This window comes from Pinus tabuliformis, chromosome 4_1, assembly GCF_031772625.1.
Source record: "Pinus tabuliformis cultivar Carrire ecotype Pingquan chromosome 4_1, CPIR1, whole genome shotgun sequence".
Taxonomy (NCBI): domain Eukaryota; kingdom Viridiplantae; phylum Streptophyta; class Pinopsida; order Pinales; family Pinaceae; genus Pinus; species Pinus tabuliformis.
This window is the reverse complement of record NC_142303.1, coordinates 457,304,916-457,377,004: the sequence shown is the minus strand read 5'-3', so window position 1 is coordinate 457,377,004 and position 72,089 is coordinate 457,304,916. Positions and strand designations below refer to the sequence as shown.

Sequence of the window (72,089 nt, the reverse complement as noted above, 5' to 3'; positions counted from 1 at the left end):
GTCAACCCAGGGATGATTTTCTATTTTAAGAGCGTACTTAGTCTAAGGCAGCTACTTACTCAAGAGTAATGTTTTGCAGTATAGTGCTTAAAATCCAAAAGTAAATGAATGTTGGAAACAAAATATAATTGGAACAACAAGAAACTGAAATGTTCTGAACTAAATCATTCACTCAAACAACCATCAGTCGAGGACTCAGTAATGATAACTCTCTCCCCTGTAAACTGATGCAAATGAAAATCAATCATAGGCAAGATCCACAATCTGAGAACTTAGGCAGCGATAGCCAATGTCCTTTACAGTTGTTGATCTTACACTCCACACTAAAGCAAATAATAACAATTCGATTGGAAATGCTTACTAAAACACACTTGCTACAATATCAATTAAAAGATGAAATCAAATCCTTACAGAAAAGAACAACAACTAAGTCTATTGGAAAACTGAACAGCAAAGCTAATTAAATGGAAATACACAACAACTGCAAATGTAACTGAATCAACAATCTTAATCTAGCAGCATGAACGTTAATCGCAGGTATTGAAGCAACATCAATCGTGGTTATAATTAAATAGTAACTTAATTGAACAACAATTGCAATTATAAATGAGCAGCAATTAAATGAACCATAGTCTTAATTAGACAACACAGTATTAGATCAGAATTAACAGCAGGACATTTCAAGTTATAATTAATAATTTTGTCACTAACGCAATCCAATTATGATTTCAATATAACAGAGCAATTCTGTGAATCATAAACAAAATATTGTTGAATAAAACAAATTAGAGAAATGAAAAGGAAATCAAACCATCACACAGCAGAAATCGTAAAGATATAATACAAAGCAGCAACTTAATCCACTAGAGGTTTGCCCCTTAGCTGCCAACGGATGCTGCTGGGCTACTTCAGATAAGGCGAATGAACAACAACCCTTTTATTTATTCATCATCAAACTATGAAATCATGACAACAACAAAAGCTTTGAGAATTAAAATGGTAATGCAACAATCCCTCTTTCGTCCTATCCTATCATATCCCATCATGAATCATGAATCCTGAATTCTAATTCAGAATCCCTAATTATGAATCTTCAATCTCCTTCTCTGATCTCTGTTTTCATTTAAATAGATAGAGAGCAGAGAGCAGCTACAACAGATATGATTACAATATGATTTCTATTACAAAATTGGATTTTTCTCAACAAATTGATAAGTAAGATCATATCTGAAATATCCTTCCATAAATCATTCAATGGGAATAGGTCGAATTTGGCATTGCAGCTGACATAATTTGGAAAACGGCCACACAACAAATCTAAGAAAAACATCTTCAGAGAACCTTCTGTTTCTCTTAGTATGGGCTGAATTTGAAAAAAATGCTTGTTGCAAAACTAATTTGGTCCATTTTGGACAAAACCCATGTTTCGGAGTTTCCAGATTCTTCTCCATTTTTCCAAAACGTTCAATACAAAATCGTCACTTCTTATTCAAGCGAATTTCTGAGTTGGCACATTTAATGATCAAATCTTCAATCTGCAAAGTATCTTGGAGGCTAAAAATGATGAGTAATGTTAAAACAATTTATTAATAAATCATCATTGATAAAATCATGCATAATCATCAATTTATTAAAAATAAAATAGAATAAATAATATTTTTCCATAAGAGCATAAATTATTATAAGATGGAATCATATGATAAACCATGATAAATGACATGATAAAGAAGAGTAGAAATGGGTGGAATAGGTGTTCAAAAGTTATAATAATAATGACATATTAATGGCCGAACACCACCTTCCATGTTAATGGTGTTTGTAATATCATTGACCAAAACATTGTTATCAACTAAAAATTGTGATAAACCAAAGTATGTATTGAAATAAAAGAAGAGTTATGATAGTTTGAAAATCACATCAGACTTTTTCGAAAGTTTGTACTAAAAGATTATTGAAATGTAAAGACCAACCTTGCTACTCCACGATATATTGATGCACCTCTAGAGAATCCACTATTCCTTTTGCACTAGCAATAATGATATTGATCAGAATCCAAATTCATGAATCAGAGACTAATTCTCTAGAGATAAAGATCAAAAATGTGTGTGCCTTCTCCGAGATGCAACATATTCTTTCCTTGTCATGTGTTTCATTTCCTCCAATTCTTTCTCATAATTTTTTATCTATACATCTAATACATTGTGGTATATCTTCATAAATCAAAACCCAATGTAGTATACAAGAATACTGCATAGGATCAGAACTTATATTGAAGGAAACAAATCAAAGAGTGGGATCTAAAATGTGTTCATACTAGAAAATTGGTGGTGGTTGTTGGACCCCAGTGTTTGAGAGTTGTGAGATCGTATTCTCTCACTGCCTTCTCTTCCTTGTCATATCCACCTGCAAAATAAACAAGGCCATTTATTAGTTCCAGATTGAAAAAATAATTTTATGACATATGTGTATGTTACATTCAAAGTGGAAATGAACATCACACTTAATAAATTGCATTGGATCTAGGGAATTCATCACCTGGTCCTAAAGGATCCCACTTTCCCTAACAAAGTTTTTATTGGGAATTGGGTATTATCTGGGAAGTGTTATCACTCCGTAATTTTTTAGGTTGCAGAGTAAATCACGGGGATAATCTTAGAACCACTATGGAAATTGGGAATCCAACCCTTCCAATTTCAGAGATGGATCTCTCTTTATGATTTAGCTTTGTTTCACTGATTATATTAGGCTAGTTATCATGTTCTGGTTTGGGTTTTTGTATTTTTGTGTTGAGATAGTGGAATTAGGCCATTGGGAAATGGAGTCACAAGTTTAGGTTGATCGAACACATAGTTTACCAACTGAAATTACAGGGCAGGGTAGGCAAGTTCACTAGATCCTTTGAAATCTATGGCGTGGAGCAGAAGAAATAGATACGACAATCCAATTAAAAGAAGAGAAATTAAGAATTTGGTTTTTAATTTTCAGTAGAAAACATATAAATTATTCATAAGTCAGATACAGAGTGTAATTTAAACACTTTTGTTTCATACTATTCTTAGAATAATTTGGATTTTAGAGACATATATGAAAAACAACAAAAACATTTAACAAAGAAATATGCACTTCACCAATTAAATTGACACAAGAATACTGTAATGCTTAAGTTGTATTACTGAGATATGATCAAAGGTAGCTTTGTGAGCTTATTTACAACATAAGTCCTTTCTTCAAAATTAATCCCAACACTAATACTTTGATTTTTGAAGTATTTATACAAGAATATTTACAAAATATCTTGATTGAAAAGATCAAGATGGAATCCTATTAATGTCTAAGACTAAATACAAAATTAGAACAAAATTATAGGAATCTTCAAACTGCTGAATGATGGCCCTGTTTTTTAGGAAGACTGTTGGTGACTAGGCTTCAAAATCTACTGCATTGTTTGCATTTCTATCCAATTACGAATTACTCCAGTAATTCACAAAATTTCTCCCACCTATCTTTACTTGGGATCGAAAACTTAATTAACTTCTTGTAGCTTTCATCCACATCTGTGTATTTATGAAAAGTTGTCTTGATGACAAATATGTGCTTGACCTCATGACTGATAAATAAATCAAAATCTAATGGCTCCATGAATGCCTTCCCTGTGATATTCCCTTTGATCCCTGCAAACTTTGTTTTGTCTTGGGAAATCTTGATTAATCATTCCTAGTACTCTGTTAGGCTCATGTACTGATTTTCAATATTTGTCAACTTTGGTAGACTTTTCCAGTTAGGAATCTCCAACTTCTTGTAGAAACTGTCTATGCTGATTTCTAAATTCTGGAATTTTTGATCCAACTGATTCATAAGAGTCTTTTTGGTATGCATCCTTTTCACCTATAGGATGGTCTCTGTTCTATCCCGAATTCCTAGCTCTTGTAGTACTTGTACATACTTGGAATTCAAAAATTTGATGAGGGTTGCAGCTTCCCCAAGTTTCTTCCCAAGTCTATTCTAGTTTGCCTAATTACTTCTTTGGATTTCTATGATGACTCCTTATATTAAAAAATGACTGTATAGAAGGGCATATCTCTATGATGGATTCACCAATTCCAGTCCATATATGTTCTCTGGCTTGGGACATATTATGACCCATCAGCGATTCACTATGTAACTACTAAATTTTTTAGATTTAGATTATGGGTTTTCTGTAACTCTGCCACATAAAAATTATCAATCTTTAACTTCTGTATTGACAGTGTCTTAATTTGAGCTTTTAGCTTTGCAATTTCCTACTCTTGGATAGTGAGATTGTCCATGGATCTAACCAATTCACTTACTAAATCTGTTGTAGTTGTTGATGTAGATGTAGAAGCTCCTATAATTATGGCCACTGCAATTGGAACTACAGTAAGAGGAACTATGGCCAGTTGCTGCGCCTGCTCTTTTTCTTTGAGCAGTTTCTCTAACTCTATCTCCATGTCTCTAATTTGGCTATTTAGCTTGATGACTATCCTGAACATATCCTCTTTCTTCTTCTCACTCTCTCCTAGCTCCTTGGCCTGTGGATCCTCCGTAGTAGGCAACTTCAATTGTTTTCTCAAGGCTACTATGTTAGCATCTTTTTTCTTCAAAAGTTATTCAGTTGCCTTGATATATTTGGGATTATATCCCAACTTTATCACCAAGTCCTCCAATGACTTGATTCTAGTATCCTTGGCTAAGGATGAAAGATTTTCTAATTTGAGTTGGGACTGTACATTATTTAGTGATACATGTAATTTTGAAGTAGACATAACATTGTTAGTGAGTATGGAATACATAATCTCACTTCTTTGTCTGTGCAGGTCCATCTGGTATATGGGATGAATATGTTGTGCGTCAAAAGTGAAGACATATTCCTTGTAATCTACAGATGGCTTGGGAGCTGGTACTTTGGCTTTGAGAAATGCTATCTGCATTTTTCCCTTCTTTGAGTCAAACGCTGATAGTAATATGTCCTAAGAGACAATTGTTTCTTTCTAGAACTATGTATAAGTGGAGGCTTTTAGCATTTCATTCCTTTGCTTAATTGCCTTGTATTTGGAAAAAAAATTGGGCTTAACAGCGTCTTTGCCAAATCAACTGTCTTTGGTGTCTCTAGAGGATCTATGGAAGTGGATGAAGATGGTAATCCTATCAAGATATCCTCCTCTCTGCTAGACACATGAGGACCTATTTTTACAATAGTTTGTGTTCTTCTATGTCCCGTTGAAAAACATTTGCAGAGTTGCTTTTCTGCTTCTTAGTATAAGCTAGGAAATCCTTTGCTCTTATTTCCATCACTGGGGAATATTATCCTTCTCTTTCTCTCTTATCTTGTTTCTGTTTAGGTATGGGTGTTTGAGTGGTTTTAGTAGAGAGAACCTGCTTGTCTGCCTGATGCATGTTTTTTCCACCCATTGAGTCTGGTTCATGTACTGCTCCATTTTTGGTCGAGGAGTATGTGAATAAGGTCTGTTATTTTGCTCCGCCCTTATCTTTGAGATCAAGCCAAAATGGTCATAAGACCAGGTGAAACTCAATTTAAAATTCGTTTGCTTCAGAAGCAAATCGACTTCCTTACTAGTTGATCTGGTATTGTAGATAAAAGGTCCCACTTTGGCTTTAATCTTGAACTAAGCCTTCTTCTTGGCTTTCATGAAATGTAGGTCTTCCATCTAAATCATATGCCGAATGTACTCTAATGAGAAAAGAATCTTAGGAACAAATATGGGCAGTTTGTAAGGTGGCATCTCACACCCATATATTCGAATTTTTGTGTATATCTAGTAAATATACCAGTCCCCTATCTTTACTTACTGAGATGTAGAATATTTTGAACGTCTTCACCTATCGTGGCCTCCACATCACTATGTAGGAGACATACAACAATATATAAGAACTGGTCCAAAAGGTCTGTGAAAGAGAATTATGTGAAATTCCTTCTCACCAAGGATGTCCATTATATGACTAACTGAGCATTTCCCTGCTCATCCATATTCTTCAAGGTGAAATAGAATATGTCTACTTGTTGATGAATAAACATGTACACTAAAACAGAGGAGTATTTGAAAGCTCCCTCTATAGAAAATATGACAAACTGATCATGCATAGCCTCTGCAATAAATTGACTATAAATAAAAATAACTGGTTTCTCACTAGTGGTGAAAACTGATAAGAAGCCAACCATGTCCTTATCAACCCACTGGTTAGAGTGATAACTAAGAATGTAAGAAATGACATAATCTACTTAGTTCCCTCACGGAACAAGTAAGATGAATATGGAGGATTGGTTTTTGGTAATTGGGCATCTTCAGGTAGAAAAATTTCAAAGATCTTGGCTCTCTGGAGAAAAGTTAAATTCTTGTAGAGCTCTGTGAGAGAGTCTACTGATAATGGCTTAGCTGACTCTGGGATAGTTACCAGGAGCATTTGAGCGATAGCTTCAACTATGATACTAATCAAAACTTCACCATTGCGACTTATGATAGCTCTATGAGAGAGGACATAACGCAATTGGGGTCAGGAAACAAACTTAGGGAAGAAATGGGTTTATGGGAACATAAATTGATGTAGGTAGACTGCCACAGATTAATTTCATTGTTTTGGTAAAGGAACTTCTAATTTAACCAACTATTAAGTTTGAACAAGTCGAATTCACGGTTGGTTTCAACAATTTTATATTTAAGGTCTAACAAAGGTACATGATATAAGTCTATAGGTGAGGGAAAAATAGGGTTGTCTTATGGCTTCTTTCCCTTTTCTTTGGGGATTTTCATTTTTGGAGGCATGATGAATTACTGAAATGAGGAAAGGTCACAGATTACCTAGAATAGGAAAACAATGGAAAGATGCTAAACTCAGTCCTTGATGATAGTCTTAGACAATAATGGCTGGAAAATTCAAATGGTCGTTGTGTGGTTTAAGAATCTTTAATGGGCTACTGATCATACGACACAGTGAAGGAAACGAATTCTATGTTTTCTGATCACTATATAGAGTAGTTTCACAATTACCATTAATCTAGTTACCGTTAATGAGGAGTAGGTCCATTGCACATGAGTGGAAGGTAGTTAATGCCGCAATGACTTGCTGACATGGTGAGAGGGGTGCCAGGTGGTATCATAGGATTGGGAGGAAGTAAGTCATTCGAATGAGTTTTAATGGTTAGGAGTAGTCATTGGAGTGGGGTCCGCGAGGGTGAGGTGGCGGAGAGCACATGGAGGGAAGGTGGGGATAGGAGGTTGACGTGGCGGGTGATGAGTGGAAGTGGCGGAAAGTCAGTAGTGGGAGACTTTTCGAAGGGTGGGGGCCACGATGAGATAAATGTGGCAAGGGGTGTGAAACATCGAGAGGGCGCCATGTAGCAGGAGTTTCAGAACCCCCATGGAAAAAGTGGATTTGAGCTCGAGGGGACAGGGTGCGAAAACCTAGCCTTGCCTTTGTTCCAGGCAGGGGAGGTTCTCAGTCGTTCGTTTTCTTCTAAAGTGCTATCTTGGGCTAACATACATATTTCCAACTTTATTACAAGCGCATTAAAGCATGATTAACCCTTACTTAAGGTAAGGTTAATAAAAAACTAACTTTCCCTAAAAATTATTCAGAAACAATTCCATGTTGCATTTGAACTAGCAGAGCACACTTTTACTGATTTTTCCTATCAATTAATCATGATTAAACCAAGTGATTAATTTATTCACTAACCTAACCTATTGTATTCCTAGGCTAATCATGATTAAATAGTGTGATTAGGCCAAATCATTTCTGATTTTCCTATTTACCAAGTGGCATTTAAACAAGATGCACACTTTATTCAAAATTTATAAATGTAAACTTATGCAATACTGATTTTTCTTGGTGGCATTTAGATTTTCTCACCTAGGGGAACATTTTCAAACATATTTTTCCTTTGTTTTTTGTTTTTTATTCTTTTCCTTTCATTTCTTTATTCTATTTTTTTTTTGTCCCCTACAATTTATTTTATTTTTCTTTTTTCTATGTATATATATATTTTATTCTTTTGGAAATAAATTTCAAACATGAAACATTATTTACATTTTTCAAATATAAAATCATCAAGTAAAAAAAACTCCTCCTATGAAACATGGGACCCTAATAGTGGCTCCAATGGGGATGCATTCTCCTTGTGATGTGCCAAGAACACCTTAGATTTAACAACCGTGGTCCACTGGGCATGCTACAAAGATCTTCCAACTGAACTGTTTCACCTGTCTTTGATTCATATCTATGGTAATAGAAGCTCAGGGCCTTCATTACGGGCTTCAACTTCTGCTAATAGCCACCTGCACTCTTGAAATATAAAAGTAAAATGGTATTTTACAACAATGATGAATGAATTGTCTTACTCTTATGGGAAATAATTATTAAGATGCCTTCCATTCACTAGTCCACCTGGAAACTCTTCTCCATTCAAATTGATTAACAAAAATGCATTGTTTCCCCTAAAAGCTTCAATCTTAAAAGGCACTTTCCATAATTTGTCAAATTTACCATGTTTTCCTTTATCCTCATTTGTGGAATCCCATTCCAAAATAAGATCATTGAGTTGAAAATCATCTTCCTTAGTCCTTCTACCATAAATCCTTTTGATATTTTCTTGGGTGACTTGGGTTTTATGATAGACTTCTTCCCTTGACTGTTGTAATCGAATAGTTTGGTTTATCCTTATTTTCATGTCATTGGTCTCCACCTGAGCTTCTTGTAGATGTTTTAACACTGGAATTCCCAAAGAAGTTCGGAAAGAAACATTTGTCCCATACACAATCTGGAATGGTGACGTTCCAAGGGATTTCTTGGAAGTAACTTTGTCTGCCCGGAGTGCATTGATTAATTTTTTGTGCCATGAATTTTTTTTCTCCAACACTAATTTCTAAATAATGTTAACCAAACTCTTGTTTGAGGGCTCATCTAACCCATTCCCTTGAGGGTAATAAGCAATAGAGTGCCCTAACCTGATCTGATATTTGTTACAAAAATCTATTGGAATTGAAAGAAACAACATTGTCAGTTATGATTTTATGAGGGAAACCAAACCTAGAATGTATATTTCCTTCTAGAAATTGGATGATAATAGAGTCAACGGCTTGTTTAGTGGGAATGGCTTCTATCCACTTAATAAAGTAGTATGTTGCTGTCAAAATACATTTGTTTTGGCCCGGTGAACTAGGGTGAATTTCACCAATGAAGTCCAAATCCCATTGTTGAAAATGGAATTCTACTAAAATTGGTTTCTAAGGTAGAGGTAGCAACTTTATTTTACCTTTAAATACTTGGAATTGATGGCAAGAGGTGGCCTTTTTATGCACATCAAAGAACAGGGTTGGCCAATAAAAACCAACTCTAAGGATTTTATTGGCTGTAGATTTCCAATATAGATAGCCACCACTGTCTCCTTGATGAAATGCTTTGAGGAAACTGTCTGATTCACCTTTAAACAAACACTTTAGTAACACTCCTCCAATATCTTTCCAATATAAATTATTTTCAATAATGCATAATTTCAAAGATTTCATTTTAAGGAACCTTTCCATGGTTTTAGTTAAACTACGAGGAGCATATAAGTTTTGTAAAACAAAAATTATGCCAGCATACCACAGTGATGTGCTGAAAACTTCTAAGATCAGTGGAGTCACCTTCTCTTCCTATTCATCTAATTCTGTAATAAAATTGATGTCTAACACAATACAATTGGACTCTGCCATGATTTTTGCTAACCCTTGACCCTTGATAAGTTTTGTTGGTCTGATTTCAATATCGTATTCTAGAATGGTGGCAATCCATTTGCCCTTTATGCCATATGGATATGTTTGAGTGAGTATGTCTTTGACAACTACACTAGGGACAAAAGAAATAATATGTGAGTGAAAAATATAAACCCTGAAATCCTTGATTTCCTTAACCAATGGAAATGGTTGTTTTTACATGATGTTGTGTTTCAATGATGCATCTCTCGATGTTCTGTTGAAATAGGCAATTGGTTGTTCATGTCCTTCAACATTCTTTTCCAACAACACAACTGCTATTGTATGATCAAATGCAAAACATAATACCATGAAACCTTTAGTAAAATAAGGACTTATTGAAATGGGTGCAGTTGTTAAATCTTTATTGACCTTAGTGAAAGAATCCTTTGCATCATTATGCCATTTAATTTTAGTATCCTTTTTTAACATGTTTGTTATTTCTTTCAAGATTTTAGCCAAATTTGATAAATCTATGAAGGAAGTTTATTTTACCAATAAAGGATTGGACCTCTTTCTTGTTCCTAGGGGAATCTATTTTCAATATTGCCTCCACTCTGCTAGGCTCGATCTCTATGCCATCCTTTGAAATGATCTGTACTAGCAGTTTTCCCTCTTCCAAACAAAATAATGTTTTCTTAAGGTTAAGACAGATACCAAATTTTCTACATTTTTCAAAAAATCTCCTTAAATGGAGCAAATGTTCCTCATCTATCTTTGATAAGACAATGATATCGTCTAAGTAAATGACTATAAACTTACCTAATTCATCTACAAAGGAAAAATCCATTGCTCTTTCGAATGTAGCCCTAACATTCATCAGACCGAAAGGCATTTTCACATACATGAAAGTGCCCCAAGGTATTGTAAATGTTGTTTTCTCTTGGCCATCGAGATGTACTAGAACCTAGTTATAACCAGAAAATCCATCTAATAAAGAAATTCTTGTTGATACAACTACCTTTTGTAGGATGTGGTCCATTTTGGCTAGAGGATAGTTGTCGTTCAAAGAAGCTTTGTTGAGATTTCTAAAATCAACACATAGTCTAATCTCCTCAGCCTTTTTCCTAGTAGGAACCAAGTTTGATACCAATTTTGAAAATGCAGGGGTACAATGATTTTGGCATCATACAGTTTCTTAACTTCTTTCTCAACTAGGGGCAAAAGCATTGCATTGATCCTTATGAATTTTTATTTAAAAGGTTTGTGGTCCTCTTTTATAGGAATTTCATGTTGTGTAATGGTGGTGTCATATGACTTTAAATCCTCATAAGTCTGGGCAAATACATCTATGATTTCTTTGAAAAGCTCTATATAATTCGTCTTTTCAGCTGAAGGCAAAGATTTGGACAAATTAACTATTTTAGACTTTTCTTTGGTTCCTATGTTACATTCTTCGACATCGGCTCTAGTAGGTTCTATTTTAGGTTTTTTAGCCACATCATTGAAATCAAACAATTCTTCCAAAGGAACTAACCCTCTAGGAAAAACAGTATCCTTCAACTGCAAAATTTCTTACTCTTCTTGATCTTTATCCAATTCATTCAATTCTACTTTATTCCTTATTTTATGTAAATTATTATCTACATCACAATTTATGTTTATATTGGCACACTCGAATTCATCCTTTGACTGCAAATTTTTTTCAACATGTTCATCATTACCAAAAACTTACAAGTACCCGAGTTATCTGGGACGAGTGGTCTATTTTTAACTTCAACTGTGTATTGGTGACTAGGGTGATAATTCAGTTTGCAAGTACTAGCTGAAGTTGTCAGACCATCAGATATAATTTTTTGACCTCTTGTAACTACAAATAACTCATACTCAACAAAACGTTCAAGGAAATATAGAACAACATTCCTATAAGCCCTTAACCTTAGATGTTTAGCTAAATATTCCCTTTGATTTGTTTAATTATGAGTTCATAATATCCATGAACTGAAATTCTTTTAGCACCTACTTTTTTCAAAAGCTACAATCCTAAGATTAAGGCTTAAAACTCAGCGATATTATTGCTACATTGGAAGTTCAGTTTATATGAATTTCCTTCAGCATTTTTAGTTTGTGAATTGAAAACCCACACACTTGATCCTAATCCTTATTTGCTTACAACTCCACCAAAATACATGTTCCATCAAGGCTCATTATCTTCATCCATTTTTACCATGTCTGTTTTGTTTTCTTCTATCTCACACAAATCAGTTTCTAGGTCAGGGAGTTTTCCTTCTATACCTCCATCATTATACAAGATAAAAGTGTCTAGGTCTGAATGAACTGAATACAAAGGATGGTTGTTTGGTCTATCCTAACTACTAACCATGTATTTCGTTAGGGTTTCTCTATAAAGTCTCCTAGGCTAACCAAAAGTAGGTATGGTATCATAACTCATATCCATTTGCAGTGTGCCTTGTAGCTTCGTCCCCCATGATCTAGAAAGTAGCATTCCATATTTTGGGGGTATGTCTGCCACTACAATATCCATGACTATGCTTCTGGTAGGAATTTGAGCTAGGGTGACACATAGGTCTTTAATGAGACCAAGACAACTTACCTTTCTCGAATCAAAATAGTACAAGTCTTTATATGACCTAGTAATGTCAAGATTCAATTTCTCCATTATGGCTCAGGGAATTAAATTGTGTGAGGCACCAGAGTCGAGCATGGAATTGTGAATAATTTTGTCAAGGATATTGAGACTGACATAGAAAGGGGGAACATTTCCATCGTGGGGTTTACCTTCTACCTCTGGAACAAACAACAGTTCAGGCTTGCCATTAACAAGGTTTACAGTATCTGTTCCTTCTCCTACCTTTAAGGATTTCATTACTTGCGTCCTGTACGCATTCTTATTTGTCAGTTCAGTGAGGGGGATTGAAATTTTAACTTTAGCCAATTCATTTTCTATGATAAAAAGTGGTTTGTGGCTTCTCTATTTCCTTGAGGTTCTGATCTTGTTTCATAAGGTTTTCTCTTTGAGTGTGTTCTTTGGATTGTTTAGAGGAAGGAAGATCTTTAGTTTGACTAGAAGAAGGGATATCAGTCTGAATTTTCTTTGGTTTATTGTCAACAATATTTTTGGAAGGAGTATCATAGATTTTATTAGGAGGAGTATTAACATTTTTTCTACTCCTGAGGTTATATTGCCTATGCACTTCCATTATGGAATTCGGATGTCCTTGTTTGTATTCTTCAGACTCTAAAGGAATTGTTTCTGGTTGTGAAAGTAGAAATTGATCTTGCTTTTCTTTACCCAAAAAGATATGATCAATTTTTGTCTCCCCAAAAAAATTGATTTGATTTTCCTCTGAAAGTTCTTATATTTCCACTTCTTCTTCGATAGAGTTTTCTTGAAAAGGAGGCCTAATTGCTGATCATTAGGGCCCCTCTATTCCCTTTGTTTTATCAGAGTTGGATTTCTTCTGAGATTCTAATTTTTGTTTTGAGAATTTGTTTGGTTATCCCTAGGAGGGGTTCTATTAGCCACTATCATCCTCTCCATCATTCTTTCCATGGTTTTGACTAGTTGTCTATTTTTAAGTTTGATGAAGAGGAGGAAGCTTCCTCCTTGATGGTAACCCTTCTTTCAATTTTAAGCTTGCATTTTTTAGCTAATAAGTTAGCCTCTACTTTGACAACATTACTTTTCATTTCTTCAAGTGTGGTCGGTTTCTTTCTCTTAATTGGTAGGCCATGTCAACATCAAACCCTTCAGGGAAATAAATAAGAGATAACCCTTGTGGGGGATTTATAGCATCTAGAATGGAATTGTAAACTCAATTAAACCTATCACAGTATTCCTCAACAATTTCATTAGGACCTCTTTTTAGATTTTTATATTCATTTAAAACTTGAAGGGGATTCTTTTTACTTTCCCATATGTTGAGGAAAGACTGATGAAAGGTAGCGAGATCATTAATGGTAGCTACTGGTAAAGTTTTAACCATTTTTTACCTCTCCATTAAGGATTTTTGCAAAAAACCTCATCTTGACATCATCTTCGTCAACCTCCTGAAGGTAAAATTAGTCATTCATTTTATCTACATGTTGTTGTCCAGTGAGGACCCAATGCCATCAAACTGAGGAATCATACTTTGATAAACTTGAGGCATGTTATGTAATAGGGCAAGTAAAACCAGGGGAGCATATCAAGTTGCCATGACTAGTATATGGGGAGGAACAACAGATGAAACTATGTGAGTAGTAGATGTGGAAGGGATTAAAACATTTTGTATTACTTGGTGATATTAATGGAGAGGTAGTGGAAATTGTTGAGGAGGTGGAAATAGTGGAAACAAGATGTAAATACTGTGTGATGCAAGAAGAAATAGAGAATGATATGGATGAAAGTTCAATTGATTTTTGGATGTAGGATTTGTGGATAGCTTGATCTAGATCTGTCACTAGGTTTTCTAATTTTTCAAATTACTGGAGAGTTTGGTTGTCAAGATCCTAGTCTACAGATTGATGTTGAGATATGTATGGCTTTAACACTGACTCATCAATGATAGTTCCAGCTACAAAGATTTCATACTTGGTTCCAAACAGACTGAGTTCAAAGGATACATCAAATTGAATGTCTTGTATGGTAACAAAACTCCCTGGAAAAGAATTTGCTCTCAGCCGAGAATTGTTACTCCCTTGACTTTCAGTCAAGCTTTTCTTCTTTATCAATTTCTCAGGATTGTCTAGGATATTGGGAGGTTTCGGATCTGGATGAGCTCTAGTATGAATTCTTTTAGGAGCCGGATCTATATAGTATTCAACACACAATTATAGTATGTAGAAAAAATTACAACCTCAAAAACATTTATTTCTAAAAAACAACTCTTAAATGTGATGAAATAAACTTTTTTGAACGAGCGAAATGACATTTCAAACAAAGATATGTTTGTCCCCATTATGGTCACCAGGATGTTATCACTCCATAATTTTTTATATTGTAGAGTAAATCATAGAGGTAACCTTAGAACCACTTTGGAAATTTGGAATCCAACCGTTCCAGCTTCAAAGGAGGATCTCTCTTTATGATTTAGCTTTGTTTTAGTCACGATATTAGGATAGTTATCTTGTTCAGGTTTGGGTTTTTTTATTCTTGGGTTGAGATAGTGGAATTAGGCCATTGGGAAATGGAGTCATAGGTTTAGGTTGATCAAAAACAAAGTTTATAGACTAAAATTATAGCGCACAGTAGGAAAGTTCACTAGATCCTTTAAAATATATGGTGTGGAGGAGAAGAATTAGATTCAACACTCTAATTAAAAGCAGAGAAATTAAGAATTATGTTTTTATTTTTCAGAATAAAACATAGAAATTAGTCATAAGTTAGATACAAAGTGTACTTTTAAACAAATTATGTTCGTACTCTTCTTAGAATAATTTAGATTTTAGAGACATATATGAAAAACAATGAAAAAATTTAACAGAGAAAGATGCACTTCACCAATGAAATTGACACAAGAATCCTGTAATGCTTAAGTTGTATTACTGAGATATGATCAAAGATAGCTTTGTGAGCTTCTTTACAACATAATTCCTTTCTTCGAAACTAATCCCGACACTAATACTTCAATTTTTGAAGTATTTATACAAAAACAATTACAAAATATCTTGATTCAAAAGATCAAGATGGAATCCTATTAATGTCTAAAACTAATTACAAAATGAGAAAAAAATAATAGGAATCTTCAAATTGCTGAATGTTGGCCCTGTTTTTGAAGAAGACTATTGGTGACTGGGACTCAAAATCTGCTGCGTTGTTTCCCTTGATGTGCAATTACGAAATACTCTAGTAATTCACACAATTTCTCCCACTTATCTTTACTTGGGATCGAAAACTTAATCAAATTCCTGTAACTTTCATCCACATCTTTGTATTTATGAAAAGTTGGATTGATGACAAATAGGTGCTTGACCTCATGACTGATAAATAAATAAAAATCTAATGCCTCCATGAATTCCTTCCCTGTGATATGGCCTTTGATCCTTGCAAATTTTGATTTGTCTTGGGTAATCTTGATTAATCTGTCCTCGTACTCTGTTAGGATCATTAGTTGATTTTCTATATTTGTCAACTTTGGTACATACTTTTCTTGTTTAGCACCTACAACTTCTTGTGGAATCTGTCTATCCTCATTTGTAAATTCTGGCATTTTTTATCCAGTTGATTCATAAGAGTCCTTTTGGTCTGCATCCTTTTCACCTCCAGGATGGTGTCTGTTTTGTCCTGAATTCCGAGCTCCAATAGTTCTTGAATATTCTTTGAACTCATAAATTTGATGAGGGTTGTAGCTTCACCAGGTTTCTTCCCTAAGTCTATTCTAGTTTGCCTGATTACTTCTTTGGATTTCTGCAATAACTCTTGCTATTCAAAAATGAACTGTATAGAAGGACATATCTCTATGATGGCCTCACCAATTTCAGTCCATATATCTTCTGTGGCTTGGGGTAGACTATAAACCATCATTGATTCACTATGTAACTACTCAATTTTTAGATTCAATCGATGGGTTTTCTGTAACTCTGCCACATAAAAATTATCAATATTTAACTTTTATTTTGACATTGTCTCAATTTGAGATTTTAGCTATGCAATTTCTTGCTCCTGGATAGTTAGACTATCCATGGCTTTGACCAATTCACTTGTTGAATCTGTTATAGTTGTTGGTGTAGATGAAGAAGCTCTTGTAGCTATGGCCACTATAATTGGAATTGCATTAAGAGGAACTATGACCAACTGTTGCGCCTGCTCTTTTTCTTTGAGCAAATTTATCTAACTCTATCTCCATGACTATCCTGAACATATCCTCTTTCTTCTTCTCACTCTTTCACAGCTCCTTGGCCCATGGATCCTCTGTTGTAGGAAACTTCAATTGTTTTCTCAAGGTTGTTATATCAGCATCCTTTTTCTTCAGAAGTTCCTCAGCTGCCTTGATATCTTTGGGATTATATCCCAACCTTATCACCAAGTCCTTCAGTGACTTGATTCTAGAATCCTTGGCTAAGGATGAAATATTCTCTAATTTGACCTGGGTCTGCACATTATTTAGTGATACTTATAATTTAGAAGCAGACATAATAGTGTTAGTGACTGTGGAATACATCATCTCACTTGTTTTTCTGTGCAAGTCCATCTGGTCTATGGGATGAATATGTTATGCATCAAAAGTGAACACAGGTTCCTTGTAATCTATAGATGACCTGGGAGCTGTTAGTTTGGCTTCGAGAAATGCTATCTGCATTTTTCCCTTCTCTGAGTTGAATGTTGATAGTAATATGTCTAGAGAGACAGTTGTTTGTTTCCATAACTCTGTATAAGTGGATGCTTTTAGCATTTCATTCCTTTGCTTAATTTCCTTTGATTTGGAGAAAATGTTGGGCTCAGAAGTGGCTCAGAAGTGATCCTATGAAGATACCCTCCTCTCTGCTAGACACATGAGGACCTATATTTACAATAGTCTGTTTTTCTTTTGTGTCATGTTAAAAAACATTTGTAGAGTTGGTTTTGTACTTCTTAGTATAAACTAGGAAATCCTTTGCTCCTATTTCCATCACTGGGGAAGATTCTTCTCCTCTTGCTCTCTTCTCCTGTTTCTACCTAGTTATGGGTGTTTGAGTGGTTTTAGTAGAGAGAACCTGCTCCTCTGCCTTTTGCAGTGTGTCTTCCACCCATTGAGTCTAGTTCATGTACTTCTCGATTTCTAGTTGAGGAGTATGTGAACAAGGTGTGGTCTTTTGCTCCATGCTTAGCTTTTAAATCAAGGCAAAAGGGTCATAAGATCATGTGCAACTCAATTTAAAATTCATTCGCTTCAACAACAAATTGACTTCCTTACCAACTGATATGGTGTTGTAGACAAAAGGTCCCAATTTGGCTTTAATCTTGAACTAGGCCTTCTTCTTGGTTGCCATGAAATTTAGGTCATCGATGTGAATCATCTGCCAAATGTACTCTAATACGAAAAGTGCCATAGGCAGAAATTTGGGCAGTTTGTAAGGTGGCAACTCACACCCATATATTCGAATTTATGTGTATGTTTGGTAAAGATACAAGTCCCCTCTCTTTACTTGATCATTGATATGTAGAATCTTCTGAATGTCTTCACTTATCCTAGACTCCACATCACTATGTAGGAGATAGGCCACTGTATATAAGAGCTGTCCACAAAGTTGTGAAAGAGAATTCTATGGAATTCCTTCTCACCAAGCATTTCCATTATGTGACTGACTGAGGATTTCCCTACTCATCCATGTTTTTCAACGTAAAAGGGAATCTGTCTACTTCTTGATGAATAAACATGTACACTAGAACATAGGAGTATCTGAAAGCTCCCTCTGTAGAAAATATGACAAATTGATCATGCATATCCTATGCGAAAAGCGACTATAATTAAAAATAATTGCTTGCTCACCAGTGGTGAAAATTGATAAGAAAACAACCATGGCCTCATCAACCCACTGGTCAGAGTGGTAGCTAAGAATGTAAAAAATGATGGAAATAATCTTCTTAGTTCCCTCAGGGAACATGGAAGATGAATATGGAGGATTGGTTTTCAGTAATTGGGCATCTTTAGGAAAAAAAAATTCAAAGATCTTGGCTCTTTGGGGAAAACTTAAATTCTTGTAGAGCTCTATGAGAGAGTCTACTGAAAATGTCTTAGCTGACTCTGTGATAGTTACTAGGATAATTTGAGCGATGGCTTCAATTTTGATACTGATAAAAAATTCACCATTGCGACTTAGGATAGCTCTCTGAGAGGGGACATAACTCAATTGGCACCAGGAAACAAACTTAGGGAATAAAAGGGTATGTGGGAATATAAAGTGAGGTAGGGTAGACTCCCATAGTGTAATTTCATCGCTTTGGTTAAAGAATTCTTATTTTAACCAACTATGAAGTTTGAACAAGTCGAATTCACAGTTGGTTTCAACAATTTTATATTGTAGCTCTAACAAAGGTACATGATCTAAGTCTACAGGTGGGGGAAATATAGGCTTATCTTCTGGCTTCTTTCCCTTTTCTTTGGGGAGTATTATTTTGGGTGGCATGATGAATTGCTGAAAAGAAGAAAGGTCACAGATTACCTAGAATAGGAAAACGACAAAAATATGATGAACAGGGTCCCTGATGATAGTTTGAAACAATAATGGTTGGGCAATTCAAACGGTCTCTTTGTGGCTTAAGAATCTGTAACAAGCTACTAACCATACGACATGGTGAAGGAAAGGAATTTTACATTTTCAGATTATTATATAGAGTAATTTCACAATTACCGTTAATCGAGTTGTTGTTAACAGTGGGCAGAGAGCGCATGGAGGGAAGGTGGGGACAGGATGTCGATGTGACAGGTGATGAGTGGAAGTGGCAGAAAATCAACAGTGAGAGACTTTTCGAAGTGGGGGAGGGCACGATGAGAGGAAATTGAGGGGGGGAGGGTGTGAAATGTCGAGAGGGTGCCATGTAGTAGGAGTTTTAGACCATGCCCCCATGGAAAAGGCAGAGTTGAGCTCAAGGGAGATCCAAAATATTCCCTCGCCGTTGATTGGTTGTGGGTTGATCTGAGCCATTCATTTTATTCTAAAGTGTTATCTTGGGCTAAAATACATATTTCCAACTTTATTACAAGCACATTAAAGTGCGATTAACCCTTACTTAAGGTAAGGTTAATAAAAAACTAACTTTCCCTAAAATTATTTAGAAACAATTCCATGCTACATTTGAGCTAGCAGAGCACACTTTTATTGATTTTCCCTATCAATTAATTATGATTAAACGAAGTGATTAATTTATTCAATAACCTAACCTATTGTATTCCTAGCCTAATCACGATTAAACAATGTGATTAGCCCAAATAATTTGTGATTTTCCTATTTACCAAGTGGAATTTAAACAAGCTACACACTTTATTCAAAATTTCTAAATGTAAACTGATGCAATACTAATTTTTTTTGGTGGCATTTAGATTTTCTCAGCTAGGAGGGCATTTTCAAACATTTTTTTTCTTTCTTTCTTTTCCTTTTATTTCTTTATTCTATTTTTTTTGTCCCCTACAATTTATTTCCTTTTTCTTATATATATATATATATATATATATATATATATATATATATATATATATATTCTTTTAGAAATAAATTTCAAACATGAAACATTATTTACATTTTTCAAATATAAAATCATAAGGTAAAAACAACTCCTCCTATGAAATATAGGACCCTAACAGGAAGTAACTCAACTTTCTTTTAGTCTCATGAAATCAAGTATAATTAGATTACTAGATTACCTAGTGACTCTGTGATAGATTGAAGTCCATTGTCAAAATGTATTTATGGATTTTCTTATAGCTGGTTCTGAAGTAGTAGTTTTCTTCGGAATGAGATATTTCTTCAAGAAAAAGAAGAACTAAGCAACCTTAGTTTGTCGCTGGAATTAAAATGAAAAAAGGTAATAAAGTGACCAAACCCTGAATGGAAAATTTATTGCAAGAAATTAAGTGTGGAAGGATTGATGAAAAAAAAGACCAAACCATGCAAGATAAACCCTCTTCTGGAGAACCAAGAGGGGAATAAGCCTTTGTGTTAAGCCATAAAAATGGTTCAACAAGAAACAATGTTTGATTACTTTTTGGATGTACCCATTATGTGCCCTAACTATTAGTTTTCTCTTAACTATTAACTATTAATCCTACGGCCTAAAAATATTCAACCGTTTAGCATTACATCTGATGGTATAGATTGATACATGATGACAGTTGGGGGAGTTGTTCTCGAAGGAGAACAACTTGTGGCATAATAAAATTGAAAAGATAAAATAAAATTCATTATTTCCTTACATTAAGGGATCATTTTGATAGTATCATTAATATATGGATAATATTGACACACATTATATATATGTTCAAATTGAGTTAATATAACACCCTCATTTCACACCCAAAATTATATAAAAAATTTAGCAAGGTTGAAAATATTAAAGATGACATATATCTTTAGTATGTGTAATTTTTAGTGGTTTGCTTTACATTAAGGATTAATGATCCACTTTTTCCCTTCAATCCCAAAATATTGTAAATAAGGCAATCTCAAAATCTTATAAAGTGATTAATAAGAAAATTTTATAAATTGATTAATATTTTCTTATTGATTTTCCTAATGATAAATTCACTAATAAAAAACTCAAAAATTAATGAAGAACTGAAAAATTAAAAAAAAATCACTGATAAAAAAATCAAATACTGTTAATTAATTACAAATTTATTGATAATTATTAATTTAGATTAATTTATATTTAACCATTATTTAGTTAGCATATCTTCATCTTCCTTTTCCTTTTTTTTGAAAAATTAAAAAAAATATCTTTGTGATGGCTTCACCAATTTCAATCCATATATGTTCTCTAGCTTGGGACATACTATGACCCATCACTGATTCACTACGTAACTACTAAATTTTTTAGATTTAGTTTGTGGGTTTTTCTGTAACTCTGCCACATAAAAATTATCTATCTTTAACTTCTGTATTGACAATGTCTTAATTTTAGCTTTTAGCTTTGCAAGTTCCTGCTCCTAGATAGTGAGATTGTTCATGGATCTAACCAATACTAAATCTGTTGTAGTTGTTGATGTAGATGTAGAAGCTCCTGTAGTTGTGGCCACTGCAATTGGAACTGCAGTAAGAGGAACTATGGCCAGTTGTTGTGCCAGCTCTTTTTCTTTGTGCATTTTCTCTAACTCTATCTCCATGTCTCTGATTTGGCTATTTATCTTGATGACTATCCCAAACATATCCTCTTTCTTCTTCTCACTCTCTCCTAGCTCCTTGGCATGTGCATCCTTTGTAGTAGGAAACTTCAATTGTTTTCTCAAGGATGCTATATTAGCATCTTTTTCTTCATAAGTTATTCAGTTGCCTTGATATCTTTGGGATTATATCCCAACTTTATCACCAAGTCCTCCAGTGACTTGATTCTAGTATCCTTGGCTAAGGATGAAAGATTCTCTAATTTGAGTTGGGATTGTACATTATTTAGTGATACCTGTAATTTTGAAGCAGACATAACAATGTTAGTGAGTGTGGAATACATCATCTAACTTCTTTATCTGTGCAGGTCCATCTAGTCTATGGGATGAATATGTTCTGCATCAAAAGTGAAGACAAATTACTTGTAATCTACAGATGGCCTAGGAGTTGGCACTTTGGCTTCAAGAAATGCTATCTGCATTTTTCCCTTCTTTGAGTCAAATGCTGATAGTAATATGCCCTAACAGACAATTGTTTCTTTCTAGAACTGTGTATAAGTGGAGGCCTTTAGCATTTCATTCCTTTGTTTAATTTCCTTGTATTTGGAAAAAAAATTGGGCTCAACAATGTCTTCAGCCAAATCGACTGTCTTTGGTGTCTCTGGAAGTGGATGAATATGGTGATCCTATGAAGATATCCTCCTCTCTACTAGACACATGAGGACCTATCTTTACAATAGTCTGTTGTTCTTCTTTGTCCCATTGAAAAACATTTGCAGAGTTGGTTTCTACTTCTTAGTATAAACTAGGAAATCCTTTGCTCTTATTTCCATCACTGGGGAATATTCTCCTTCTCTTTATCTCTTCTATTGTTTCTCTTTAGGTATGGGTGTTTGAGTGGTTGTAGTAGAGAGAACCTGCTTGTCTGCCTCATGCAGTGTTTTTAACACCCATTGAGTCTGGTTCATGTACTGCTCCATTTCTGGTCGAGGAGTATGTGAATAAGGTTTGTTATTTTGCTCCACCCTTATCTTTGAGATCAAGCCAAAAGGGTCATAATACTAGGTGAAACTCAATTTCAAACTCATTTGCTTCAACAGCAAATCGACTTCCTTACCAGCTGATTTGGTATTGCAGATAAAAGGTCCCACTTTGGCTTTAATCTTGAACTAGGCCTTCTTCTTGGCTTTCACGAAATGTAGGTCATCCATCTAAATCATATGCCGAATGTAATCTAAGGAGAAAATTCTCATAGGAACAAATTTGGGTAGTTTGTAAGGTGGCATCTCACACCCATATATTCGAATTTCTATGTATGTCTAGTAAAGATACCAGTCCCCTGTCTTTACTTGATCACTGAGATGTAGAATATTGTAATTGTCTTCACCTATCCTGGGCTTCACATCACTATGTAGGAGACATACCACTATATATAAGAACTGGTCCAAAAAATCTGTGAAAGAGAATTATGTGGAATTCCTTCTCACCAAGGATGTCCATTATATGACTGACTGAGCAATTCCCTGCTCGTCCATATTCTTCAAGGTGAAATGGAATATGTCTACCTGTTGATGAATAAAAATTTACACTAAAACATAGGAGTATTTGAAAGCTCCCATTATAGAAAATATGACAAACTGATCATGCATAGCCTCTACAATAAATTGACTATAAATAAAAATAACTGGTTTCTCACCAATGGTGAAAATTGATAAGAAGCCAACCATGGCCTCATCAACCCACTGGTCAGAGTGATAACTAAGAATGTATGAAATGACATAATCTGCTTAGTTCCCTCATGGAACAAGGAAGATGAATATGAAGGATTGGTTTTCGGTAATTGGGCATCTTCAGGTAGAAAAATTTCAAGGATCTTGGCTCTCTCTAGAAAAGTTAAATTCTTGTAGAGCTCTGTGAGAGAGTCTACTGATAATGGCTTAGCTAACTTTGGGATAGTTACCAGAAGAATTGGAGCAATGGCTTCAGCTGTGATACTGATCAAAACTTCACCATTGCGACTTACGATAGCTCTATGAGAGGGTACATAACTCAATTGGGGTCAGGAAGCAAACTTAGGGAAGAAATGGGTTTGTGGGAACATAAATTGATGTAGGGTAAACTGCCACAGATTAATTTCACGGTTTGTTAAAGGAATTTTTGTTTTAACCAACTATGAAGTTTGAACAAGTCAAATTCACAGTCAGTTTCAACAATTTTATATTTAAGGTCTAACAAAGGTACGTGGTCTAAGTTTACAGGTGAGGGAAACATATGGTTGTCTTCTAGCTTCTTTCCCTTTTCTTTGGGGATTTTAATTTTGAGAGGTGTGATGAATTGCTGAAATGAGGAAAGGTCACAGATTACCTGGAATAGGAAAACAATGGAAAGATGTTGAACTCGGTCCTTGATGACAATCTTAAACAATAATGGCTGGGAAATTCAAACGGTCGTCGTGTGGCTTAAGAATCTGTAATGGGCTACTAATCATACGACACATTGAAGGAAAGGAATTCTACGTTTTCTGATCGCTATATAGAGTAATTTCATAATTAGCATTAATCTATTTACCGTTAATGAGGAGCAGGTCCATTGCAGATGAGTGGAAGGTAGTTAATGCCACAATGACTTGCTGACATGGTGAGAGGGGTGCCAGGTGGCGTCATAGGATTGGAAGGAAGTCATTGGAATGAGTTTTAATAGTCAGGAGTAGTCACATGAGTCAGGTCCGCGAGGGTGAGGTGGCAGAGAGCACATGGAGGGAAGGCGGGGACAGGAGGTTGATGTGGCGAGTGATGAGTGGAAGTGGCAGTTAGTTATCAACTGGAGACTTTTCGGAGGTTGGGTGCCATGATGAGAGGAATGCAGCGGGGGGTGTGAAACATCAAGAGCGCACCACATAGCAGGAGTTTCAGAACTCCCATGGAAAAAGTAGATTTGAGCTTGGGGGGGGCAAAAAACATTCCCCTGCCTTTGATCCAAGTGGGGGATGTTCTCAGTCGTTTGTTTTCTTCTAAAGTTTTATATTGGGCTAAAATACATATTTCTGACTTTATTATAAGCACATTAAAGCGTGATTAACCCTTACTTAAGGTAAGGTTAATAAAAAAATAACTTTCCCTAAAAATTATTCAGAAATAACTCCATGTTGCATTTGAACTAGCATAGCACACTTTTACTCATTTTTCCTATCAATTAATCATGATTAAACCAAGTGATCAATTTATTCACTAACCTAACCTATTGTATTCCTAGGCTAATCATGATTAAATAGTGTGATTAGCAAAAATCATTTCTAATTTTCCTATTTACCAATTGCAATTGAAACAAGATGCACACCTTATTCAAAATTTCTAAATGTAAACTTTTGCAATACTGATTTTTCTTGGTGGAATTTAGATTTTCTCACCTAGGGGGACATTTTCAAACATACTTTTCCTTTGTTTTTTGTTTTTTATTCTTTTCCTTTCATTTCTTTATTCTATTGTTTTTTTGTCCCCTACAATTTATTTTATTTTTCTTTTTTCTATGTATATATTTTTTTGTTCTTTTGGAAATAAATTTCAAACATGAAACATTATTTACATTTTTCAAATATAAAATCTTCAGGTAAAAACAACTCCTCCTATGAAATATAGGACCCTAACAGTGGCTCCAATGGGGATGGCATTCTCCTTGTGATGTGCCAAGAACACCTTAGATTCAACAACCTTGGTCCATTGGTCATGCTGCAAAGATCTTCCCACTGAACTATTTCACCTGTCTTTGATTCATATCTATGGTAACACATCGAATAGAAGCTCAAGGCCTTCATTACAGGCTTCAAATTCTGTTGATAGCCACCTGCACTCTTGCAATATAAAAGTAAAATTGCATTTTACAATGGTGATGAATGAATTGTCTTACTTTGATGGGAAATAATTCTAAAGATGTCTTCCATTCACTTGTCCACCTAGCAGCTCTTCTCCATTCAAATTTATTAACAGAAATGCATTGTTTCCCCTGAAAGCTTCAATCTTAAAAGGTAGTTTCCATAATTTGTCAAATTTAACATCTTTTCCTTTATCCTCATTTGTGGAATCCCATTTTCAAATAAGATCATTGAGTTGAAATTCATCTGCCTTAGTCCTTCTATTATAAATCTTTTTGATATTTTCTTGGGTGACTTGGGTTTTATGATAGACTTCTTCCCTTGATTGTTGTAATCGAATAGTTTGGTTTATCCTTCTCTGCATTTCATTGGTCTCCACCTGAGCTTCTTGCAGAAGTTTTAACACTGGAATTCCCAAAGAAGTTCGGAAAGAAACATTTGTCCCATACACTATCTGGAATGGTGACATTCCAATGGATTTCTTGGAAGTAACTTTGTCTACCCAGAGTGCATTGATTAATTTTTTGTGCCATGAATTTTTGTTCTCCGACAATAATTTCTTAATAATGTTAACCAAACTCTTGTTTGAGGGCTCAACTAACCCATTCCCTTAAGGGTAATAAGCAGTAGAGTGCGCTAGCCTGATCTGATATTTGTTACATAAATCTATCATCTTCTTGGAATTGAAAGAAACAACATTGTCAATTATGATTTTATGAGGGAAACCAAACCTAGAATGTATATTTCCGTCTAGAAATTGAATGATAACAGAGTCAGCGGTTTGTTTAGTGGGAATGGCTTCTATCCACTTAGTAAAGTAGTCTATTGCTGTCAAAATACATTTGTTTTGGCCCGGGGAACTAGGGTGAATTTCACCAATGAAGTCTAAACCCCATTGTTGAAAATGGAATTACACTGAAATTGGTTTCAAAGGTAGAGGCAGCAACTTTCTTTTACCTTCAAATACTTGGAATTGATGGCAGGAGGTGACCTTTTATGTACATCAAAGAACAGGGTTGGCCAATAAAAACCAGCTCTAAGGATTTTATTGGCTTTAGATTTCCAATATAGATAGGCAACACAGTCTCCCTGATGAAATTCTTCAAGGAAACTTTCTAATTCACCTTTCAACAAACACTTTAGTAACATTCCTCTAATATATTTCCAATATAAATTATTTCAATAATTCATAATTTCAAAGATTTCATTTTAAGGAACCTTTCCTTGGTTTTAGTTAAACTACGAGGAGAATATAACTTTTGTAAAACAAAAATTATGCCAGCATACCACGGTGATGTGCTAAAAACTTCTGACATCAATGGAGTCACCTTCTCTTCCTGTTCATCTAATTCTGTAATAAAATTGATGTCTAACACATTACAATTGGACTTTGCCATGTTTTTTGCTAACCCTTGACCCTTGATAAGTTTTGTCGGTCTGATTTCAATATCGTATTCCAGAATGGTGGCAATCCATTTGCCGCTTCTACCATATGGATCTTTTTGAGTGAGTATTTCCTTGACAACTACACTAGGGACAAAAGCAATAATATGTGATTGAAAAATATAAACCCTAAAATCCTTGATTTCCTTAACCAATGGAAATGCCTGTTTTTCCATGATGTTGTATTTCAACGATGCATCTCTCAATGTTCTATTGAAATAGGCAATTGGTTGTTCATGTCCTTCAACATTATTTTCCAACAACACAACTGCTATTGTATGATCAGATGCAAAAGAGAATACCATGAAATCTTTAGTAAAATCAGGACTTATTGAAATGGGTGTAGTTGTTAAATATTTCTTGACCTTAGTGAAAGAATCCTTTGCATCATTATGCCATTTAATTTTAGTATCCTTCTTTAACATGTTTTTTATTTCTTTCAAGATTTTAGCCAAATTTGATATAAATCTCTGAAGGAAGTTTATTTTACCAATAAAGGATTGGACCTATTTCTTGTTCCTAGGGGGATCTATTTTCAATATTGCCTCCACTCTACTAGGGTCAATTTCTATTCCATCCTTCGAAATGATGTGTCATAGCATTTTTCCCTCTTCTAAACCAAATAATGTTTTCTTAAGGTTAAGACAGATACCAATTTTTTTACATTTTTCGAAAACTCTCCTTAAATGGAGCAAATGTTCCTCATCTGCCTTTGAGAAGACAATGATATCGTCTAAGTAAATGAATATAAACCTACCTAATTCATCTACAAAGGAAAAATCCATTGCTCTTTCGAATGTAGCCCCAACATTCATCAGAACGAAAGGCATTTCACATACATGAAAGTGCCCGAGGGTGCTGTAAATGTTGTTTTCTCTTGGTCATCGAGATGTAAGCAATGTAAACTTTGAAACAGGAACTGATACTGTTACCTGTTTTGTAGAGATAGCAAAAAGGTGACTCAATTTTGAAAAGGGGTGATGCAGAACACACATGTTTTTTTTAGAGCATAATTTTTGGCACTATAATTTTTTTTATGTACATTGCATTTTAGAATGGTAGTGATTTTGATTCTGATTTAAAAAAGTGGTAATTCTACACCAGGCCCTTTTTTTAAAAGGTTTTTTTTTTTACTTTTAATTTTCTAATGTATGAAATGTAAATAATTATTTTCTAAATTTAATCCTAGCTCTCCGTTGCTGCTTCGTTTCGGTCATGCGGGGGCTCATTCAAACTCCAGATGATACCAGCGACAGGCTTTCTTTCCGTGTGAAAGGTGGGTTGGTAATTGAGTTGTGTTTTCGCGTTTGCCTGAACGACGGCCTTGGGTCGTTTGTAGGGCGGGCGATTTTCATCTTCTCTCCATCCCCACTCGGTAGCGCATGAGCGGTAATGTTGGCCAGGCTCGGCCTGGGAGGCATATGTGAACAATTCCCGTTCCGCTCTCCAAGTTCTTGGAGCTGTATGGGCTGTTGTGGTGTGGCTCCCTGGCTCGTCTTGGTCCCCGCGTGCCCCTTCAGATGATACCAGCGACAGGTTTCCTTTCCGTGTGAAAGGTGGGTTGGTAATTGAGTTGTGTTTTCGCGTTTGCCTGAACGATGGCCTTGGGTCGTTTGTAGGGCGGGCGATTTCATTTTTGAAGTGGTCTTCTTCTTAATATTTTCTTGTTTTTATTTTTTATTTTTTTTTGTAGTGAGGTTTTTATTGTTTTGCATATTTAAAGAAGAAGGTTGATATTTTGAATTTTCAATATTCTACATATTTATACATCGTTAATTAATTTTTCAATCCACAAGAAATAACAGTCTCTAAAAAACAATATTTTTTAACAATTTACATAAAAATAACCATTTTTAATGTAAATATAACTAAAAAACTACACGTTTTGATAATTTTTTTGCTAGAAATGACATGTCAAAATCACAATTTTTATAAGAAATTTTTAACTAAAAATGGTTAAACAATAGTTTTTTTTTATGAATTTCATGTCAAAAAAATAATAATAATCACTTTTTTTTTCAAAAAATAATAATTAACTTAAAAATAAATGCGAAAATCACATAATACAAATATTGAACGCATAACAACCTTAATTGAGTGTATATTCTTCTCATAAAATGTCAAAGTCAAAACATTACAAGTATAACTAATTAATAGTTACAGAAAATGAGCTTCATTTCCAAGCATAACTTAAATTTAATCAACAATGTCACGTAATCCAAACTTTTCGTCCTCTAGAGTTTCATCATTGTCTTCTTTCACAGTATTTTCTACTTAATTTTGTTCATTTTCCTCTTCTAATGGATCTTTGATGCCTGCGAATCTCCCAATGTATACCTTTCCAATCATTCCGTGTAATGGTGGTTGGGGTTCCTTTGCCTTTTTTGCCACACGTGATTCACGAAAGTCCCCTTTCTTCAACCCAATTTCTTGCATTGCATCTAAAAGAAATTGAAGAGCATTAATTCTTTGCTAAATGAAATTGCACTATATTGAATCTTTTTCAATTGCAATGCAATTTCGTCCTTTTTGAAGGCAACATGCTAGTGTTGTACCTAATTATCAAGCACAAAAGAAATAATGAAGTAAATTAGTACAATGACATATTAATTAAGAAATAACATATTGAAATTCAATTCCATATAATAAAACTTACCTGAGCCAGAAAATAAATCCATAACTCAATCTCCTTCACTTGAACATATGTCTATAAGATAGTTAATCAATAACTGTGGTTTTTGATAAATGTTAACTATTTCTCCTTTTGCTTCTTTGTCTTCATATGTTAGTTTTCTCACAACAACATCATAAGTCAATATTTGGCTATGACTCTTTCCATCTACCTGATTAAAAATCATGGACATATAGCTATCATATTTTGCCCAACTATCAATATAGATGAACTCACAATCATTTATAAATAGTTGATCTTCACGGTTAAGAAGATTTGAATTTTTCCTGTAACATGAAATAGTAAAAGTTCAATTAAATTGTACATAAATGAATTTTTCAACATTAATCAAATATACATTTTAAACGTCTTACCATGTAAGTTGCATTCTTGAATTTGTTTTCCCCTTGAAGTTTGACAATAACATTTCTAATTGTGTGTCTGAATGAAATGTCATAAATCTCCATAATGGTGATGACGTGACTTCTAGAAATCATGCAACCACTTTACTAAGAGCTTGATAAGTATAAGGGTCACTATCATAGTCAATGTTTGGAATATTGAAACCATGGGGAATATCTACAATAACTAGGGCATAATCCCTTTTAGGTATGAGTTTAGCAATGTCTTCACAGTCACCTTGTATTACTTGATATTGAATAGTGTCAAGCCCATTCCAAATGAAATGAGTAAGAGTTGGATCAAGTTCAACATTCTTAATACGTTGCTTCTTCAGTCTTTCGATCTTTAGTTTTCAATAAAGGTTCTGAAACTATCTTGTGATCCATTATCATCCTTCTTCATCTTTTATAAAATAAACAAATATATGTGTAAGTTATAAATAAAAATAGTACACAGATGAATAAAAATGAATGTATAAATCAGCATACCTTTTTAAATGCAAGATAAAAAAAAATTAATGTTGATGTAGAACTTGAATCTGGATAGTTGCGTACAACATCATCCCAACTATCTTCATTCAACAATTTAACCATTTGTTCTTGAATTTTCATGTAAACTTTATGACTGCATAGATAAAGTAAAAAAAGTTAATATAATGATATGTATAACAAACACTACCAAGAACAATATGTTATATTTAAAAGAAAATTATAATCTAGAAATAAATAAAAATTATTCAACAAACTTACTTTTGAAATTCCTCACACATTTCCTCCAATGATAATTCCCCTGACTTCACACGAGATAATATTGCTTTGATAATTTTTTCATCCTTCACTCCTTGCAATGCTCTCTAAGGTGTGATAATCATATCTTTTAGAAGCTACTTAATTTCAAGACCTGGTTTACTGTTGCTACATATCAATGGCTTAGACATTTTGACCTTCTAGTTTTTAATGCCAATGTTTTCCCACATGCTAAAAATCTCATTAATCAACTCTCATATCTCTCTAGTTATAAATGCCAACTAGAAAATGTTATCAACACCTTTGAATAAATCACTAAATTTGCTGCTTTTGCCACCTTTTGAATTGATTTTCTCTTCAATTGGATAGCCTATTTCCATACAAAATTCCTTACGGAAATCTACAATAACATTTATCCTATCCCCACCACATTTTTCTTCAAATTCACTATGAATAAATCTAACCCTTTGGATGAAATTCATAGACATCCTATATTCATTATCTGAATTATGATCCCATGCCACTAACTTTGCTTCTGTATCTGATAAACCAACATAAATTATACATTTCATTGTTTCAAAATGTGGGTTATTGGGATATTCCTCCTTCAATTGTCTTTGAGCGTCTACAGAATGGTTCTCCCCAAGCACATAATAATTGTATTCAAAACATTTTGACTTATCAAATGCTTCTTTGTTGGGAACTTGAACTGGATCAACAAGAAGAACATAACTAACCACATGAGGATATGGATTGTACCTCATCAATGTCTTCAAGTTGTGAACATGCAGATGATGTGGCTTTCTGATTTGATATTGACATTGTCGTTCACTTGCCTTATAGATTTGTCTGAGATTAAACTGAAATGTATGATCACCCTCATTAAGTTTCTCTTTGTCAAATTCTGTAAAATGAAATTTTATTTTGTTTTGATAATGTTGTCCTCTAAATCAACTCCTGGTGTAACGATTTCTCTGCTTTTTTTTGAAGTTTCTCTAGGTTCTTGACTGTTGATAATGACTACTTCAAAATCTTCAACTTTACTTTTCTTCTTCATAACATTCTCATCATTAACTGTAACAGATTTATTCATAGGCATTGTTAGTTTTCGTCTTTTATGGCTCTTCTTAGTTCCAATGTCATCTTCAATAACGACAACATATTCTTCACTGCCAGTTTCGACTTCCTTGTCTTCAAAAGTAAATTGTCTACCCTTGCTAGATTTATCCACTAGAGGCTTTTTTTCTGATCCTTTGGATGTAGTTTTGTAGCATCATCAATTACTACATTTTGCTTGTTTTCCATATCTTCTTCTAACACTGAATAGAAACTGCTGACAACTTTCATAATATCATGCTCTATGAAATGAATGCCTCTCAACCTAATTGAACAACTTTCAACAAAAGTTTTCCAAACAAAATATCATAGGTCAATAAAAACAAAGTTAAAAAATATAGTGAGACAGTTATAAGAACGTAAAACACAAATATAAATAACAATACTTGTGATATTTTGTTTCATCTCATTTACGATTTGTTTACACAACTTTCTAGATACCTCTCTCATGTCATACAATGAATATGATAACTGGTATTTAATCCTTTCATGTTACTTTGACGGTTTTGTAAATATGTAAACAACTTCACTGTCTGGTACCAAACACATGTCTATGACTCTTCCCATCACGTCATAAATTCCATTATCATTAGGTATATCAATATATAGATATATCTGCACATTTTGTCTTTCTCTTTCTTTCACATACCATATTCTTGATGGAAGTTTCACTTCTTTTGATTTCTTCTAGTATGAAATCATCTTCTTATCATTTGAAGCACTTGAAAGATTTGTAGCCATCAGCTTAGGTGGAGTTCATTCACCAATGTTTTTTGAAGATCCACCTTTAAGAGTTTTTGGTCAATAAAGATTCACAGAAATTTTTTTTGATGCCATTTTCTTGAAAAAAAGAAACACATAAATCATTAAATGAAAAAAACATATTAACTTAAATTAACAATGAAAATGATAAATGATATTTAAATTTATAAATCAAAATAATTTTGAAAAAAAAATTAAAAAATAGATCGCCCTGCCGTCGCCCCCTGAAAATCGGTTGGCCAACCGAGCCAGTTGTTAGGTCTGGACCCTAGCTGACCATAGCGGCTCAACCACTGCTCTCCACTCATCCTCGGCCCGCGCCACCCCAGTGGCCCGCCCACCCGCGGAGTGGTGGGGCGATTCTCAGAATCGCCCTGCCACCTTGCGAGTGAGCGGGCCACCGGTGTAGCCTGAGGGGCGCCACCCCGGCAGCCTCGCCCACACCACCCCGGTGGCCCACCCACCCATGGGGTGGCGGGCCTCCGGGGTGGCGCAGGGGGGTGCTGCAGCAGCCTCCCCTCGAGCCAACCCGGCAGCCTGCCCGAACGCAAGGTGGCAAGGCAATTTCGAGAATCGCCCTGCCACCCCGCGGGCAGGCGGGCCGCCAAGGTGGCATAGGGGGAGTTGCCACAACCTCCACCCACGCTACCCTGACAGCCCGCCTGCCCACGAGGTGGTGGGGTGATTCCGAGAGTCGCCCTGCCAGCTTGCGGGCGGGCGGGCCAGCGATCCCCATTGTCCCTAACCTATGGGCCTGTTTGGCTGTCATGAACATTACCGGGCCCGTTTGGCCGTCGTCAACATTACTGGGCTCATTTGGCCATTGTCAACTTTACCGAGCCCACCATGCCCACAGCGGAGGTAGTGGGTAAATTTTTTCCACAAAAAGTTTTAATTTAAAAAATTCTACTTCATTAAACTTATTTAATATTAAAATTTGCAAGGAAAAAGAATTAACCAACCTTTCAATTGCGAGAATTCTCTGATGAATATGTTGTTGATAGCAATGTAGCTTGTCCACAAATTCGCTCCAAGTCTTTCGAAGAACCTCAGAAAACCTTGATGTGATGTGAGTAATAGTGATAATGGAATTTAATATATAGGTGAAATTATGGAGATGTTTTACCATACGGTTAATGTGGGATTAATTTGTTTTAAAAAAAGTTGAACATGTTAATTTTTTATGGCGATATAAGAAACTATGATAAAACAAATATTATGGAATTGTTTTACAACAAGGTGAAAGTGGAATTAATTTGTTTTAGAATGTATTAGAAAAATTAAAAAAATATTCAATTCTTTAGTAAATATTATATACTTTAACTATTAAAATAATTTAGGTAAAATTTTTAGTTTACAATTTTAACTTTAAGATTTATTTCATAAAAAAGTTTAGTTTAGATTTTTCAATAAATTGTAGAATAAAATAATGAAGGGAAATAAATCTAACAAAATTTTTGGAGGGAAATATTTTGGCGAAACTTTTTGGAGGGAAAATTTCATTCTCTAAGCTATATAATATCTTTAGGAGACTATGCATTTGTATCATTCAACCTCTTCTATTTGAAAAGGATGGATTCTTGTGATAGTGAAGTCTCGCTTTATACATAATCAACATCTTTATCGTGTAACAACTCTATTCATATTGATGAATATAATGGAAATTCTTCCACTTAGACCTAATCCTAAGGACTATGTGAGCAGCACTGATAAAAGAGGGGATGGAGAATTTCAAATAAATGAAGAGTCACAGATTCCACTTAGTCCTAATTCTAAGGACTATGAGAGCAGTAGTGATGAAGAGCATGATGATGAATTTCAAAAGAATGGAGTGTCACGGTGTCCACTTAGTCCTAATCCTATGGGCTATGAGGGCAGCAGTGACGAAGATCATGATTTTGAATTTCGAAAGAATGGAGTGTCGCGGTTTCCACTTAGTCCCAATTCTAAGGACTATGAGAGCAAAAGTGATGAAGAGCATGATGATGAAGTTCAAAAGAATGGAGTGTCACAGTGTCCACTTAGTCCTAATTCTAAGGACTATGAGAGCAGCAGTGATGAAGAGCGTGATGACGAATTTCAAAAGAATGGAGTGTAAAGGTGTCCACTTAGTCCCAATTCTAAGGACTATGAGAGCAACAGTGATGAAGAGCATGATGATGAATTTCAAAAGAATGGGGTGTCATGGTGTCCACTTAGTCCTAATTCTAAGGACTATGAGAGCAGCAGTGATGAAGAGAATGATGAGGAAGTTCAAAAGAATGGAGTGTCACAGTGTCCACTTAGTCCTAATTCTAAGGACTATGAGATCAACAGTGATGAAGAGCGTGATGACGAATTTCGAAAGAATGGAGTGTTACGACGCTCACTTAGTCCTAATTCTAAGGACTATGAGAGCAGCAGTGATGAAGAGAGTGATGATGAATTTCAAAGGAATGGAGTGTCATGATGTCCTCTTAGTTCTAATTCTAAGGACTATGAGAGTACCAGTGATGAAGAGTGCGATGAAAAATTTCAAAAGAATGGAGTGTCACGCTACCCTCTTAGTCCTAATCCAGTGGACTATGAGACTAGCAGTGTTGAAGAGCACGATGACAAATTTCAAAAGAATGGAGTGTCACGGTGTCCACTTAGTCCTAATTCTAAGGACTATGAGAGCAGCAGTGATGAAGAGCGTGATGATGAATTTCAAAAGAATGGAGTGTCACTGTGTCCTCTTAGTCCTAATTCTAAGGACTATGAGAGTAGCATTGATGAAGGACAGGATGATGCACTTAGTCCTAATCCTAATGACTATAAAGGTAGCAGTGAAAAAAGACAGGATGTAGCATTTTTAGTAAGTAAACAGTCACATTTTCGACACAGTCCTAATTCTATGGACTATGAGAGCAACACTGACGATGCACATGAGGAAGAATATCCAATAAACATCGAGTCAAATTTTCCATTCAGTTCGAATTCTAAGGACTATGATAGTATCACTAAAGAATGGGAAGATGAAGAATATCCTCCAAGTCAGTATTTGAAAAGCACAGTTGATCATAGTGTGGATAAAATTCCTCTTAATGATGATGAAAATCCTTATACAAATGATGATCCAATGATGGAGATGTTGCCAAGAAATATTGTATCGAGGAGTAGGAGCAAACCTTTTCGTATCAATGCAAGATGTTCTACTTATACAAGGGGTAGAGCAGAATAACTGACAACAAGAAGTTCTATCAGCACTCTCATTTCAAGTGAATGTTGTCAAAAAGATTGCTTGAAACATATGGATTTCAAATTTACATTAGAGAGCAGGAAGATATATTTGTCAATGAATAAAAGCATGCAAAATTCATATTTAGTTGGGTGCATGCAATCTACATTGTCAGGTTATGATTATCATATTGGGTCTTTATTTATCTGTAGAAAGGCTTTCAAAATGTTTCATTCGATTGAGAATTTTCGTCTCTCGAGAATTCAAGAAAATTTGGAAAAGGATCCCACATTTTATTCAGAAGTACGTCATAAACGACAGTTTGGGCCATTATCAAATACTGCAATGTCATGGATGAAAGATTTCTTTTCAAAGCATGGAGAGTGTATGCCAAATAGAGAGACAATACATATTCTAGATAATTTTTCAAGATGAGAAATCTACAACTTATACAAAGAATATGCAGAAGGTGCTGAGGGACATGGCTGGTTTATTACATATCAATATTTTGTGAAGGTATGGAAGAAAGAATTCAACAATGTCTGTATTCCTAAGAAGACAAGGATGGGGATTTGAAATACATGTGCTTCTCTTAAATAAAAAAGGGACAAATGTGAAGGGTCAAAAGGAGGTAAGCCTTCATAACTTTAACTTTTAAAATTGTATAGTAATCAACTATGAAAACATATTTCTTAATGGATTTCTTTTATGTTGTGTAGATTCAATTTTCAAAGAACTTCAGGAGCATCATGAACAAAAAACAAGTGAATGGAAAAAGTTGTACAAGCATCGAAAGAAGTATTATGATAATCCAAATAAATATTTGGGTTTGCTAATTGATGTTATGGACCAGAAGAAAACACTTTTACCACATTTTGTTCGCACACCCAAAAATTTACAGGAGGAAAATTTTATTCAGTATCACTTGGTCGGTTGTATGGTCTTCAATGGGAAAATGTTGCAAAGGTGTACTTCACAGCTCCAAATATTCATAATGATACAAATATGACAATAAACATAATTCATGATGTGCTTTCTCATTGGTTTGGTAATCTCCCTAAAGTTTTGTATCTACAATTGGACAACACTTGCCATGAAAACAAAAATTAGGTTGTTTCGGATATCTTAACATGCTTATTGAATTGAGAATTTTTTAGAAGGTAAAGGCTGGTTTCCTACTTGTTGGGCACACTCATGACCATATTGATCAGATGTTCAGTCATTTTTCAGTCACATTGAGGAGGAAGGAAGTTGGGAGCTTGCCATCATTAATTGAATGTATTAAGAAATCATACATGCCAGAGCCTACTTTTGATGTGTTGGAAGAAACTGTTGACATGCGAAGGTTTATTCTAGGATCGCATGGTGAGGAGAAATGCATTGAAAAACTTCATGACATTAGCTTCAAACATCAATTTCGTATCAAAAAAATTGATGGGAAAGCACTAATATGTGGCAAGAAGTATTCAACTACTACAAAATAGGCACCTTCATCAGGTTTGGAAATTTTGAAGTTCATTCCAGATCATCCAATATTTGCATCAAAAATATCGTATTATAATCAGTTGGTGAAGTTCATAGTGCACGTAGATAGAATAGAGATATAAATTATTTTGATTGCCTAGAAGAAATTAAAAAATGTATTTGATATACATATGAGTACTTTGACATTGTCGATTCAGTTTGGTGGGAGTCATTTTTCAATAATCAAAGTGATATCATTTCAACAACAACAAATGAAGATATACCTTTGAAAAATCCATTTATTTGGCCACAAAATGTGTCGAATGAACATGAGGAAATAAACATTGTTGAATAGCAACAATCTCAAGGCATTATTAATTCTTCACAGGCAGAGGAAAGAGAGATGTATATTAGTTCCAGAAGATCTCGTGCACAACGTGAAGCCATGGAAGACCTTTACAGGGGTTCAGTACATGATATTAAGGAGGGTTGCATGATCGTAGTGCTAGCAGATGGAGATCCCAACGGCTATCCATTCTAGGTTGCTAAAGTTATAAAGGTCTTTCCAGAAAATGAGGATGTTACAGGTGTTGAAGTACATTGGTATGCCACAAATACACACCCATTCAATGGTGTGTATAAGCGAGAGATGGTATTTGACAAAAGAAATTACGGAAAGAGAAAAAGAAAGGGTACAAATATAAATCACCACTGGATAGACATATTATAATTGGAGGATGTTGACATACTTGTTTATGACTTCAATTTAACAAAGAGAGGAATTCTTCGCTTCAAGACGATAAATATTCTGAAAGGGTTGTTACCAGAAGGAACAGTGTTGAGATGGGAGTCTACTAAAACCAGTCGTAGATCTAGAAAAATTTTGAAACCTAAAATGGTGAGCATGCATGTGGACTCAGATGGGGAACTAGTTGATGAAAGAGAAGAATATGGAACATCTTCATCAGCTTCCAGTCACTCATCTGAAGATGTGAATTCTGATGGTGTGTAAGAAAATATGAGTGATTTTGAATAACTATTTAAGATAGTTTATATAACTCATGTTTACATCTTATCTTGAAATAAAATTTTTGATTTCCATATGGTGTTAAATGAGAAGTTATGAGTCATTTTTATGTTGTTGGATTATATGTCTTAATTATGATAATTTGTATTGTTTAGAATATCTACAATGCAACATTAAATTAGAGATATAATGTATGTTTCATTCAATATACAAATAATGACATTTGAATTCATTTAGTCATGTAATTTTCTCATAATGTCATGGTTTTTTAAAATCCAATTTCTTTTGTATCTAGCATGTTACGGTTGAAAACATGTTGAATTTATACTTAGGAAAGAAACGTGTTATTCTACCAAAAACATTAGCGTTGTTTTTTTCCCCATAAACAATTTTTTTTGGCACATAAAAATTCGGTTTTACTAGAATTTTTCAAAAATGTTGAAAATTGACCCTAAAAAAAAATCATCATTCCAGTATCACCACTTTTTCATTTTCAAGGTGTTTTTTGCACGAAAATTTCGTTTTCACTACCATTTTTAAAACATGTTCAAAATTGACCCTAAAAAAAACCATCATTCTAGTATACACACATTTCGTTTTTAGCACGGTTTTTGATGTTTTTTCGGGGGGTTTTGGCCAAAGTTCCTCTTTTGAGTTTATAGTTCCCATTTCAAGGTTTACATTGTTTGTACTAGAACCTAGTTATAACCAAAAAATCCATCTAATAAATAAATTCTTGCTGATCCAACTATCTTCTACATGATGTGGTCCATTTTGGGTAGAGGATAGTTGTCGTTCAAAGAAGATTTATTGAGATTTCTAAAATCAACACATAGTCTAATCTCCTCATCCTTTTCCTAGTAGGAACTAAGTTTGATGCCCATTTTGAAAATGCAAGGGTACAATGATTTTGGCATCATATAATTTCTTAACTTCTTTCTCAACTAGGGGAAAAAGCATTACACTGATCCTTCTGAGTTTTTATTTAAAAGGTTTGTGGTCCTCTTTTATAGGAACTTTATGTTGTGTAATGCTGGTGTCATATGACTTTAAATCCTCATAATTCTGATAAAATTCATTTATGAATTCTTTGAAAATCTTTATATACTTCTTCTTTTCAGCTGAAGGCAAAGACTTGGACAACTTAATTATTTTAGAATTTTCTTTGGTTCCTATGTTACATTCTTCGACATCGGCTATAGTAGGTTCTATTTTAGGTTTTTTAGCCACATCATTAAAATCAAATAATTCTTCCAAGGGAACTAACCCTCTAGGAAAAACATTATCCTTCAACTACAAAATTTCTGACTCTTCTTGATCTTTATCCAATTCATTCAATTCTACTTTATTCCTTATTTTATGTACATTATTATCTACATCACAATTTATGTCTATATTGGCACACTCGAATTCATCATTTGACTGCAAATTTTTTTTTAATCTTTTCATCATTACCAAAAACTTACAAGTAGCTGATGTTATCTAGGATAAGTGGTCTACTTTTAACTTCAACTGTGTATTGGTGACTAGGGAGATAATTCATTTTGCAAGTACTAGATGAAGTAGTCAGACCATCAAATATAATGTTTTGACCTCTTGGAACTACAAATAACTCATACTCAACAAAACGTTAAAGGAAATATAGAACAACATTCCTATAAGCCATTAACCATAAATGTTTAGCTAAATATTCCCCTTTGATTTGTTTAATTATGAGTTCAGAATATCCATGAACTGAAATTCTTTTAGCACCTAATTTTTTCAAAAGCTACAATCCTAAGATTAAGGCTTCATACTTAGCTATATTACTGCTACATTGGAAGTTCAATATATATGAATGTCCTTCAACTTTTCTAGTTTGTGAATTGAAAACCCACACACCTGATCCTGATCTTTATTTGCTTACAACTCCACCAAAATCCATGTTCCATCAAGGCTCATTATCTTCATCCAGTTTTACCATGTCTGTTTTGTTTTCTTCTATCTCACACAAATCAGTTTCTAGGTTAGGGAGTTTTCCTTCTATACCTCGATCATTGTACAAGATAAAAGAGTCTAGGTCTGAATGAACTGAATACAAAGGATGGTTGTTTGGTTTATGCTAACTACTAACCGTATATTTCATTAGGTTTTCTCTATCAAGTCTTCTAGGCTGACAAAAAACAGGTATGGTAGCATAACTCATATCCATTTGCAGTGTGCCTTGCAGCTTCATCCTCCATGATCTAGAAAGTAGCATTCCATATTTTGGGAGTATGTCTGCCACTACAATATCCATGACTATGCTTCTGGTAGGAATTTGAGCTAGGGTGACACATAGGTCTTTAATGAGACTAAGGCAACATACCTTGCTCGAATCAAAATAATACAAGTCTTTATATGACCTAGTAATGTCAAGATTCAATTTCTCCATTATGGATCGAGGCATTAAATTGCGTGAGGCACCAGAGTCGAGCACGGCATTATGAAGAATTTTCTCAAGGATATTGAGATTGACATAGAGAGGGGGAAAATTTCCATCTTGGGGTTTACCTTCTACCTCTGGACCAAACAACAGTTCATGCTTGTCATTAACAAGGTTTACAGTATCTATTCCTTCTCCTACCTTTAAGGATTTCATTACTTGTGTCCTGTACGCATTCTTATTTGTCAGTTCAGTGAGGGGGATTGAAATTTTAACTTTAGCCAATTCATTTTCTATGCTAAAAATTGGTTTTCCTCTAAAGGTTCTTCTATTTCCACTTCTTCTTCAACAAAGTTTTCCTGAAAAGGAGGCATAGTTGTTGATCATTAGGGCCCCTCTATTCCCCTTGTTTTATCAGAGTTGGATTTCTTCTGAGATTCTGATTTATATTTTGAGAATTTGTTTAGTTATCCATAGGAGGGGTTCTATTAGCCACTATCATCCACTCCATCATTCTTTCCATGGTTTTTACTAGTTATCTATTTTTAAGTTTGATGAAGAGGAGGAAGGTTCCTCCTTGATGGTAACCCTTCTTCTAGTTTTAAGCTTGCCTTTTTTAGCTGATAAGTTAGCCTCTACTTTGACAATGTTACTTTTCATTTCTTCAAGTGTGGTGGGTCTCTTTCTCTTAATTGGTAAGTCATGTCAACATCAAACCCTTCAAAGAAATGAATAAGAGATAACGCTTGTGGGGGATTTATAACACCTGAAATGGCATTATAAACTCAATCAAACCTATCACAGTATCCTTCAACAGTTTCATTAGGACCTCTTTTTAGATTTTTATATTCATTTAAAACTTGGAGGGGATTCTTTTTACTTTCCCATCTGTTGAGGAAAGACTGATGAAAGGAAACAAGATCATTAATGGTAGCTACTAGTAAAGATTTAACCATTTTTTTACCTCTCCATTAAGGCTTTGGGCAACCAACCTCATCTTGACATCATCTTCATCAACCTCCTGAAGGTCAAAGTAGTCATTCATTTTATCTACATGTTGTTGTCCAGTGAGGGCCTCAATGCCATCAAACTGAGGAATCATACTTTAATAGTCTTGAGGCATGTTATGTAATTGGGCAGGTAAAACCAGGGGAGCATATCAAGTTTCCATGACTAGTATATGGGGAGGAAAAACATATGAAACTATGTGAGGTGTAGATGTGGAAGGGATTAAAAAATTTTGTATTATACTTGGTGATATTAATGGAGAGGTAGTGGAAATTGTTGAGGAGGTGGAAATAGTGGAAATAAGATGTAAAGATTGTGCAATGGGAGAATAAACAGAGAATGATAGGGATGAAAGTTCAACTGATTGCTGGATGTAGGATTTGTGGATAGCTTGATCTAGATTTGTCACTAGGTTTTCTAATTTTTCAAACTACTGGAGAGCTTGTTTGTCAAGATCCTAGTCTACAGATTGATGTTAAGATATGTATGGCTTTAATACTGAGTCATCAATGATAGTTTCAGCTACAAATCTTTCATACTTGGTTCTAAATAGACTATGTTCAAAGGGTATATCAAATTGAATGTCTTGTATGGTAATAAAACTCTCTCGAAAAGAATTGGCTCTTGGCAGAGGACTGTTACTCCCTTGACTTTTGGTCAAGCTTTTCTGCCTTATCAATTTCTCAAGATTATCTAGGATATTGGGAGGATTCATATCTGGATGATATCTGGTATGAATTCTTTTAGGAGCCATATCTATATAGTATTCAACACACAATTACAGTATGCAGAAAAAATTACAACCTCAAAAAAAAATATTTCTAAAAAATAACTCTTACATGTGACGAAATAAATATTTTTGAACCAGGGAAATGAAATTTCAAACAAAGATATGTTTGTCCCCATTATGGTCACCAAGATGTTATCACTCCATAATCTTTGAGATTGTAGAGTAGATCACAGAGGTAACCTTAGAACCACTTTGGACACTGGGAATCCAGCGCTTCCAGCTTCAAAGAGGGATCTATCTTTATGATTTAGCTTTGTTTTACTGATGATATTAGGCTAGTTATCATGTTTACGTTTTGGTTTTTGTATTGTTGGGTTGAGATAGTGGAATTAGGCCATTGGGAAATGGAGTCATAGGTTTAGGTTGATCAAACACAGAGTTTAGAGACTAAAATTATAGCGAAGGGTAGGTAAGTTCACTAGATCCTATAAAATATATGATGTGGAGGAGAAGAAATAGATTCAACACTACAATTAAAAGCAAAGCAATTAAGAATTATGTTTTTAATTTTCAGTAGAAAACATAGAAATTATTCATAAGTCAGATACAGAGTGTACTTTTAAAGAAATTATGTTCATACTCTTCTTAGAATGATTTGGATTTCAGAGACATATATGAAAAACAACGAAAACATTTAACAGAGAAAGATGCACTTCACTAATGAAATTGACACAAGAATCCTGTAATGCTTAGGTTGTATTACTGAGATATGATCAAAGGTATCTCTGTGAGCTTCTTTACAACATAATTCCTTTCTTTGAAACTACTCCCGACACTAATATTCTGATTTTTGAAGTATTTGCACAAAAATAATTACAAAATATCTTGATTCAAAAGATCAAGAATGAATCCTATTAATGTCTAAAACTGATTACAAATTGAGAACAAAATAATAGGAATCTTCAAATTGTTGAATGTTTTCCCTGTTTTTGAGGAAGACTGTTGGTGACTGGGACTCAAAATATGTTGCGTTGTTTTCCTTCATGTGCAATTACAAATTACTCCAGTAATTCACACAATTTCTCCCACCTATCTTTACTTGGGATTGAAAAATTAATCAACTTCTTGTAGCATTCATCCACATCTTTGTATTTATGAAAAATTGGCTTCATGAAAAATAGGCGCTTGACCTCATGACTAATAAATAAATAAAAATCTAATGCCTCCATGAATTCCTTCCCTATCATATGGCATTTGATCCCTGCAAATTTTGATTTGTCTCGGGCAATCTTGATTAATCTGTCCTCGTACTATGTTAGGATCATTAGTTGATTTTCTATATTTGTCAACTTTGGTATATACTTTTCTTGTTTAGCACCTACAACGTCTTGTGGAATTTGCCTATCCTGATTTCTAAATTCTGGCATTTTTTATCCACCTGATTCATAAGAGTCCTTTTGGTCTGCATCCTTTTCACCTCCAGGATGGTGTCTGTTCTGTCCTGAATTTCCAACTCCAGTAGTTCTTGTTTGTTCTTAGAATTTAGAAATTTTATGAGGGTTGTAGCTTCACCAAGTTTCTGCCCCAAGTCTATTCTAGTTTGCCTCATTATTTCTTTGGATTTCTACAATAACTCCTGCTGTTCAAAAATGATCTGTATAGAAGGCCATATCCCTCAGATGCCTTCACCAATTTCAGTCCATATATCTTCTCTGACTTAGGGCAGACTATGAACCATCATTGATTCACTATGTAACTTCTTAATTTTTAGATTTAATTGATGGATTTTCTGTAACTCTGCCACATAAAATTTATCAATATTTAACTTTTATTCTGACATTGTCTCAATTTAAGATTTTAGCTTTGCAATTTCCTACTCTTGGATAGTCAGGCTATCCATGGATCTGACCAATTCACTTGTTGAATTTGTTATAGCTGTTGGTGTAGATGAAGAAGCTCTTGTAGCTATGGCCATTGCAATTGAAACTGCATTAAGAGGGACTATGACCAACTATTGTCCCTGCTATTTTTCTTTGAGAAAATTTATCTAACTCTATCTCCATGTCTCTATTTGGATATTTAGCTTGATGACTATCCTGAACATATCCTCTTTCTTCTTCTAACTCTCTCATAGCTCCTTGGCCCATGGATCCTCCATAGTAGGAAACTTCAATTGTTTTCTCAAGGTTGTTATATCAGCATCCTTTTTCTCAAGGTTGTTATATCATCTCACTTGTTTGTTTTTGTAGGTCCATCTAGTCTATGGGATGAATATGTTATGCATTAAAAGTGAATATAGGTTCCTTGTAATCTATAGATGACCTGGGAGCTCGTACCTTGGCTTTGAGAAATGATATCTGCATTTTTCCCTTCTATGAGTTGAATGTTGATAATAATATGTCTAGAGAGGCAGTTGTTTGTTTCCAGAACTATGTATAAGTGGAGGCTTTTAGCATTTCATTCCTTTGCTTAATTTCCTTTGATTTTGAGAAAAATTTGGGCTCAGCAGTGGCTTGAGCCAAATCGACTGCCTTTGGTGTCTTTGGAGGATCTCTGGAAGTGGATGAAGATAGTGATCCTATGAAAATACCCTCCTCTCTTCTAGAAACGTGAGGACCTATCTTTATAATAGCTTGTTGTTCTTCTGTGTCATGTTAGAAAACATTTGTAGAGTTGGTTTTCCGCTTCTTAGTATAAACTAGAAAATCCTTTGCTCCTATTTCCATCATTGGGGAAGCTTCTTCTTCTCTTGATCTCCTGTTCTGTTTCTACTTAGGTATGGGTGTTTGAGTGGTTTTAGTAGAGAGAACCTGCTCCTTTACCTCCTGCGGTGTGTCTTCCACCCATTGAGTCTGGTTCATGTACTGCTCGATTTCTGGTCGAGGATTATGTGAACAAGGTGTGGTATTTTGCTCCATGCTTAGCTTTTAAATCAATACAAAAGGGTCATAAGACCATGTGAAACTCAACTTCAAATTCATTTTCTTCAACAACAAATTGACTTCCTTACCAGCTGATATGGTGTTGCAGACAAAAGGTCCCACTTTGGCTTTAATCTTGAACTAGGCCTTCTTCTTTGCTGCCACAAAATTTAGGTCATTCATGTGAATCATTTGCCGAATGTACTCTAATAAAAAAAGTATCATAGGCAAAAATTTGGGCAGTTTGTAAGGTGATAGCTCACACCCATATATTCGAATTTTTGTGTATGTCTGGTAAAGATACAAGTCGCCTATCTTTATTTTATCACTAAGATGTAGAATATTTTGAATGTCTTCACTTATCCTCGGCTCCACATCACTATGTAGGAGATAGACCACTGTATATAAGAGCTCGTCCACAAAGTTTGTGAAAGAGAATTCTATGGAATTCCTTCTCACCAAGCATGTCCATTGTATGACTGACTGAGCATTTCCTTGCTCATCCACGTTTTTCAAGGTAAAATGGAATCTGTCTGCTTGTTGATGAATAAACATGTACACTAAAACATAGGGGTATTTGAAATCTCCCTCTGTAGAAAATATGACAAATTGATCATGCATAGCCTATGCAGTAAACGACTATAATTAAAAATAATTGATTGCTCACCAGTTGTGAAAATTGATAAGAAGCCAACCATGGCCTCATCAACCCACTAGTCAGAGTGATAGCTAAGAATGTAAGAAATGATGGAAATAATCTTCTTGGTTCCCTCAGGGAACATGGAAGATGAATATGGAGGATTGGTTTTCGGTAATTAGGCATATTCAGGCAGAAAATTTTCAAAGATCTTGGCTCTTTGGGGAAAACTTAAATTGTTGTAGAGCTCTATGAGAGAGTCTAGTGAAAATGTCTTAGCTGACTCTAGGATAGTTACCAGGAGAATTTGAGCGATGGCTTTAGCTTTGATAAAGATAAAAAATTCACCATTGCGACTTATGACAGCTCTCTGAGAGGGGACATAACTCAATTGGCACCAAGAAACAAATTTAGGGAAGAAATGGGTATGTGAGAATATAAAATGAGGTAGGGTAGACTCCCACAGTTTAATTTCATCGCTTTGGTCAAGGAATTTTTATTTTAACCAACTGTGAAGTTTGAACAAGTCGAATTCACAGTTGGTTTCAACAATTTTATATTGTAGCTCTAACAAAGGTACATGATCTAAGTCTACAGGTGGGGGCAATATAGGCTTATCTTCTGGATTCTTCCCCTTTTCTTTGGGGAGTGTTATTTTGGGTGGCATGATGAATTGCTAAAAAGAGGAAAGGTCATGGATTACCTAGAATAGGAAAAAGACGAAAATATGATGAACTTGGTCCCTGATGATAGTTCGAAACAATAATGGTTTTGGAATTCAAACGGTCGCTCTATGGCTTAAGAATAAGTAATAAGCTATTGACCATACGACATGGTGAAGGAAAGGAATTTTACGTTTTCTGATTGTCATATAGAGTAATTTCACAATTTTCGTTAATCGAGTTGTCGTTAACAGGGAGCAGGCATTTTGCACATGAGCGGAAGGTAGTTAATGCCGCAATGACTTGCTGACATGGCAAGAGGGGCACCAGGTGGAAGCATAGGATTGGGAGGAAGTAAGTCATTAGAATGAGTTTCAACGGTCGGGAATAGTTGTGGGAGTGGAGTCCATGAGGGTGAGGTGGCAGAGAGCACATGGAGGGAAGGTGGGGACAAGAAGTTGATGTGACAAGTGATGAGTGGAAGTGGCAGAGAGTCAGTAGTGAGAGACTTTTCGGAGGGGGGCCAGGCACGATGTGAGGAAAGTGGGGGGGGGGGGGTGGCGGGCTGGGCACGATGTGAGGAAAGTGTTGGGGGGGGAGGTTGTAAAATGTCAAGAGGGTGCCACGTAGTAGGAGTTTCAGACCACCCCCCCCCCCCTAAGGAAAAAGCGAAGTTGAGCTCAAGAGGGCTGGAAAACATTCCCTTTCCGTTGATTGGGTGTGGGTTGATCTGAGCCTTTCATTTTATTCTAAAGTGTTATTACATATTTCCAACTTTATTACAAGCACATTAAAGCACGATTAACCCTTACTTAAGGTAAGGTTAATAAAAAACTAACTCTCCCTAAAATTATTCAAAAACAATTCCATGTTGCATTTGAACTAACAGAGCACACTTTTATTGATTTTTCCTATCGATTAATCATGATTAAACGAAGGGATTAATTTATTCAATAACCTAACCTGTTGTATTCCTAGCCTAATCACAATTAAACAATGTGATTAGCCCAAATAATTTTTAATTTTCCTATTTACCAAGTGGCATTTAAACAAGCTGCACACATTATTCAAAATTTCTAAATGTAAACTGATGCAATACTAATTTTTCTTGGTGGCATTTAGATTTTCTTAGCTAGGAGGACATTTTCAAACATTTTTTTTCTTTTTTTCTTTTCCTTTCATTTCTTTATTCTAGTTTTTTTTGTCCCCTGCAATTTATTTCCTTTTTATTATATATATATATATATATAGCGAGAGAGAGAGAGAGAGAGAGAGAGAGAGAGAGAGAGAGAGAGAGAGAGAGAGAGATAAATTTAAAACATGAAACATTATTTACATTTTTCAAATATAAAATTATAAGGTAAAAACAACTCCTCCTATGAAATATAGGACCCTAATAGGAAGTAACTCAACTTACTTTCAGTCTCATGAGATCAAGTACAATTAGATTACTATATTACCTAGTGACTCTGCGATAGATTGAAGTCCGTTGTCAAAATGTATTTATGGATTTTCTTATAGCTCGTTCTGAAGTAGTAGGTCTCTCTGGAATGAGACATTTCTTCAAGAAAAAGAAGAACTAAGCAACCTTAGTCTGTCAATAAAGTGACAAAACCCCGAATGGAAAATTTACCGCAAGAAATTGAGTGTGGAAGAAAATTTACCGCAAGAAATTGAGTGTGGAAGGATTGATGAACAAAAAGATCAAACCCTGCAAGATAAACCCTCTTCTGGAGAACCAAGAGGGGAATAAGCTTTTTTGTTAAGCCATAAAAATGGTTCAGCAAGAAACAATGTTTGATTACTTTTTGAACTTACCCATTATGTGCCCTAACTATTAGTTTTCTCTTAACTATTAACTATTAATCCTACGACCTAAAAATATTCAATTGTTTAACATTACATCCAATGGTATAGATTGATACACGATGACAGCTCGGGAGTTGTTCTCGAAGGAGAACAACTTGCGGCATAATAAAATTAAAAAGATAAAATAAAATTCATTATTTCCTTACATTAAGGGATCACTTTGATAATATCATTAATATATGTATAATATTGACACACATTATCTATATGTTCAAATTGAATAAATATAACACCCTCATTTCACACCCAAAATTATATAAAAAATTTAGCAAGGCTGAAAATATTAAAGATGACATATATCTTTGGTATGTGTAATTTTTAGTGGTTTGCTTTACATTAAGGAGTAATGATCCACTTTTTCCCTTCAATCCCAAAATATTATAAATAAGTCAATCTCAAAATCTTATAAAGTGATTAATAAGAAAATTTTATAAATTGATTAATATTTTCTTATTGATTTTCCTAATGATAAATTCACTAATAAAAAAACTCAAAAATTAATGAAAAACTCAAAAATTAAAAAAAATCACTGATAAAAAAATCAAATACTCTTAATTAATTACAAATTTATTGATAATTATTAATTTAGATTAATTTATCTTTAACTATTATTTAGTTAGCATATCTTCCTCTTTCTTTTTTAAAAAATTAAAAAAATATGTTTAAGGTTGAATCTAAATTTGAATAGATATTAAAATTAGATTTGATTTCATCAATAACCATCGTATATATTTCCTTTTGATATATATATATAAACCAGCTATACCAGGGAAATTAAAAAGACACCAAACTTATATTCTCGTCCTTTTCCTTGAAAGAAAGAGAGAGAAGGGACTACAATATTCCAGTCCTTTTCTTGGAAGGAAAAAAGAGACAGAAGGGGGGACTACTATCTATATATATATATATATATATATATATATATATATCATCGTGATCTTGCGGATGGTAGTTGATCAAATAAAGTTTTCAGTAATGTTACTTTGAAGGTTTTGTTGAAAATATAATTTCAACTGCGATCGCCGATATCGCATCGGCAAAGTCGAAGTGAAGAAATCATAAAGAAGCTTTTGTGCTTCCGACGAGCGATCGCCGATATCGCATATCGGCAAGTCGGCATATCGGCGGGTTGGAGTATCGGAGGCAGGCAGCAGCAGCGATATGAAATATCGCCGATATCGCATCGGCGAAGTCGCAGCGGAGGACTTACAAGTGGTTTTGTTTTTGTGCGATGAGCGATCGCCGATATCGCATCGGCACATCGCTATCGGCAATGTCATAGAGTCGGGGTCTTTGACATGAGAAAAGTTGCGATGCGATGCAAATAAAGTCAATGGTTAAAGTACAGGTCAGCAGCTAATAAATTTGACGTGAAGTAAAAGTTCCTTTACCGCCAGTAAATGTCAGTAAAACAGTAAATGCAATTTACTGTGGTTGGTAAGTTTTGGTGAAGTTTTTAATTTTGTTTCAGCGGGAGTATGGGCACAAGTAAAGGCTGATAAAAACATTTAATTTTATTGTTTTTTATTTTTACGGAAGCATGGCAAGTGAAAACGTATGTAAGTCCTTTTGTTTTATTGCCATGAATATATATGTAATGTTTTCTTGTGTGTGCATTGTAAGGTAGAAGAGGTATGGTAATGCACAGCAGTGCGATGTAATGAAATTGAAGAGTGAGGCACAGCAGTGCGATGTATTGTAACCCACACAGCAGTGTGTAAAAAGATAGAACCAGGGTGATGTAATTTCAGGTGTGTGGAAAAACCATGTGTAGTTTTGCACAGCAGTGCATAAAGGAAATGGTGGAGCGAGTTTTTTGTAACTCTGTAAGTTTTGCTTTTACAGCAGCATGTAAAAGTGTTTCACACCAGTGAATGTAAATTTTGTTTTACAGCAGTAAGCTCATGTAAACCTTTGTTACAGCAGTAAGTTGTTTTTCACAGCAGTGAATATGAAAATGGTTTTACAGTGTTAAATCCCTCTCAGTAAAAGAGGATGAAGTTTGTATCGGTTTTTAATGAATAGAAATTTCTTATGGTGAAATACTCTGATTCTCTGAGTGAAATTTTTTTTAAGTCTTCTGTGCATAAAAGATCCTGGAGCAAAGTAAAAACAGAGCATTGCCTCTGTGTGCTTGTTTATTTGGTTTTTGGTATTTTCCCCATTTAGAAAAATACCCAACAGGTTTATGACATCACGGAGTGCAAAGTGATATGATATACAAGGTAATGTAATGTTATGGACGACATTAAACCAAAGGAACACGGCCAGAACGCGGTGAACAAAAAGGAACGGTGTAATTGTTCTTTCGATTACATTTAATTTGCAGAGGTGAGGAACCCTATATTCGGACGAGACTGCATATCTATGCACATTAAGGGTTGCGGTGAATGTGCGTGAAATGCATGGGTAATATTAATATTCTATTCCACCTAGACACCTGGTATGATGTCCGCCTGATATCGACGGGATGAGCGGGTAGATGATGGAGGCAAAATAAGGGTGTCGCGTTCTCTGTTCCTCATCACTTGTTCAACTTCGTTTTGGTCGATCCTGTAAGCGGCTCTCACCACTTCCTCCGGCATTGCCTTCAAAACCGATTGCCTTCCTGCCAAAGACGACCGCAAGGAACTGCAACAACGCATGATACCAATTTACCCGATGAGTATAATTGCTGAACAGTACATCATATTAGCAGCAGTGGTAATAATTAGGTTATACTTACAGGTCTGATGTTGTGAATGTTATCCACTCCAACCCTTCGTCTCCTGCTTCCCTGATGACTGCGTAGAACTGGGGAATGACGATGAACTGACCCTCTCTCACGCGCCCATTAAACACATTCCTCCCTTCGTCTCCCACCACCTCCATTCTCCCCTCCCCTCTAGTCACGTACATTATTGCGTGCGCGTTCATCCTCCACCATGGAACAGACATTGCTCTCTGCATTCAAATTTCATTCATTTGATTTGGAAACATTAACATTATTATATATATAAAAGTGAAGCGGACCAATAAAGGTTATTGCTTACCGGGCGGAGAACAACCCTCTCGGCTCCTAATCTCAAATACTTGAGTACAGGAAGTTTGTAACGGTTGACTATATTCATCCGTCCCCCATCTCTTACGTAGACATCGGCATCCTGCGGGTTGTCAGCATTGTGCCTTACACGCAGTTCACAAACGAGCTCTTCCATGCCATTCTCCGTTGCAGATGAATTATATTGATGCAATCCACCAGCAACATCATCCCTCTCCCTCTCGTAAGGAGAGCGAGATCGAGATCGAGGGGCGGGTAAGCTGAGTCGTCGGCCGCGTTCAACCCTCGCAAAACGTCGTGATCGCTGATTCTGTTGAAGCCTCCTTGCAGTTTCATCATTCACGCCCAACGTTTCGGCCAAAGAGCGCGTGCTAAACCCTGCAAACACATTGCCCCCACTTTCTCTCCCTCTTCCTTCTTCCTCTCCCTCCTCTTCATGACGACGACCACGACCAGATGATGAGCCTTGCCCAGCAAGAGGGTGGGGCTGTACATTTTTACCCCCAGTCAGCCATAAAATGAAATGAAAGAATTTATAACATAGTTAAGGATGATTATTAGTTAATTGAGTGGGATACTTACTCGGTAACTCCTGCGGCCCTGATTTAGAGGGTTGGATACGTCGGCAATGGCTACGATTTGGAGAGGCTCGTTGCCATCGTTGTAACACCAGTAGGCTGCTCCTGCAAATATGGCTATTACGTCTCCTCTCCTCACTCGCCTCACTTTCTGACTTGAGTCTTCTTCTTCCTCTCCCTCTTCTTCCCCTCGTCTCTCTGACCTGCGTCTTGATCGCCCTCGAAACGAAGATTCGTCTTCTCTGTAAGTCTCCGGACACCCCGGGAACACAATGCCCATTCTGCCCTCACCTGCACATGCACATATAGAAGCAATTATAATAATAATAACAAATTTAGGGAATCATGCGACATTCAGAAAGAAGTTGTATTATTAGAGTACCTCGGTGAACATAAAGCAGCAGAGGGGCGTTGGGATATTGAGGCAGCGACATGGCGCCCCTTTCGATCGTCTTTCTGAAGAAGGCAACGCCTGCGCACTCCAATTCCTCGTTGTCTTCTGGGTTCGACAACTCGAAGGTGCCACCTTCGGATCTTAGCAATTCCGATTCAGAGGGTTCGTGGGCACTTAGCCGCTGCAACCTTCGACATGCTGATGATCTCTCATCATGCTGGTATTCCTCCTCCCGTCCATAACGAAAGCCTCTTCTTCGCTGGGCAGTGACAGAGGATAGCGAAATAAGAAGAAATGAAAAGTAGAGCATCGGAAGCGCTGATCCCACTCTCATCTTTCGCTCCATTTCGGAACCAACGGTTTTGCTCGACGGACTGCTGCTTGCTTTTACTCAATCCAGTCACTGTTGCTTGTATAGTTGTGAGTATGAAGTGCTCTTATAGCATGCTGAAGGCGATATCATTAAGGCTATGGTTCCAACAGAGAGACACATGGGCACAACGATGTAGAAGAATTTTGTCGCGTGTGGTGCGGCTATCCTCCGTCGTGTCGTCGCAACCTGCCCATGTTAATTGAAAGATACTTTCTCACTTTAATTAAAAGATACTTTCTCACTTTTACAATTGATATCACCCGCTCAACTCGCCAATTCTTCTCTTTCTGTTTTCGTTAAAAAATTATGATTTATTCCGTCCCTTCATTGAACGCATGGGTACTTCTGCTCATTATAGTTGCATGATGTGCAAAATTCATTCGGTAAAGGCTTTCCCTGTTTTCATATAATTAACTCACCCACTTAATTAGTCTTTTTTGGAATTAGTCTTTTTTGGAACAAATTTGGGTAGTTTGTAAGGTGGCATCTCACACCCATATATTTGAATTTCTATGTATGTCTAGTAAAGATACCAGTCCCTTGTCTTTACTTGATCACTGAGATGTAGAATATTGTAATTGTCTTCACCTATCCTGGGCTTCACATCACTATGTAGGAGACATACCACTATATATAAGAACTAGTCCAAAAAGTCTGTGAAAGAGAATTATGTGGAATTCCTTCTCACCAAGGATGTCCATTATATGACTGACTGAGAATTTCCCTTCTCACCAAGGATGTCCATTATATGACTGACTGAGAATTTCCCTGCTCATCCATATTCTTCAAGGTGAAATGGAATATGTCTACCTGTTGATGAATAAACATTTACACTAAAACATAGGAGTATTTGAAAGCTCCCATTATCGAAAATATGACAAACTGATCATGCATAGCCTCTACAATAAATTGACTATAAATAAAAATAATTGGTTTCTCACCAATGGTGAAAATTGATAAGAAGCCAACCATGGCCTCATCAACCCACTGGTCAGAGTGATAACTAAGAATGTAAGAAATGACATAATATGCTTAGTTCCCTCACGGAACAAGGAAGATGAATATGAAGGATTGGTTTTTGATAATTGGGCATCTTCAGGTAGAAAAATTTCAAGGATCTTGGCTCTCTCTAGAAAAGTTAAATTCTTGTAGAGCTCTGTGAGAGTCTACTGATAATGGCTTAACTAACTTTGGGATAGTTACCAGGAGCATTGGAGCAATGGCTTCAGCTGTGATACTGATCAAAACTTCACCATTGCGACTTACGATAGCTCTATGAGAGGGTACATAACTCAATTGGGGTCAGGAAGCAAACTTAGGGAAGAAATGGGTTTGTGGGAACATAAATTGATGTAGGGTAGACTGCCACAGATTAATTTCACGGTTTGGTAAAGGAATTTTTGTTTTAACCAACTGTGAAGTTTGAACAAGTCAAATTCACAGTCAGTTTCAACAATTTTATATTTAAGGTCTAACAAAGGTACGTGGTCTAAGTTTACAGGTGAGGGAAACATATGGTTGTCTTCTAGCTTCTTTCCCTTTTCTTTGGGGATTTTAATTTTGAGAGGCGTGATGAATTGCTGAAATGAGGAAAGGTCACAGATTACCTAGAATAGGAAAACAATGGAAAGATGTTGAACTCGGTCCTTGATGACATTCTTAAACAATAATGGCTGGGAAATTCAAACGGTCCTTGTGTGGCTTAAGAATCTGTAATGGGCTACTGATCATACGAAACATTGAAGGAAAGGAATTCTACGTTTTCTAATCGCTATATAGAGTAATTTCATAATTAGCATTAATCTATTTACCGTTAATGAGGAGCAGTTCCATTGCAGATGAGTGGAAGGTAGTTAATGCCACAATGACTTGTTGACATGGTGAGAGGGGTGCCAGGTGGCGTCATAGGATTGGGAGGAAGTCATTGGAATGAGTTTTAACAGTCAGGAGTAGTCATAGGAGTCAGGTCCGCGAGGGTGAGGTGGCAGAGAGCACATGGAGGGAAAGTGGGGACAGGAGGTTGATGTGGCGAGTGATGAGTGGAAGTGGCAGAAAGTTAGCAACGGGAGACTTTTCGGAGGTTGGGGGCCATGATGAGATTAATGCAGCGGGGGGTGTGAAACATCAAGAGCGCACCACATAGCAGGAGTTTCAGAACTCCCATGGAAAAAGTAGATTTGAGCTTGGGGGAGCCCGAAAACATTCCCCTGCCTTTGATCCAAGTGGGGGATGTTCTCAGTCGTTTGTTTTCTTCTAAAGTTTTATATTGGGCTAAAATACATATTTCTGACTTTATTATAAGCACATTAAAGTGTGATTAACCCTTACTTAAGGTAAGGTTAATAAAAAAATAACCTTCCCTAAAAATTATTCAGAAATAACTCCATGTTGCATTTGAACTAGCATAGCACACTTTTACTCATTTTTCCTATCAATTAATAATGATTAAACCAAGTGATCAATTTATTCACTAACCTAACCTATTGTATTCCTAGGCTAATCACGATTAAATAGTGTGATTAGCAAAAATCATTTCTAATTTTCCTATTTACCAAGTGGCATTTAAACAAGATGCACACCTTATTCAAAATTTCTAAATGTAAACTTTTGCAATACTGATTTTTCTTGGTGGAATTTAGATTTTCTCACCTAGGGGGACATTTTCAAACATACTTTTCCTTTGTTTTTTGTTTTTTATTCTTTTCCTTTCATTTCTTTATTCTATTGTTTTTTTGTCCCCTACATTTTATTTTATTTTTCTTTTTTCTATGTATATATTTTTTTGTTCTTTTGGAAATAAATTTCAAACATGAAACATTATTTACATTTTTCAAATATAAAATCTTCAGGTAAAAACAACTCCTCCTATGAAATATAGGACCCTAACAGTGGCTCCAATGGGGATGGCATTCTCCTTGTGATGTGCCAAGAACACCTTAGATTCAACAACCTTGGTCCATTGGGCATGCTGCAAAGATCTACCCACTGAACTATTTCACCTGTATTTGATTCATATCTATGGTAACACATCGAATAGAAGCTCAAGGCCTTCATTACAGGCTTCAAATTCTGTTGATAGCCACCTGCACTCTTGCAATATAAAAGTAAAATTGCATTTTACAATGGTGATGAATGAATTGTCTTACTTTGATGGGAAATAATTCTTAAGATGTCTTCCATTCACTTGTCCACCTAGCAGCTCTTCTCTGTTAAACACACATGGACAGCACAAGAGATGTGAAAGATAAATCATGTGAGTTCATTTTTTTATTAACAGGAGATGTACATTTATAATACAATGTTGTGACTCTTGGGTTTCAGATCCCAAGGTCTCTTGGACTGCTTAGTCTTTTCGGCTTCCACACTAACCCATTAGGATTAGGTGTCCAACATTCCCCCCCTTAATCCGAAGGGTTATGTATGAGTCCAAGAAGAGAGCTGTAATACAAAATGTGCAAAAAATGCATGACAGCACTAGGCTGAATGTGCTCTATGAAATGTTGGTAAAAAAGGGCGGTGGTTTAAGGATGACCACCAACACTGGAACGCTTAGTGCAGTTCCCGGAACTCTTCCAAAACTGGCAAGAAGCTGGAGTCTTCTGCTAGAGGAAGTGTTCTTAATCTGTGATGGTTTAAGGATGACCAACAACTCTGGAATGCTTAATGCAATTCCTGAACTCTTCCAAAACTGGCAAGAAGCTGGAGTCTTTTGCTAGAGGAAGTGTTCTTAATCTGTGATGGTTTAAGGATGACCAACAACTCTGCGATTCCTGGAACTCTTCCAAAACTGGCAAGAAGCTGGAGTCTTCTGCTAGTGGAAGTGTCCCAGATTGTCAACTGAATGCATGTTCAGGCATCTTTGTCTCTGGCTACAACTCTGAAACTGGTGTGGCAGGTTGTGGCTCAGGCTCGCTTGATGTGACTTTGAAGCTTGTAGATGACCATCATTTCCCCCCCTGTCAGATACAAGGTGAGAAGATGGAGAAAACTCAACTGCAAGACTGTTCAATATTATGGAACAAGTTCTGACATGTGTTTGGAATATCTTCTTGGCTGTTGATGCCCATTGCCAAGAAGCGATCCATCCAAGATGAATCTTTGTTCTTGCAGGACGTTTGTTTCTGAAGCATCTGTGTGAAGAATGGCTGGTTTTATGACAATGCTTACATGGATGAAGATCAAAACAGTGATCTTTCAAATGGCCAACTCGGTCACAGTGTTGGCATTTCACGATCTGTTGTTTTTGTTGTTGTTGCTACTGTGAAAGAGGGGCAGAATCTGGAACAGCTGAAGCTGAACTGTCATGAGGAGCAGGTGAACTGTCATAAATGAATCCAACACTCTGAAACTGAATGGGCTTGGCATAGTCTGGAATATGAAAGGACAAGTCCTTGTCATATCCAAGACCAGTTCTGTGCTTGTTGTGGACAAGCTGTTCCCAAGGTCTGATGATGGGCTTGGGAAGTGCAGACTGAGTTTCTGCATCTGCATATACAACTGCTGCTTTATTTGAATGAACTGTACCATTACTAACTTGCTGTTGATGGGTTGTAGTCTCAATGTTCTGAACAGAAACAAGTTCAGAATGATGACTCCACTGCTGTAATTCTTCCTGCTGCAGTTGTGATTCAAGCTGCAAAAACTCTATCTTTTCTTGTGCATATTGCAGACATGTTTGAATGTCTGAAAGAGAGGCTTTGTTAATTTTGACTGTGCTGTTAGCAGTGGACATGATTAGAGTTCTCAATAACTCTAATATTCTTTCAAGCTTAGCCATTTTTCTACACCTTAAAAATCCTCCAAATCCCACAGAAAAAATGTAAGCTGCTAAATATCTTCAAGTTGCACAAGAGAGCCCTATAGCTTAAAGGGAAAATCAACCAGAGATATCTTGAAACTGTCAAAATTATACAAATATCACCAGACTTTCAAAGATTCTGTTCTTTAAATTCTGTAGAAATTTCACAGCAAGAATGAGAGGCTCAAAGTCCTTCCAACACAGATACAATAGATATGTTTCACCCTTAAAATGCTCAGGTATACCAAGATACGCTTTGTATGGATGCACAGCTAAATGACTTCTTCCTTCTTTGAAATTCGAACTTCAACTGCAGGAATGGATTACATATACCTCTGATATATCAACTCTAATAATAACAGAGATCTGAAGTAGAATATACCAGCAAATGTTAGGAAGAATAGTGGCTGTAGATAAGTGTTATAACATCAAAGAAGCTCCATCATTACAGAGAAAACACCACAGTGATAATGTATGCAACGTATTCAGCTCCAAGACAGAGAAATAAATATGGAGTGTCTTCAATTTATTCACAGCCACACATCCAATGAGATGAGGAAGTTTGAGACCCTCTATAGCAGAGGTACATCACTAAACATCACTTCCAATAGTCTATCAAGTATCATGACTAGCATACATATTACAACATTTCATAAAATAAACCTGGCATCAGATGCATGCCCTCACTAAAACCATAAGATCATCACAATCTTTGTAGTAATAAACAAATCTTCCTAATATATGAATGAGATCTTACGAAGAGATACTCCTCCGGTTTCAGTTGTCACCAGTCGTGCTTCTAGCAGTAATAAATCTAGGCGACCTCATGGATATGCATGGAGATGTGTGCTAGGTACTTCCTTTTAAGTGGACATATATATCATGCAATAAAGACTTCAATAAGTAAAGCGCTTAGGTAAATTGGGTTCAAGCTCCAATGTAACAATAAACCATACAGTCAAGAAACCAAGTCCCCAAAACCACGTTCAAAACCACTGGTTGGATCCCAATTCAATGGGCATAGTAACTTCCTTGTATTTAACTTACTTCCCCATGCATATAACCCTGTTATAAAGCAACAGAACTGTACTTTAAATGAGTTGGGTGGTCTCTGTTGTTTTGGTGCTGAATTGTCCTACTGGAGCGTCCAACTTGATAACTTCTATCAGAACCATCGTCGGTACGTTTAAGAGCAGTGCAAACAGGGGACACGGATCAGATCCGGAAAGAAGCAGCTGTTCTTCCTTTCCATCAAGCCGAGGACAATAAACAGACAAAACTTAGATTCTGAGTTTTCGCTTTGCAGAGGTCACTGGAATCAGTAGGGGAAGGAACAGAGAGCGTCTCTACCGTTCGAGTTCAGGTGGTGTGGTATCATTATTTAAAATTCAGTATGCAGATTATTGTAAAGATATACGCTGCAAACCCTGCAGACCCTGCAAAGACCATTACCATTGACAATGTGAAGGCCAATATCCAGGACGAAGACGGTATCCCTCCCGACCAGCAGTGTCTCTATTTTGCTGGCAAGCGGTTGGAGGACGGACGCACTCTAGCCGACTACAACATCCAAAATGAATCCACTCTCCTCGTCCTCCGTCTCATAGTTGGCATGCAGATCTTCGTCAAAATCGCTGGCAAGACAATCACTCTAGTGGTTAAGAGCTCTGATAGGATTGAGAATGTGAAGTCTAAGATTCTGGACAAGGAAATAATTCTCCCTGAACATCAGAGGCTGATATTTGAAGGCAAGCAGCTGAAGCCTGAGCGAACCATGGCTAATTACAATATTCAGAAGGAATTTTACTCAGAGATTGCGATATTGGGCACAATCCATCACTAGGATTTGGTGCAACTCTTGGGTTTCTGCACGCATGGATCTCACAAGATCCTCATCTACGAACACATGCTCAACAGTTCCTTGGACCGATGGCTTTTCGACAACAGTAAGATAAGCTTCCTGACTACACTCAAGTTTTGAATGAGACAGCTATGAAAGATCTGTTGAAAGAAATTGTTGTAGATGCGATTCAATATTCAAAGAAGGCGAAGAAGAGACGAAGTCCGCTACTAAATTCATGTTATTCACAAACAAGGAGAGGAAGCGGCAATTGAAAGCCCAGAAAAAGACTCTGAAATTAGCTGAAAAGCAGAGGTTAAACGTCAGAGGCGGTGGCAGCGCTATGCCAGCCATATGCGCAGAGAAACTAACGTCTATAGTATGCGTTGGTGTCTGTCAGAGGCAGTGGCAGCGTGAGAGAGGGCAGCGTTTAATGCCATTCACTATCACCATGTCAGGCACCAGTATTCATGCGTAGAGAGGCAGTAAAAAACGCACCAGTAACAACGCTTCTATGCATTCATCAACGCTCAGGTAAAAACGCATCAACGCTCAGGTGTATTGCACATTCAGCAGGGCAGAGGGCGCAGTGTCAGGGCAGAGAATGAAACGCATGACAGAGGCAGTGCTCAGGTATGAGCAGCTCAGACACAGAATTATGGGCAGAGGTGCAGGACTGACATGCACATAACAGGCCACAGAAAAACAAGTCGCTCTGATACCATGTTAAACACACATGGACAGCACAAGAGATGTGAAAGATAAATCATGTGAGTTCATTTTTTTATTAACAGGAGATGTACATTTATAATACAATGTTGTGACTCTTGGGTTTCAGATCCCAAGGTCTCTTGGACTGCTTAGTCTTTTCGGCTTCCACACTAACCCATTAGGATTAGGTGTCCAACATTCTCCATTCAAATTTATTAACAGAAATGCATTGTTTCCCCTGAAAGCTTCAATCTTAAAAGGTAGTTTCCATAATTTGTCAAATTTAACATCTTTTCCTTTATCCTCATTTGTGGAATCCCATTTTCAAATAAGATCATTGAGTTGAAAATCATCTGCCTTAGTCCTTCTATTATAAATCTTTTTGATATTTTCTTCGGTGACTTGGGTTTTATGATAGACTTCTTCCCTTGATTGTTATAATCGAATAGTTTGGTTTATCCTTCTCTGCATTTCATTGGTCTCCACCTGAGCTTCTTGCAGAAGTTTTAACACTGGAATTCCCAAAGAAGTTCGGAAAGAAACATTTGTCCCATACACTATCTGGAATGGTGACTTTCCAATGGATTTCTTGGAAGTAACTTTGTCTACCCATAGTGCATTGATTAATTTTTTGTGCCATGAATTTTTGTTCTCCGACAATAATTTCTTAATAATGTTAACCAAACTCTTGTTTGAGGGCTCAACTAACCCATTCCCTTAAGGGTAATAAGCAGTAGAGTGCGCTAGCCTGATCTGATATTTGTTACATAAATCTATCATCTTCTTGGAATTGAAAGAAACAACATTGTCAATTATGATTTTATGAGGGAAACCAAACCTAGAATGTATATTTCCTTCTAGAAATTGAATGATAACAGAGTCATCGGCTTGTTTAGTGGGAATGGCTTTTATCCACTTAGTAAAGTAGTCTATTGCTGTCAAAATACATTTGTTTTGGCCCGGGGAACTGGGGTGAATTTCACCAATGAAGTCTAAACCCCATTGTTGAAAATGGAATTATACTGAAATTGGTTTCAAAGGTAGAGGCAGCAACTTTCTTTTACCTTCAAATACTTGGAATTGATGGTAGGAGATGACCTTTTATGTACATCAAAGAACAGGGTTGGCCAATAAAAACCAGCTCTAAGGATTTTATTGGCTTTAGATTTCCAATATAGATAGGCAACACAGTCTCCCTGATGAAATTCTTCAAGGAAACTTTCTGATTCACCTTTCAAAGATTTCATTTTAAGGAACCTTTCCTTGGTTTTAGTTAAACTACGAGGAGAATATAAATTTTGTAAAACAAAAATTATGCCAGCATACCACGGTGATGTGCTAAAAACTTCTGACATCAATGGAGTCACCTTCTCTTCCTGTTCATCTAATTCTGTAATAAAATTGATGTCTAACACATTACAATTGGACTTTGCCATGTTTTTTGCTAACCCTTGACCCTTGATAAGTTTTGTTGGTCTGATTTCAATATCGTATTCCAGAATGGTGGCAATCCATTTGCCGCTTCTACCATATGGATCTGTTTGAGTGAGTATTTCCTTGACAACTACACTAGGGACAAAAGCAATAATATGTGATTGAAAAATATAAACCCTGAAATCCTTGATTTCCTTAACAAATGGAAATGCCAGTTTTTCCATGATGTTGTATTTCAACGATGCATCTCTCAATGTTGTATTGAAATAGGCAATTGGTTGTTCATGTCCTTCAACATTCTTTTCCAACAACACAACTGCTATTGTATGATTAGATGCAAAAGAGAATACCATGAAATCTTTAGTAAAATCAGGACTTATTGAAATGGGTGTAGTTGTTAAATATTTCTTGACCTTAGTGAAAGAATGCTTTGCATCATTATGCCATTTAATTTTAGAATCCTTCTTTAACATGTTTTTTATTTCTTTCAAGATTTTAGCCAAATTTGATATAAATCTCTGAAGGAAGTTTATTTTACCAATAAAGGATTGGACATGTTTCTTGTTCCTAGGGGGATCTATTTTCAATATTGCCTCCACTCTACTAGGGTCAAATTCTATTCCATCCTTCGAAATGATGTGTCATAGCATTTTTCCCTCTTCTAAACCAAATAATGTTTTCTTAAGGTTAAGACAGATACCAAATTTTCTACATTTTTCGAAAACTCTCCTTAAATGGAGCAAATGTTCCTCATCTGTCTTTGAGAAGACAATGATATCGTCTCAGTAAATGAATATAAACCTACCTATTTCATCTACAAAGGAAAAATCCATTGCTCTTTCGAATGTAGCCCCAACATTCATCAGAACGAAAGGCATTTCACATACATGAAAGTGCCCGAGGGTGCTGTAAATGTTGTTTTCTCTTGGTCATCGAGATGTAAGCAATGTAAACTTTGAAACAGGAACTGATGCTGTTACCTGTTTTGTAGAGATAGAAAAAAGGTGACTCAATTTTGAAAAGGGGTGATGCAAAACACACATGTTTTCTTTAGAGCATAATTTTTGGCACTATAATTTTTTTTATGTACATTGCATTTTAGAACGGTAGTGATTTTGATGCTGATTTTAAAAAGTGGTAATTCTACACCAGGCCCTTTTTTAAAAGGTTTTTTTTTTACTTTTAATTTTCTAATGTATGAAATGTAAATAATTATTTTCTAAATTTAATCATTTTTGAAGTGGTCTTCTTCTTAATATTTTTTTATTTTTATTTTTATTTTTATTTTTTATTTTTTTTTGTAGTGAGGTTTTTATTGTTTTGCATATTTAAAGAAGAAGGTTGATATTTTGAATTTTCAATATTCTACATATTTATACATCGTTAATTAATTTTTCAATCCACAAGAAATAATTGTCTCTAAAAAACAATATTTTTTAACAATTTACACGTTTTGATAAACTTTTTGCTAGAAATGACATGTCAAAATCACAATTTTTATAAGAATTTTTAACTAAAAATGGTTAAACAACAGTTTTTTTTTATGAATTTCATGTCAAAAAAATAATCATAATCATTTTTTTTTTTCAAAAAATAATAATTAACTTAAAAATAAATGCGAAAATCACATAATACAAATATTGAACGCATAACAACCGTAATTGAGTTTATATTCTTCTCATAAAATGTCAAAGTCAAAACATTACAAGTATAACTAATTAATAGTTACAGAAAATGAGCTTCATTTCCAAGCATAACTTAAATTTAATCAACAATGTCACGTAATCCAAACTTTTCGTCCTCTAGAGTTTCATCATTGTCTTCTTTCACAGTATTTTCTGCTTAATTTTGCTCATTTTCCTCTTCTAATGGATCTTTGATGCCTGCGAATCTCCCAATGTATGCCTTTCCAATCATTCCATGTAATGGTGGTTGGGGTTCCTTTGCCTTTTTTGCCACACGTGATTCACGAAAGTCCCCTTTCTTCAACCCAATTTCTTGCATTGCATCTAAAAGAAATTGAAGAGCATTAATTCTTTGCTAAATGAAATTGCACTGTATTGAATCTTTTTCAATTGCAATGCAATTTCGTCCTTTTTGAAGGCAACATGCTAGTGTTGTACCTAATTATCAAGCACAAAAGAAATAATGAAGTAAATTAGTACAATGACATATTAATTAAGAAATAACATATTGAAATTCAATTCCATATAATAAAACTTACCTGAGCCAGAAAATAAATCCAGAACTCAATCTCCTTCACTTGAACATATGTCTATAAGATAGTTAATCAATAACTGTGGTTTTTGATAAATGTTAACTATTTCTCCTTTTGCTTCTTTGTCTTCATATGTTAGTTTTCTCACAACAACATCATAAGTCAATATTTGGCTATGACTGTTTCCATCTACCTGATTAAAAATCATGGACATATAGCTATCATATTTTGCCCAACTATCAATATGGATGAACTCACAATCATTTATAAATAGTTGATCTTCACGGTTAAGAAGATTTGAATTTTGCCTGTAACATGAAATAGTAAAAGTTCAATTAAATTGTACATAAATGAATTTTTCATCATTAATCAAATATACATTTTAAACGTCTTACCATGTAAGTTGCATTCTTGAATTTGTTTTCTCCTTGAAGTTTGACAATAACATTTCTAATTGTGTGTCTGAATGAAATGTCATAAATCTCCATAATGGTGATGACGTGACTTCTAGAAATCCTGCAACCACTTTACTAAGAGCTTGATAAGTATAAGGGTCACTATCATAGTCAATGTTTGGAATATTGAAACCATGGGGAATATCTACAATAACTAGGGCATAATCCCTTTTAGGTATGAGTTTAGCAATGTCTTCACAGTCACCTTATATTACTTGATATTGAATAGTGTCAAGCCCATTCCAAATGAAATGAGTAAGAGTTGGATCAAGTTCAACATTCTTAATACGTTGCTTCTTCAGTCTTTCGATCTTTATTTTTTCAATAAAGGTTCTGAAACTATCTGGTGATCCATTATCATCCTTCTTCATCTTTTATAAAATAAACAAATATATGTGTAAGTTATAAATTAAAAATAGTACACAGATGAATAAAAATGAATGTATAAATCAACATACCTTTTTAAATGCAAGATAAAAAAAAAATTAATGTTGATGTAGAACTTGAATCTGGATAGTTGCGTACAACATCATCCCAACTATCTTCATTCAACAATTTAACCATTTGTTCTTGAATTTTCATGTAAACTTTATGACTGCATAGATAAAGTAAAAAAAGTTAATATAATGATATGTATAACAAATACTACCAAGAACAATATGTTATATTTAAAAGAAAATTATAATCTAGAAATAAATAAAAATTATTCAACAAACTTACTTTTGAAATTCCTCACACATTTCCTCCAATGATAATTCCCCTGACTTCACACGAGATAATATTGCTTTAACAATTTTTTCATCCTTCACTCGCAATGCTCTCTAAGGTGTGATAATCATATCTTTTGGAAGCTACTTCATTTCAAGACCTGGTTTACTGTTGCTACATATCAATGGCTTAGACTTTTTTACCTTCTAGTTTTTAATGCCAATGTTTTCCCACATGCTAAAAATCTCATTAATCAACTCTCATATCTCTCTAGTTATAAATGCCAACTAGAAAATGTTATCAACACCTCTGAATACATCACTAAATTTGCTGCTTTTGCCACCTTTTGAATTGATTTTCTCTTCAATTGGATAGCCTATTTCCATACAAAATTCCTTTCGGAAATCTACAATAACATTTATCCTATCCCCACCACATTTTTCTTCAAATTCACTATGAATAAATCTAACGCTTTGGATGAAAGTCATAGACATCCTATATTCATTATCTGAATTATGATCCCATGCCACTAACTTTGCTTCTATATCTGATAAACCAGCATAAATTATACATTTCATTGTTTCAAAATGTGGGTTATTGGGATATTCCTCCTTCAATTGTCTTTGAGCGTCTACAGAATGGTTCTCTCCAAGCACATAATAATTGTATTCAAAACATTTTGACTTATCAAATGCTTCTTTGTTGGGAACTTGAACTGGATCAACAAGAAGAACATAACTAACCACATGAGCATATGGATTGTACCTCATAAATGTCTTCAAGTTGTGAACATGCAGATGATGTGGCTTTCTGATTTGATATTGACATTGTCGTTCACTTGCCTTATAGATTTGTCTGAGATTAAACTGAAATGTATGACCACCCTCATTAAGTTTCTCTTTGTCAAATTCTGTAAAATGACATTTTATTTTGTTTTGATAATGTCGTCCTCTAAATCAACTCCTGGTGTAACGATTTCTCTGCTTTTTTTTTAAGTTTCTCTAGGTTCTTGGCTGTTGATAATGACTACTTCAAAATCTTCAACTTTACTTTTCTTCTTCATAACATTCTCATCATTAACTGTAACAGATTTATTCATAGGCATTGTTAGTTTTCGTCTTTTATGGCTCTTCTCAGTTCCAATGTCATCTTCAGTAACGACAACATATTCTTCACTACCGGTTTCAACTTCCTTGTCTTCAAAAGTAAATTGTCTACCCTTGCTAGATTTATCCACTAGAGGCTTTTTTTCTGATCCTTTGGATGTAGTTTTGTAGCATCATCAATTACTACATTTTGCTTGTTTTCCATATTTTCTTCTAACACTGAATAGAAACTGCTGACAACTTTCATAATATCATGCTCTATGAAATGAATGCCTCTCAACCTAATTGAACAACTTTCAACAAAATTTTTCCAAACAAAATATCATAGGTCAATAAAAACAAAGTTAAAAAATATAGTGAGACAGTTATAAGAACGTAAAACACAAATATAAATAACAATACTTGCGATATTTTGTTTCATCTCATTTACGATTTGTTTACACAACTTTGTAGATATCTCTCTCATGTCATACAATGAATATGATAACTGGTATTTAATCCTTTCATGTTACTTTGACGGTTTTGTAAATATGTAAACAACTTCACTGTGTGGTACCAAACACATGTCTATGACTCTTCCCATCACATCATAAATTCCATTATCATTAGGTATATCAATATATAGATATATCTGCACATTTTGTCTTTCTCTTTCTTTCACATACCATATTCTTGATGGAAGTTTCACTTCTTTTGATTTCTTCTAGTATGAAATCATCTTCTTATCATTTGAAGCACTTGAAAGATTTGTAGCCATCAGCTCAGGTGGAGTTCATTCACCAATGTTTTTTGAAGATCCACCTTTAAGAGTTTTTGGTCAATAAAGATTCACAGAAATCTTTTTTGATGCCATTTTCTTGAAAAAAAGAAACACATAAATTAGTAAATGACAAAAACATATTAACTTAAATTAACAATGAAAATGATAAATGATATTTAAATTTATAAATCAAAACAATTTTGAAAAAAAATTAAAAAATACATCGCCCTGTCGTTGCCCACTGAAAATCAGTTGGCCAACCGAGCCAGTTGTTAGGTCCGAACCCTAGCTGACCATAGCGGCTCAACCACTGCTCTCCACTCATCCTCGGCCCGCGCCACCCCAGCGGCCCGCCCACCTGCGGAGTGGTGGGGCGATTCTCTGAATCGCCCCGCCACCTCGCGTGTGAGCGGGCCACCGATGTGGCCTGAGGGGCGCCACCCCGGCAGCCTCGCCCACACCACCTCGGTGGCCCAGCCACCCATGGGGTGGCAGGCCTCCGGGGTGGCGCAGGGGGGTGCTGCAGTAGCCTCCCCTTGAGCCACCCCGGCAGCCTGCCCGCCCGCAAGGTGGCAAGGAAATTTCGAGAATCGCCCTGCCACCCCGCGGGTAGGCGGGCCGCCGAGGTGGCATGTGGGGAGTTGCCACAACCTCCACCCACGCTACCCTGACAGCCCGTCTGCCCACGAGGTGGTGGGGTGATTCGGAGAATCGCCCTGCCACCTTGCGGGCGGGCGGGCCAGCGATCCCCATTGTCCCTAACCTATGGGCCTGTTTGGCTGTCATGAACATTACCGGGCCCGTTTGGCCGTCGTCAACATTACTGGGCTCATTTGGCCGTTGTGAACTTTACCGAGCCCACCATGCCCACAGCGGAGGTAGTGGGTAAATTTTTTCCGCAAAAAGTTTTAATTTAAAAAATTCTACTTCATTAAACTTATTTAATATTAAAATTTGCAAGGAAAAAGAATTAACCAACCTTTCAATTTCGAGAATTATCTGATGAATATGTTGTTGATAGCAATGTAGCTTCTCCACAAATTCGCTCCAAGTCTTTCGACGAACCTCAGAAAACCTTGATGTGATGTGAGTAATAGTGATAATGGAATTTATTATATAGGTGAAATTATGGAGATGTTTTACCGTACGGTTAATGTGGGATTAATTTGTTTTAAAAAAAGTTGAACATGTTAATTTTTTATGGCGATATAAGAAACTATGATAAAACGAATATTATGGAATTGTTTTACAACAAGGTGAAAGTGGAATTAATTTGTTTTAGAATGTATTAGAAAAATTAAAAAAATATTCAATTCTTTAGTAAATATTATATACTTTAACTATTAAAATAATTTAGGTAAAATTTTTAGTTTACAATTTTAACTTTAAGATTTATTTCATAAAAAAGTTTAGTTTAGATTTTTCAATAAATTGTAGAATAAAATAATGAAGGGAAATAAATCTAACAAAATTTTTGGAGGGAAATATTTTGGCGAAACTTTTTGGAGGGAAAATTTCATTCTCTAAGCTATATAATATCTTTAGGAGACTCTGCATTTGTATCATTCAACCTCTTCTATTTGAAAAGGACGGATTCTTGTGATAGTGAAGTCTCGCTTTACACATCATCAACATCTTTATCGTGTAACAACTCTATTCATATTGATGAATATAATGGAAATTCTTCCACTTAGACCTAATCCTAAGGACTATGTGAGCAGCACTGATAAAAGAGGGGATGGAGAATTTCAAATAAATGAAGAGTCACAGATTCCACTTAGTCCTAATTCTAAGGACTATGAGAGCAGTAGTGATGAAGAGCATGATGATGAATTTCAAAAGAATGGAGTGTCACGGTGTCCACTTAGTCCTAATCCTATTGGCTATGAGGGCAGCAGTGACGAAGATCATGATTTTGAATTTCGAAAGAATGGAGTGTCGCGGTTTCCACTTAGTCCCAATTCTAAGGACTATGAGAGAAAAAGTGATGAAGAGCATGATGATGAAGTTCAAAAGAATGGAGTGTCACAGTGTCCACTTAGTCCTAATTCTAAGGACTATGAGAGCAGCAGTGATGAAGAGCGTGATGACGAATTTCGAAAGAATGGAGTGTAAAGGTGTCCACTTAGTCCCAATTCTAAGGACTATGAGAGCAACAGTGATGAAGAGCATGATGACGAATTTCAAAAGAATGGGGTGTCATGGTGTCCACTTAGTCCTAATTCTAAGGACTATGAGAGCAGCAGTGATGAAGAGAATGATGAGGAAGTTCAAAAGAATGGAGTGTCACAGTGTCCACTTAGTCCTAATTCTAAGGACTATGAGATCAACAGTGATGAAGAGCGTGATGACGAATTTTGAAAGAATGAAGTGTTACGACGCTCACTTAGTCCTAATTCTAAGGACTATGAGAGCAACAGTGATGAAGAGAGTGATGATGAATTTCAAAGGAATGGAGTGTCACGATGTCCTCTTAGTTCTAATTCTAAGGACTATGAGAGTACCAGTGATGAAGAGTGCGATGAAAATTTTTAAAAGAATGGAGTGTCACGATGTCCTCTTAGTCCTAATCCAGTGGACTATGAGACTAGCAGTGCTGAAGAGCACGATGACAAATTTCAAAAGAATGGAGTGTCACGGTGTCCACTTAGTCCTAATTCTAAGGACTATGAGAGCAGCAGTGATGAAGAGCGTGATGATGAATTTCAAAAGAATGGAGTGTCACTGTGTCCTCTTAGTCCTAATTCTAAGGACTATGAGAGTAGCATTGATGAAGGACAGGATGTTGCACTTAGTCCTAATCCTAATGACTATAAAGGTAGCAGTGACAAAGGACAGGATGTAGCATTTTTAGTAAGTAAACAGTCACATTTTTGACACAGTCCTAATTCTATGGACTATGAGAGCAGCACTGACGATGCACATGAGGAAGAATATCCAATAAACATCGAGTCAAATTTTCCATTCAGTTCGAATTCTAAGGACTATGATAGTATCACTAAAGAATGGGAAGATGAAGAATATCCTCCAAGTCAGTATTTGAAAAGCACAGTTGATCATAGTGTGGATAAAATTCCTCTTAATGATGATGAAAATCCTTATACAAATGATGATCCAGTGATGGAGATGTTGCCAAGAAAAATTGTATCGAGGAGTAGGAGCAGACCTTTTCGTATCAATGCAAGATGTTCTACTTATACAAGGGGTAGAGCAGAATAACTGACAACAAGAATTTCTATCAGCACTCTCATTTCAAGTGAATGTTGTCAAAAAGATTGCTTGAAACATATGGATTTTAAATTTGCATTAGAGAGCAGGAAGATATATTTGTCAATGAATAAAAGCATGCAAAATTCATATTTAGTTGGGTGCATGCAATCTACATTGTCAGGTTATGATTATCATATTGGGTCTTTATTTATCTGTAGAAATGCTTTCAAAATGTTTCATTCGATTGAGAATTTTCGTCTCTCAAGAATTCAAGAAAATTTGGAAAAGGATCCCACATTTTATTCAGAAGTACGTCATAAACGGCAGTTTGGGCCATTATCAAATACTGCAATGTCATGGATGAAAGATTTCTTTTCAAAGCATGGAGAGTGTATGCCAAATAGAGAGACAATACATATTCTAGATAATTTTTCAAGATGAGAAATCTACAACTTATACAAAGAATATGCAAAAGGTGCTGAGGGACATGGCTGGTTTATTACATATCAATATTTTGTGAAGGTATGGAAGAAAGAATTCAACAATGTCCGTATTCCTAAGAAGACAAGGATGGGGATTTTCAATACATGTGCTTCTCTTAAATAAAAAAGGGACAAATGTGAAGGGTCAAAAGGAGGTAAGCCTTCATAACTTTAACTTTTAAAATTGTATAGTCATCAACTATGAAAACATATTTCTTAATGGATTTCTTTTATGTTGTGTAGATTCAATTTTCAAAGAACTTCAGGAGCATCATGAACAAAAAACAAGTGAATGGAAAAAGTTGTACAAAAAAGTGTTATGATAATCCGAATAAATATTTGGGTTTGCTAATTGATGTTATGGACCAGAAGAAAACACTTTTACCACATTTTGTTCGCACACCCAAAAATTTACAGGAGGAAAATTTTATTCAGTATCACTTGGTCGGTTGTATGGTCTTCAATGGGAAAATGTTGCAAAGGTGTACTTCACAGCTCCAAATATTCATAATGATGCAAATATGACAATAACCATAATTCATGATGTGCTTTCTCATTGGTTTGGTAATCTCCCTAAAGTTTTGTATCTACAATTGGACAACACTTGCCATGAAAACAAAAATTAGGTTGTTTCGGATATCTTAACATGCTTATTGAATTGAGAATTTTTTAGAAGGTAAAGGCTGGTTTCCTTCTTGTTAGGCACACTCATGACCATATTGATCAGATGTTCAGTCGTTTTTCAGTCACATTGAGGAGGAAGGAAGTTGGGAGCTTGCCATCATTAATTGAATGTATTAAGAAATCATACATGCCAGAGCCTACTTTTGATGTGTTGGAAGAAACTGTTGACATGCGAAGGTTTATTCTGGGATCGCATGGTGAGGAGAAATGCATTGAAAAACTTCATGACATTAGCTTCAAACATCAATTTCGTATCAAAAAAATTGATGGGAAAGCACTAATATGTGGCAAGAAGTATTCAACTACTACAGAATAGGCACCATCATCAGGTTTGGAAATTTTGAAGTTCATTCTAGATCATCCAATATTTGCATCAAAAATATCGTATTACAATCAGTTGGTGAAGTTCATAGTGCACGTAGATAGAATAGAGATATAAATTATTTTGATTGCCTAAAGAAATTAAAAAATGTATTTGATATACATATGAGTACTTTGACATTGTCGATTCAGTTTGGTGGGAGTCATTTTTCAATAATCAAAGTGATATCATTTCAACAACAACAAATGAAGATATACCTTTGAAAAATCCATTTATTTGGCCACAAAATGTGTCGAATGAACATGAGGAAATAAACATTGTTGAATAGCAACAATCTCAAGGCATTATTAATTCTTCACAGGCTGAGGAAAGAGAGATGTATATTAGTTCCAGAAGATCTCGTGCACAACGTGAAGCCATGGAAGACCTTTACAGGGGTTCAGTACAGGATATTAAGGAGGGTTGCATGATCGCAGTGCTAGCAGATGGAGATCCCAACGGCTATCCATTCTAGGTTGCTAAAGTTATAAAGGTCTTTA

At 35.5% G+C, this 72,089-nt stretch overlaps 1 protein-coding gene and 1 pseudogene across 1 annotated transcript; one reads left to right on the top strand and one right to left on the bottom strand.

Moving 5' to 3' along the window:
* Positions 1-50,821: 50,821 nt before the first annotated feature.
* On the bottom strand, positions 50,822-52,834 carry LOC149176380 (11S globulin seed storage protein Ana o 2.0101-like). Its single transcript, XM_089423103.1, has 5 exons — positions 52,438-52,834; positions 52,060-52,346; positions 51,470-51,964; positions 51,163-51,380; positions 50,822-51,068 (listed from the first exon to the last, which is right to left on the bottom strand). Exons 1-5 carry the CDS (start codon positions 52,793-52,795, stop codon positions 50,870-50,872), a joined length of 1,557 nt encoding a protein of 518 aa, XP_089279229.1. The 5' UTR covers positions 52,796-52,834; the 3' UTR covers positions 50,822-50,869.
* Positions 52,835-58,951: 6,117 nt separating this feature from the next.
* Positions 58,952-59,463, top strand: LOC149176379 (uncharacterized; annotated as a pseudogene).
* The last annotated feature ends 12,626 nt before the right edge of the window (positions 59,464-72,089 follow it).

Coding starts and splice junctions, on each gene's coding strand:
- LOC149176380 (XM_089423103.1), bottom strand. CDS start 52,795: ATGGAGCGAAAGATGAGAGTGGGATCAGCGCTTCCGATGCTCTACTTT. Junction 52,347..52,437: donor GCTGCTTTATGTTCACCGAG/GTACTCTAATAA, acceptor GTGCATGTGCAG/GTGAGGGCAGAATGGGCATT. Junction 51,381..51,469: donor AGAGGGTTGTTCTCCGCCCG/GTAAGCAATAAC, acceptor ATTTGAATGCAG/AGAGCAATGTCTGTTCCATG.